This window comes from Armigeres subalbatus, chromosome 1, assembly GCF_024139115.2.
Source record: "Armigeres subalbatus isolate Guangzhou_Male chromosome 1, GZ_Asu_2, whole genome shotgun sequence".
NCBI lineage: Eukaryota > Metazoa > Arthropoda > Insecta > Diptera > Culicidae > Armigeres > Armigeres subalbatus.
In genome coordinates this window covers 62,336,152-62,408,240 of record NC_085139.1, presented here as the reverse complement: position 1 = coordinate 62,408,240, position 72,089 = coordinate 62,336,152, and the positions used below count along the sequence as shown (strand labels likewise).

The 72,089-nt window shown below is 39.7% G+C and overlaps 1 protein-coding gene and 2 long non-coding RNA genes across 3 annotated transcripts; 2 read left to right on the top strand and 1 right to left on the bottom strand.

The window, feature by feature from the left end:
* The first annotated feature begins 20,612 nt into the window (after window positions 1-20,612).
* Window positions 20,613-22,585, top strand: LOC134205862 (uncharacterized). Its single transcript, XR_009978223.1, has 3 exons — window positions 20,613-20,920; window positions 21,645-21,752; window positions 21,818-22,585. It is a non-coding gene; the product is annotated as an uncharacterized LOC134205862 (long non-coding RNA).
* Window positions 22,586-25,961: 3,376 nt separating this feature from the next.
* On the bottom strand, window positions 25,962-26,369 carry LOC134205822 (uncharacterized). The gene is made up of 3 exons (XR_009978209.1): window positions 26,250-26,369; window positions 26,042-26,188; window positions 25,962-25,986 (listed from the first exon to the last, which is right to left on the bottom strand). It is a non-coding gene; the product is annotated as an uncharacterized LOC134205822 (long non-coding RNA).
* Window positions 26,370-50,672: 24,303 nt separating this feature from the next.
* Window positions 50,673-52,719, top strand: LOC134205750 (uncharacterized). Its single transcript, XM_062681354.1, has 2 exons — window positions 50,673-51,134; window positions 51,188-52,719. Exons 1-2 carry the CDS (start codon window positions 50,788-50,790, stop codon window positions 52,656-52,658), a joined length of 1,818 nt encoding a protein of 605 aa, XP_062537338.1. The 5' UTR covers window positions 50,673-50,787; the 3' UTR covers window positions 52,659-52,719.
* The last annotated feature ends 19,370 nt before the right edge of the window (window positions 52,720-72,089 follow it).

Sequence of the window (72,089 nt, the reverse complement as noted above, 5' to 3'; positions counted from 1 at the left end):
TCGAAATTTAGTTTGGTTTTGTGTGGAAGGCAAAACGATCGGCCAGTGGCCGTAATTTTGTTCTGCTATGTGCGGGTGAGTAAATGAATCAGAAAGTGATAGTTTGTTCCTTGTCCAGTCGTATTTCTCCAGTAAGCGAGTTTGCAGTAGCCATCGAGCAAGTAATTGCAGTGCGTGTTTCAGTCAGCGGGATAATAATAAAATATCTATTTCTTGTTCGGTGGATCATGCGCATGAATTGCGCTTTGTTACGGACGAAACAAGTGCGATCTTCTATAGTTTGTAGCTGGGTGGTGCGGATAGAAACAATTTGGTTGTCAAACTGAAGCCAAAAGTTTCTATTGTGCCGGAGCCAAACATTGAAGATTGTGGTTATGTTCGTTTTAGATCTTATATTGAGATGTATTGTTATTATTTGCGGAAAAAATAAAAATAAACTTAGTTTGAGTTTTGCATTCTCTGTAACAAATAGGTTCACATTATATTTCGAGTGGAAAACTAGTGGAATACAACTAACAAGCACTCGTTACAAGATTTCACAGCTTCAGATTTAGATTCAGTAGCTGATTGGAGCAGGAATGTATGTACCAATCGTAAAGTCATGTAGAGTCTCGCGCATTTGTTCGCCTTCATGCAGCATGGAAAGAGAAATTCGAAGAGCGGGAAATGTTTGACAACCGAATAACTGCAAAATAATTTTGCTTATGGGATTGATTTCAAAATATCCCGCTACTCACTTGAGAGCAGAAAAGCGGCTCTATCCGCAGCACCCAGGTTTGTAGTAGCCATTGAGCAAGTAAGTGCAGTGCGTGTTTCAGTCGTCAGGAAAATAACAAAAGACCGCATCGTGCTTTCGTGCTGTGCGGTTCTTTCTCTCTTTGCGGAAGGAAGTTTTTAATACTACCCGAAGCTATTTTAATTTCAACGGTGCTTCTTAGCGCTATTTGTACCCACTGATCCCGTTACGATCTTTGCAAGGACCCGTGCCTTCGTTTTACGTTGGACCCGTTTGCGGAAGTAAAATTCCGACAAGCGGTGGTAATCCTGCAGGGACACCGTTCTGGGAAAAAACCTCTTAGAAGGTCACGTCTCCACGCTCAGCAATGAGTATTAACAAAAACAAGAGGAAGGGGGAGTCTCTGAATTCTCCACTTCCTTCAAAGAAACAAGGTTTCATGACCGTCCTGCCCAAGCGCGGAAAAAATAGAAGGAAGCTGGAGAATTCAGATATTCCTTCTAACTCTAATATCGGAAATAATTCTTCTCCAATCGAACTGAGCAATCAGTTCGATTTGATTAATGATGAAATTGAGCAAATCGAATCTACCTCTAGCCCAGGTGAATCGATTCATGCGAAAAAGCAAAGGATTCCGCCAATTGTGGTATCTGTTGCCGAGTTTTCTGGCTTCCGGAATGAGATTTGGAGTAACCTTCAGGGGATCAAGGTTTCATTTCAGATTGCTAGGAAGGGTGACTGCCGCGTTTTGCCGGGATCCTTTGACGATCGCAAACGTCTTCTTCACTATTTAACTGAGAAGCGCCATAAATTCTTCACATACGACGACAAAACTGAGCGATTGTTCAAAGTCGTCTTGAAAGGTCTCCCCAGTGATGACAAATCACTGGATGAGATTAAAATTGAAATTTCTCAATTACTTGGATTTTCACCAGTCCAAGTAATTAAGATGAAAAAGAAATCCCATTCTGGAACTTCAAGAATTTTATTTAGTTCATTTTAACAAAAGTGAACTAAATAATATGAAAAGTTTGGAAAAGGCCTGTATTATGTCTCATGTCCGTGTTACATGGGAACATTTCCGCAGGCCTGGGGGAAACTTCCAAAACCCTACCCAGTGCCGTAAGTGCCAAAAGTGGGGTCATGGAACCAAACATTGTCACATGGATGCTAAATGCATGATTTGTGGTGGAACCTCTCACGCCAAGGACGCATGTCCTGTGAGAGAAGATTCCAATAAATTTAAGTGCGCAAACTGTGGGGGCAATCATAAATCCAATTTCTGGGAATGCCCTTCACGCAAAAAGTTTTGAATTCCCGTGCAAAATTGATGACGGGAAATTCCAATCGGATCCCAGATTCGACGGGTAGAAATTTTTCAAACGCTCAAATTTCGAAACCGGTTACCGGTCGAGCAATTCATACCCACCACAATTCACAAACAAATTTTGCCGCTCGTCAACGGGTAGCAAGCACTTCAGTAAATTCCAATTTTTCCAATGTACCTACGTATGCAAACATCGCTGCTGGTAGACCAAATTTCTCTACTCAAAATGAGGTTTATACCCATGTCCCAACGGAAAATAATGGTCATGTTGCCGATTCAGGTAGCATGACTGCTTCCGATTTTGATTTTTTAACTGAACAATTGCATCACATGATTGATGCAATGTTCAAAGCAAATACCATTCCTGAAGCTGTTCAGGTTGGTATAAAGTACACACAAAAAATTGTTATCGGACTCCGTTTCAATGGATCCAAATAATTGTGTGAAAGTTCTAAATTGGAATGCCCGCTCTCTAAAGGGTAAGGAAGATGAATTTTTCAACTTCCTTTCAGTTCATAATGTGCATATTGCCATTATAACTGAAACGTATTTAAAACCAGGACTCTCCATTAAAAGAGATCCAAACTATTTTATCTACAGAAATGATCGTCTTGACAGCGCCTGTGGTGGGGTCGCCATTGTCATTAATAGACGTATCAAACATAAATTATTTTCTTCGTTTGAAACCAAAGTTTTTGAAACCTTGGGAGTTTCTGTTGAAACAAATTTTGGACAATTTTCCTTCATTGCAGCCTATTTGCCTTTTCAATGCAATGGGCAGCAAAAGAATTTGTTGAAAGCTGATCTTCAAATTCTGACTCGCAACAAATCAAAATTCTTCGTAATTAATGACTTCAATGCCAAACACTGTTCATGGAATAATGCTCAAAGCAATTCCAACGGCAAAATTTTATTTGAAGATTGTTCTGCGGGATATTATACTATTCAATATCCCAATGGCCCTACTTGTTTTTCTTCCAGTCGAAATCCTTCTACAATTGATTTAGTTTTAACGGATTCAAGTCAGCTGTGTGGTCAATTGGTAACTCATGCTGACTTTGACTCTGATCATCTTCCTGTGACATTTGAAATCTCACAAGAAGCCATTTATAATCCAATCAGCTCGACTTTCAATTATCATAGAGCTGATTGGGATTTATTTAAAACATATATCGATAGGAATTTTGATGTTGATATTCCTCTCGATACCAAAAGTGATATTGATAATGCTCTCGTATCTTTGACAAATTTAATTGTCGAAGCCAGAGGCATTGCAATTCCTAAATGTGAAATTAAATTCAACTCCATTATTATTGACGACTATCTTCAGCTACTGATCCGTCTTAAAAATGTGAGAAGAAGGCAATACCAAAGAACTCGCGATCCCGCGTTGAAAGTTATTTGGCGAGATTTGCAAAATGAAATTAAAAAACGTTTCGCTATTCTGAGAAATACCAATTTTGAGAATAATGTCTCGAAGTTGGATCCCAGTTCGAAACCCTTTTGGAAATTAACAAAAATTCTTAAAAAACCTCAAAAGCGAATTCCAGCGCTTAAAGAGGGAAATAAAATTTTATTAACAAATGGCGAAAAGGCTCAAAAACTTGCTCAGCAGTTCAAGAGTGCCCATAATTTTAGTCTAGGTCTCACTAGTCCAATTGAGGATCAGGTTACACGGAGCTTCGAAGACATTCTCAATCAAGATAATGTTTTTGACCCTTCGTTGGAAACCAATTTGGATGAAGTGAGATCTATTACTAGAAAATTAAAAAATATGAAAGCCCCGGGTGATGATGGTATTTTCTACATACTTATCAAAAAACTTCCTGAGAGCTCTTTATCCTTTTTGGTTAATTTATTTAACAAATGTTTTCAATTGGCATACTTTCCAGATAAATGGAAAAACGCCAAAGTTGTTCCAATTTTGAAGCCGGACAAAAATCCAGCTGAGGCTTCTAGTTATCCTTAATCAGTTTGCTTTCTTCAATAAGCAAACTGTTTGAAAAGATTATTTTAAATAGAATGATGGTTCATATTAATGACAATTCTATTTTTGCTGATGAGCAATTTGGTTTTCGCCATGGGCATTCAACCACTCATCAGTTATTAAGAGTTACGAACTTAATTCGGCTCAACAAATCTGAAGGATATTCGACTGGAGTTGCTCTTCTTGATATAGAGAAAGCATTTGACAGTGTTTGGCATGAAGGTTTGATTGTAAAATTGATGAATTTTAATTTTCCTCTGTACATCATTAAACTGATCCAAAATTATTTATCAGATCGCTCGCTGCAGGTAAACTATCAGAATACTAAATCTGATAGATTACCTGTAAGAACTAATGTCCCCAAGGCAGCATACTGGGGCCCATATTGTATAACATTTTACTTCTGACTTACCTGATTTACCACCAGGGTGTCAAAATCTTTGTTTGCAGATGACACGGGCCTTTCAGCCAAAGGGCGAAGCCTTCGTGTCATTTGTAGTAGATTGCAAAAAGTTTGGATATTTTCTCCACTTACTTGCAAAATGGAAAATTTCCCCGAATGCTTCCAAAACTCAGCTTATAATTTTCCCACATAAGCCGAGAGCTTCTTATTTGAAACCTTCTAGCAGACATATTGTCACTATGAATGGGGTTCCAATTAATTGGTCTAGCGAAGCTAAATATTTAGGACTTCTGCTAGATCAAAAATTAACTTTTAAAAATCACATTGAAGGCCTTCAAGCCAAATGTAACAAATATATTAAGTGTCTATATCCACTTATAAACAGAAAATCAAAACTTTGTCTAAAGAACAAACTTTTGATTTACAAACAAATTTTTAGACCAGCCATGTTGTATGCTGTGCCAATATGGACTAGTTGCTGCAATACCAGAAAGAAGGCACTTCAGAGGATTCAAAATAAAATTTTGAAAATGATTCTGAAGTTGCCTCCGTGGTATAGTACCAATGAACTTCATAGAATTTCTAATATTGAGACATTGCAACAAATGTCCAACAAAATAATTTCCAATTTTAGACAAAAATCGTTGCAATCTTCTATTGCAACGATTAACTCCTTGTACCCTTAGTATAAAATAGGTTAAGTTTAGTTTAAGATGAAAACATTGTAATTCCTACATGGTTCAATTCAACCAGAGGAAAAAAACTGCCAGAGGCAATTGAAATGTATTAATAATAACTAAAAGCGTAACATAGCAAATAAGGATGATAGTGTTGAGAAAACACGGAACACCTAGTCTAAAAGAAGAATGCATGTATTAGATAATTAGCAAATAAAATTAGATAAAAAAAAAAGGAAAATAACAAAACATCTATTTAGTGATCGGTTGCTCATGCGCATGTATTGCGCTTTACTCCTGTCGAAACAAGTGCGATCTTCAATCGTTTGCAGTAATATCGGGCATGTAATTACAGAGTACTGCGCGTTATTCGGTCGTCCAAAACATTTCTCCTTCGTTTTCATATGCCACCGGGCGTGCATGGTTTAACATTTTTCTCGAGGAGAGACAGCGAATTAGTGTTATTTCCCATCCCATAGATCGCATCACTTACTGAAGTGAATCCAGATAAATTATCCTTTGTAACTAAAACGATATCCTATCCCAAGACAATCGTGGAGATGATCGGTATAGTAGGTATACTCGGTCTCTAGTAGCAACGAGAGTCGGACTAACAATCCTTCCGTTCCTATATGACCGTAAGGACGGCGCCGTTATTGACTTTAGATATTTGAGAATCCGAAACGTGTACATTGAGAATGGGTAGCTAGTCCCAACCCCATTTATTGTGTTCTCTGTACAATTTCGCAAGTTCTAGTCAATCGCGGAGTAGCAACTACGAATTGTGCAGTCATGCTCATGGGCTTCAAATAGAGTGAAGTAGTCAACGTTTTTTTAAAAATCATCTCATCTTCCATTCAAATTCACCTTCAAAAAATAAATAGAAATCTATTTTTATTTTGAACCTGAGATGAGATAAGACAACTCGGAGCTGAATGCCTTCTCATAATTAATGATCGATTTACGCGACGGGCAGTTCCAGTGTGGCCATCTTTTTTTCACCAGCTAAAAATTAACAAGACGAATTAGTTTATATCAATTACCTAATGCTTTGCAGTTGAACTGTACTCCTCAATTGCTGCATAGTCGGAATGATAAAAACTATTTTTTAATTCCATTTCGGGTTCAAATTGACAATGAAAAAATTTGTTCGTGTCGGTTTATTACTTTCAAATCTGAAGTTGAAAAATCCCCGACTACTAGCAACACCACGAAATCAATACGCGAGGAGAAGTGGATGAACGCTGTCATCAGAGGAAAAGTAGAATCACTGAAATTTAACACAGCAAGGTATAGGCAATGGAATTGAAAATAATTTTTCAAAATTACAAACAGAGATTTTTTTGAAAATGATTTATTAGGCGGGATTAGAAATTTAATAAAGATTAAAAGTAGTACCATCTCCGGAATCATTTCAAGAAAAAATTTCGTTGTCATTAACAATCAAATTAATGTATGTATAAAGTAGATAATCAAAATTCTAACCACAAACTATAAATTATTTGTAAATAAATTTAATTTTGAAATTTTGAAAATTATTTCGAAAGCTGCATCCTATACCTCGCTGTGAAATTATTTTCACGATTCTACTTTTTCTTTGGATGACAGAATTCATTCATCTGCTAGCGTATAACAAAGTACCCACCCGCAAAATAATGCAACGCTTCGCTTGCCGGCGTCTGTCAAATCGCCCAATAAAAATTGGTCTTTTCTAACAGGCAAATGGTCTCAAAAAGGGACAGTGAGATGTCTTATCTCATCTCAGTTTTGAACTAGTCGGGCAGACGTTGTCCTGCATAGTAGGCGAAAATGTGCGTTGTGAACTGCTCATACGAAATTCTAATACAAATCTTGATTATAGTTTTTCACGATTTACTCAACTCAACTAATAATTTTCGCATGAGGAAATATCATATAAGCCAGTCGGAAACTATAACGAAAGTATCTGCTGAAAGAATGAAGATTATCCATCCAGGCGTTTTCGAGTTATGCGGATACGAACACAGACCATTTCATTTTTATTATATAGAAGATTTATTATGAAGTTGTGGATTTAGAAAAAGTGTGTTGGGATGAAGATCTCAAGTCATTGTATGACGAAAAAACTACCCGTTCTGAACAAGTTGGTGAAGGATGGAATGATCTTCACATAATGTTGCTCGAAATCAGCGTTCGGGATAAGGATCAATACTTATCCAGATGATATCGAAATATAATGTACAACAGTTATAAAGTTACCTAAATATAAGTTTCCTAAGTTTCCGAGAAAATGATTCTGATGTCCCGAGGGCAAGGAAAAAGAAAGCATTCCAACAGAACCACTTCCTGTCAATATCCAAAGGAAGTATTTCCAAAACTCCAAAATGCATTCAGTCTTTACAGGGGAACAGTCGACGATGAGCAGACCTTCAAGATGATAGTTCGTTGCTCATATATGCACGCATCTTTCGGAACACCTTCAACCCTTTGAGATAGGCGTGTGTTCCATCCATGCCAATCGTACGTGGTTTCCCTTGACATCAGTGGCCGACGAGGAACAAGCCGCGGATAAGAATTTGGAATCAAGAATTCTATTTTTCAATCTTGATGATTTCTGAGCCCCCTTTTCAAGATATTGACTCGAAACGAAACATTTTCTCTGATTATATCCAGGAAATTCCCCGAAGCTTAATTTGGTGAGCGAATTCCAATATATCTCTTAAATATTTCATTATTATTTTGTATGAAACAATTATATATTTTTATAAAAAAAAATACCATCAGGACACCCGAATGAAGCGATTTGGATGGGAAGAGTGGGATTGTCAACTTTCTATCGTTAATATTTCGAGGATGGGGGCGGACTCTTCTCCCCATCTATTGGGTCAATCTGGAAAATGAGGGCGTCTCTATTCATCCCGTGGATTTTGCATAAGTGTCTTTACTTTTTGGCCCTTAAAATAGTCGTATCATCATCATCATCATCATCATGAGATTTCTAGACTTTTTCAAGATCCTTTGTAACCGGTTCTGGAAGCATATAAGAAATAGAAAAAGCGGTCCAAACTAAGATCAAACTATTCGACAACTTTAACAGTTGAAAGGAATATTTTTTGTTTGCTCTACATTTCTCAAAATATCATCATAGATATTTGAACTATGTAGTTGATTACTATGTCTGAAACTTGATTATGCATATGTACAACATGTGATAGATTTAGTTCGGAAAAGGTATTGGAGGGTAACCGCCCCTTCGGTGGGATTTGATCCCCCTTCGGTGGGGGTGGCTTAATACCCGGCATATAGGCAATTAACTTTGAATGTGCTGAACTCGAGTGGCGATCTCTCTTCGCTTGTGTGGTCGGGTTGGGATCTAACGACCAAACTGGCACAACCTCACACAACCCTACTTCATTGAGCGCCGTTGCTGATGAAGCAAGTGTGTAGGAGCCGGACAATACTAAATACTCATCCTACTTGGTTGACATGTGTACAAAAATACATTTGAGAGAGTTAGTTCTGAAAATGTATTGCGAGAGATCGGCAGGTACCTGGTGATGGGAATTTGGTTTCATCAGTACCCGCTAAGCTGCGGTGGACAACGGAGGTCCTTCGTAGCTTAGTAGGGAAAGCACCTGTCATGCGAACTGGGGTCGTGGGATCAAACCCCACCGAAGGGGCGGTTACCCTCCAATACCTTTTCCGAACTAAATCTATCACATGTTGTACATATGCATAATCAAGTTTCAGACATAGTAATTAATTTCCACACCGGGTGGCTTAATACCCGGCATATAGGCAATTAACTTTGAATGTGCTATGTAGTTGGTTTGTAATTAATGTGCCCTGTAGTTAATAATTTAGTAACAAAACAAACAACACATTTGGTAACTAACAAAAATTGTTCTATTTATCATACCGTAATTCTTGATTTTGGCGCCCCGCTGAGGGCTGGCGCCCTTGGCGGGGGCCAACCCGGCCAACCACACGCTACGGCGCTGGGTACATGGCTAGTATTTGTTGATTTCTAGTTGGCGCAACCGGGTTTTATCGACTCACGCTTCTTTGTCGGACTCAACAATACGACTATCCCTTCTCTGCCAACTATTCCTCGTCACTCCAACTAACAGAAGGCGGAGATTCTGCCAAAGGTCCAAGGCTCGTATTCTTCCACCAGTGATGACTCGATACTCTGACTACCATTGGACAGAGGCACCTGTTTGTCCGTAGCCAAAGCAGAGATTCTTCGCAAGGTCTAGGGCCAATGCGTATCGTCTTGCATCTGTCGAAAAAAAAGGCTAAATCGTGGTACACACGGTGTGTTTGTCCGAAGAGGCTTATTTTCAAAAAATCGGTATCTCTAAAAAACTCACTACACGAAAGTATAGGTTTTCCTCTTTCACGTATGTGCATTTTTAACCTTCCTAATACATTAGAAATAAGTTACACATTGTGCATTGGGGTCCATTTGGACCCAAGATTTCATCTCGATCACAAAAACTCAAATTTCAACCGATTTTCGATCTTTAGGCACCAAACGAAAGCTGTAGGTTCCAATAACAAGCCCACGGGGTGATTCATCCAAATTGACCACTCTAGTTCCCGGGGAACCTGTGCTAAAGAGGTACTGTTTGAGCTTCTCAATTTGGCACCAATTTATCGAGTTTCGTGTTATGAAACATGAAATTGCTTGCAAATATGTGCTCTGATGATCCCAACTGTATTTGCTATATAATATATGTCATTTCTGAGCAAATTTATCCGTCGAGCGGTTATCGGAAATCCCTCTGGAAGATCCGGAACTTCCGTAAAATTGGCCAATTCTAAAAGTTCATCCCAGAGCTTCGCGATTTTTTGATAACCATTCATTCTGGGAAATTGTGGCGGCTATCAATAGTTAAAGCCTTCTGTGACCTACAAATGTCACAGAAACGGTCCTCTGGAAGATCCGGAACATCCGTAAAACGGCCATTTCCAAAAGTTTGTCCTAGAGTTTCGCGATTTTTTCGTAATGATTCATTCTGGCAAATTGTGGGTGCAATCAATAGTTAAAGCCCTCTGTGACCTACAAATGTCCCAGAAACGGTCCTCCGGAAGATCCGGAACATTCGTAAAACGGCCAATTCCAAAAGTTTATCCTAGATCTCCGCGATTTTTTCGTTATGATGCATTCTGGCAAATTGTGGGTGCAATCAATAGGTAAAGTTTTCTGTGACCTCCAAATGTCCCAGAAACGTTCCTCCGGAAGATCCGGAACATCCGTAAAAGTGGCCAATTCTAAAAGTTCATCCCAGAGCTTCGCGATTTTTTGATAACCATTCATTCTGGCAGATTGTGGAGGCAATTAATAGTTAAAGCCTTCTGTGACCTCCAAATGTCTCAGAAATCGGTCCTCCGGAAGATCCGGAACATCCGTAGAACGGCCAAATCCGAAAGTTTATCCTAGAGCTTAGCGATTTTTTGATAACCATTCATTCTGACAAATAGTGGGTGCAACAAACAGTTAAAGTCTTCTGTGACCCCTAAATGTCCCAGAAACGGTCCTCCGGAAGATCTGGAACATCAGTGAAAGTGGTCAATTCTAAAAGTTAATCCCAGAGCTCCACGATTTTTTCTTAACCATTCATTCTGGCAAATTGTGGGTGCAATCGATAGTGAATGTCTTCTGTGACCTCCAAATGCCCCAGAAATGGTTCTCCGGAAGATCCGGAATATCCGTGAAATGGCCAATTCCAAAAGTTCATCCCAGAGCTTCGCGATTTTTTGACAACCATTCATTCTGGGCTCTGGCAAATTGTGGGTGCAACAAACAGTTAAAGTCTTCTGTGACCCCAAAATGTCCCAGAAACGGTCCTTCGGAAGATCCGAAACATCCGTAAAATGGCCAATTCTAAAAGTTAATCTCAGAACTTTGTGATTTTTTTTGGAACATCCGTGAAAATGGTCAATTCCAAAAGATAATCCCAGAGATTCGCATTATTTCGTAATCATCCATCCTGACGAATAATGGATGCAATCAGTAGTGAAAGTTTTCAGTAATCCCAAGAAGCTCCCGAAACGGTCATCCGAAAGATCTGGACCATACGTAAAAGTGGCCAATTTCAAAAATACATCTCAGAGCTTCGCAATTCATTCATAACCGAATCGCCTGTGCAATCAATTGTTCAAGTCTTCTGCGACCCGGAAATGCTCCCGAAAGGAGCAGATATCACAAAATTATTATATTATTATTTGCTATTTTATTCGTAACCATATATACGGGCAAATTGTGTACGCAATAAATTGTTTAAGTTTTCTGAGATGACCACAAACGGCCCTCCGGGAAATCCGAAACATTCGTAAAAGTAGCCAATTCCAAAAGTTCATCTAAAAACAAATTCTCGAAACTGTTTATATCATCGAATGGATTATGCAATCAATAGTGAAAGTCTATTGTGGCCCGAAATGACCACAATACGGTCCTCAAGAAGCCCGAAACATCCGTAAATTAGGTTAATCCTAAAATTTGATCCCAGACTTGAGCACTTTTGTTAGCATTCACGTAGTAATGGTGGAGTAAATAGTGAAAGTCCGCTATGACCTACCAAAAGTTAATCACATTCGATTTTTTAGACATTAACATACACATTGTTAACGGCTCCGGTTCTCCGGGAAATTTGGGACATCCGCTAAAAGTATGATCCCCGGGGAGACTTGATCACCCCCTGTTTTATCGAGAACTAAAGTAGTTTTGTTCTAGCGTATTTTTAAGTATAGATCCTCTAGACAAATAACCTTTATGTGGTGAGTTGTTTTCTGGATTGACAAACCTTATTCATTCTGCAGGCCGGTTTGTGAGTTTTGACTTTCCCAAAGATTTGTTTATTGGCCAGGGAATGGGCGATACCGATACGATATATCGGGAATCGATATTTTCGCTCCGATTAATCGATATTTTGAATCGATTTTTTCATGTTCGATATTCGACCATATCGATTTTTTGTAGCTGATATCGGATTTCGATTTTTTTTGAATTCCGAGAAATTATCCCTAATATAACAAATGTAAAAATATATCCCATTAGGCACAATCTGGTAAAAACAGCGAAACTTCGATGTTATGGTAAATATAAAGTCTACATTTTTTTTGCTCGTGTTTTAATTTTTCGGGCGTATCGATATATCGGAATATCGATGTTTCAACGCCGATATTTTTCGGCATCGATATTTCGACAATAAAAACATCGATTCGGCAGTATCGATATTTTCCCGAAAAACGCCCATTCCACGCAAAATTTGAACAACAATGCATAACAATGACGAAATGCTTTCGTTTATTCACAGCACAAAGTCATAAATATGCTTAATGATCTGTACTGATGACAATGTCAACATTCCATCAAAGTTTTAGAATATTTTCGTTATTATTCGCGTTCCTCGTTGAATTCCTACGAAGCTTCTCCAGAAGCTCCTCTGGAAGTTATTCAAGAACTTCCTCCAGAAGTTTGTTTAGATGTTCCTCCGGTAATCCCTTCGGAAGTTCATCAAATAATCCCTCGGAAAGTTCCTAAAGGCATTCCTCTAGAAGTTCTTCTCAGAACTCTGAGAGTTCTTCCGCAAATCTCTCCAGAAGTTCATCAAGTAATTCCTCGGGGAGCTGCTCCGGGAGCTCCACCGAACTTCTTCCGAAAGTTCCTCCAGAAATTCTCAACGAAGTGTCACGGAAGTTCCTCTGTGAATTCTTTTTCGAATTGGCCACTTTCACGGATGTTCCGGATCTTCTGGAGTACCATTACCGTACAGTACCGAAAACTTTTATTATTGATTGTGAACACAATTCGTCAGGATAGGTGGTAACGAAAAAATTGCGATGCTCTGAGATATTATTTTGGAATTGAGCACTTTTATGAATGAACTGGATCTTCCGGAGGACCGTTTCTTAATAGATTGGAGGTCACAGAAGACTTTCCCTATTAATTTGCCAGAATGAAAGGTTACGAAAAAAAAATCACTGTGCTGAAGTTTTGGAATTGTCCACTTTTACGGATGTTTCAGATCTTCCGAAGGATTGTTTCTACGACATTTGTAGACCACAGAAGACTTTCACTATTGATTGCACCCACAATTCACCAGAATGGATGGTTACGAAAAAAATGTTGTTCTGGGTTGAACTTTTGGAATGGCCACTTTCACGGATGTTCCGAATCTTCTGGAGGACCGTTTTTGTGGCATTTTGGAGGTCACAGAAGATTTTCATTATTGATTGCATCCATAATTCGCCAGAATATATTATTATGAAAAAAATACAAAGCTCTGGGATGAACTTTTGGAATTGGCCATTTTACGGATGTTCCAGATCTTCCGAAGAACAATTTCTGGGGCATTTGGAGGTCATAGAAGACATTTACTATTGATTGCACCCACAATTTGCCAGAATGAATGGTTTTAAAAAAATCCCGAAATTCTAGGATGAACTTTTGGAATAGGCCATTTTACGGATGTTCCGGATCTTCCGGAGGACCGTTTCTGGGACATTTGTAGGTCCCAGAAGGCTTTAACTATTGATTGCGCCCACAATTTGCTAGAACGAATGGTTATCAAAAAATCGCGAAGCTCTGGGATGAACTTTAGAATTGGCCACTTTTATGGATGTTCCAGATCTTCCGGAGGACCGTTTCTAGGACATTCTGGAGTCACAGAAAACATTAAATGTTTATTACACCCACAATTTGCCAGAATGAATGGTTATCAAAAAATCGCGAAGCTCTGGGATGAACTTTTAGAATTGGCCACTTTTACGGAAGTTCCGGATATTCCGGAGGAACGTTTCTGGGAGATTTTTAGGTCACAGAAGACTTTACCTATTGATTGCACCCACAATTCGCCAGAATGAATGGTTTTAAAAAAATCGCGAAGCTCTAGGATAAACTTTTGGAATTGGCTGTTTTACGGATAATCCGTATCTTCCGGAGGACCGTTTCTAGGACATTTGTAGGTCACAGAGGGCTTTAACTATTGACTGCACCCACAATTTGCCAAATCATTACGAAAAAAATCGCGGAGCTCTAGGATAAACTTTTAGAATTGGCCGTTTTACGGATGTTCCGGATTTTCCGGAGGACCGTTTCTGGGACATTTGTAGGTCACAGAGGCTATAATTATTGATTGCATCCACAATTTGCCCGAATGAATCATTACGAAAAAATCGCGGAGCTCTAGGATAAACTTTTGGAACTGGCCAATTTTACGGAAGTTCCGGATCTTCCAGAGGGCTTTCCGATGACCGCTCGAGGGATAAATTTGCCCAGAAATGGCATATACAATATAGCAAATACAGTTGGGATCATCAGAGCACATATTTGCAAGCAATTTCATGTTTCATAACACGAAACTCGATAATTTGATGCCAAATTGAGAAGCTCAAACAGTACCTCTTTAGCACTGGTTCCCCGGGGACTAGAGTGGTCAATTTGGATGAATCACCCCGTGGGCTTGTTATTGGAACCTACAGCTTTCGTTTGGTGCCTAAAGATCGAAAATCGGTTGAAATTTGAGTTTTTGTGATCGAGATGAAATCTTGGGTCCAAATGGACCCCAATGCACAATGTGCCACTTTTTTTGTGGCGCCTCTCCTAGATGTCGCTGGAAGCTGATTTTCTCAGGGAATCCTTATTTCCAAAAGTTAGGAAAAGTCAGAATTTTTCAGATTTTTATCTCGTTGCGTTACAAAGTTACAGCGGTGTTTTGGGTGTGCTTGGGTCGAAATGGACCCCAATGCACTAGGAAGGTTAAAATGTTCTATCGAGGGTCATATTTCGGCTATCATTTAAGATTTCTATGGAGTTTGCACCAAAAATAGTGAAAAAAATAAAAATTGTTCTAAATCCCCCGATAGAACATTTTAGTTTACCCACTATATGAAAGAGGAGAGCATATACTTTCACGTGGTGGGTGTTTCAGAGATACTGATTTTTGAAAAATAATATTTCCCCATAGACACACCGTGTACACGCACTCACCAGTATATACCCCCAGCAACAAACATATTGCACATCGATCACAGTAACTTATCTTATATATGCCCGAATTCTCTCACAATATGGTTACTAGAACAAGGTTTGGCTCAACGTGTGCTGCTTGGGATATCATAACCATGTAACGCTAGTGAGTTATTTTTATTTCAGAATAGTATTATTTAATAATCATACTCCACTATTTCCAACTATATATTACTACAAATAAACTAGAATAGTGGTCGAAAATTTGGAATGAAACTGAATCCCTACTAATTTTACTCTAAGTCGAATGCAACAGTTGGAATTACGAAAAGCATTATTACCACTTGGGGTTTTAGAGTTAAAATTTTAAGTTATCGTACTGTCGTCGGGGAGACAACGGGTCAAATGTGAGTGAGAATGGGTCACTGTTTCAACTACATATAATGCTTGTAGAATAGATTTAATGTATCTGAGAACAATAAAACTGAATTATAAGTGACCTTTTTGAACGATTTTGTTATCCGACCTCCAGACTGTCGGTGAGGGCTCGGACGTCACCCCTGACTACGGTATCGAACAATTTTTTTTATATTTTAAGTTATGGTAATTTTGTTCTAAACCAGTGACATAAGTAATCGAATGAATTATCTTAACCCTTAAAGGCGCAAGGCGATTTTTTTTAGAAATCGTCGAAAGTATTTTTAGCGTAAACTACCATTGAAATTATTAACATTAAACGTATTTTCGGTTTGTTGTTTTAAAACAACATTGCGCATTTAAGGGTTAAAATATGACTACATTCCTCAATGCACCAAACTGTTCTACGTAGTTTACGTTGGGCGGTCGTGTCGTGTACATAACCCTTCAGATTTTTTATTGGATGATCAAGAACTTAGGCTTTGAACACAATCTATTCTGTGAGTCACACAGACCATGTACCATATTTGAAACAGGCTGATAGATCTTTGGTTACGCGTATAGATCCAAAGGCCATACTTCGGAAATTTTTTGGATGACCAATAACCTAGGCTTTGAACACAATCTATTCTATGAGTCTCGCAAAGCATGTACCATATTTAAAACAGGCTGATAGATCTTTGGTTACGCGTGTAGATTTAAAGGCCTTGCTTCGGGATTTTTTGGATGACCAATAACTTAGGCTTTGAACACAATCTATTCTATGAGTCACACAGAGCATGTACCATATTTGAAACAGGCGGATGGATTTTTATTTACGCGTGTAGATCTAAAGGCCTTGCTTCGGGATTTTTTTTGATGACCAAGACATATTTGACATATTTGAAACAGGCTGATAGATCTTTGGTTACGCGTATAGATCTAAAGGCCTTGCTTCCCAATTTTTTTTGGATTACCAAGAACTTAGGCTTTGAACACAATCTATTCTAGGAGTCACTCAGAGCATGTACCATATTTGAAACAGGCGGACAGATCTTTGGTTACGCGTGTAGATCTACAGGCCTTGCTTCGGGGTTTTTTCGGATGACCAAGAACTTAGGCTTTGAACACAATCTATTCTGTGTCACACAGAGCATGTACCATATTTGAAACAAGAGGACAGACATTTATAGATCTCAAGGCCTTATTTCATAGATCTCAAGGCCTTATTTCAGGAGATTCTTGGATGAGGTTGAGCATAGATGAGGTTGAGGTTGAGCATAGCAAAAACCATGTACCATATCACGGTCCATACACTACTAAAAATCCACACATATTTATTGGCAAAAATCCATAGATTTAACTTATGATGTATACCAGCGCACACATAAACATTCTCCACGCTAGTAGTTCGCGATCCAAATAAACTTTATGTGTGGTCTCAAATTAGCAATTATTTAATTTATGTGTGGTTCTATATCGATTATATTAGGGTGGAGCTATTGCAAAAATTTATAACGGCGACACATCTTATACAGATATTTTTGGCAGTGTACTAGCGTACTATGACCCACAAACAACACCTAGCGAACAAATAGGAAGACGGGGACGTGGCCATTATAAGTTCCAATTTAAAATTTTCTAAGTCCCCAGTAGGCACCGGAATAAAAAAATGTTCTAAGTCCCCAGTAGGACTGCAATCATCTGTATACCAACATATAAAATTTTCTAAGACTAACCTATTTGGTTTTTTTACGTTTTTTTTTTTTTTTTAAATAACGCGGTTTTTTTTACGTCGGTACCGCGTAACAATATCCGCGTAAAAAAAACCGCGTGAAAAAAAACTTGAGTGTACGCACATACATTCATCCACTAATTGGTTATTATCATTGCACCAAAAGGTTTTTCGTAGTTTACGTCGGGCGGTCGTGTCTTGCACACAACCCTTCTGATTTTTTTTAAGTCGAAACCGTGTAGAAACAACACATTTGTCAATCCAGCATCTTCGACATCAAAAGTCGAAACCGATGTGCAAATCATTTAACCCGACGCTCTTCCAGAGCGTCTTCAACACTACAAGTCCAAACCGACATCACAACCGATGTGCAAATCATTTAATCCGACGGTCTTCCAGAGCGTCTTCGACATTACAAGTCGAAACCGATGAAAACATATCCCAACCACGCCCACAGGATACTTACAAAAGATTTTTTTTTCAACCAAGGCCTGGCCTGGATCCAACCTGGCAGGCTCGCCAATTATGCGGCCTAGTTCTGCCGAACAAGCTATCCGTCACGGGGTATGCTGTCCTATCGCTCGTGCGACTCCGTTCGTTGTCCCACGAGGAAAGAGACAAAGTCATGGCCTGCTATTTACTAGTCAGTGTTGGCAACCAAACCATATTTGGTGAAACGGTGAACGGTGTAGTTTGTTTCTGCAGTGCAGTGATAAATAAAAATCAATTAACGTGTGGAATTGATCAAGTGCCGCGGGAAATACATTTCCTTTGCGTGCCCAAGTGTTTTCTGCATCGAAATAACTAGCCGACAGGTTGTCGCTGCTGGTTATTTTCGTTTAATTGTGGATTTTCTGCCCCAGCAGCAGCTGGCGGCCGGTAACATTTTTGCGCCTTTATTGTTTCTTTGTGTTTTGTGTCGTCTGCATTGGTACCGTTTGAGCTGTGTGAAGGTAGTAGCGAGATGGTTGAGTGCAGTGAGTGCGGTATGGGGGTCCTGCCCAGCGATTTGAGTTGTTCGGGTTGTGGTTGCGCTAAAGTGTACCACTACAAGTGCACTTCCATGACCAAACCATTGGCAAAGCTGGTCACGGAGAATGTAAATGTTGTGTTCAAGTGTGATCAATGTTTATCAAGCCAGTGTTGTGGCGAGCAGAATATTCTGTTCTCGAATACACAAAAGTTGGAAGAAGAGATGAAGAAGATTTCTTCACTCTCTGATTCGATCGGTGGTATTCGAGACAATATTGCTGCTCAGATAAACATCGCGTTGAAAGACGGGATGGAGCAATTGGGGAAAAAGGTACAAAATGCCTTAGACAATGCAGTCTCTGGTTTTCGGGATTTAATTGGAAATGAGTTGGAAAATATGAAAGGTTCATTTTTACAATTTGATGCGCGCAGTAAAGTAGATGCAATGAATGTAATGCAAGGTTCATCTCGTTCGACTTCGGAGTCGGCACTTAATCCCAGAGGTAAAAAGCGAAAGGTTCAGGAAGCAGACGACGCGTCTGATGATGTTTTTAATGAAAAGGTTAGTTTCGCGGATATTGTTAAGAAGAAGTGCACTGGGATGAAAAGTAATAGTAGTAATAAAGCTAAGACAAAAAGTACGACCGCTAATGATGTGAAGGTTGTTCGTAAGGCTCGTCCGGTTATAGTGATAAAACCGAAAGAGTCCAACCAGAGTAGCGATGATACTCGGAAATTTTTGACCACCAAATTAGATCCAAAAACACACAAAATCAGTAACTTTAGAAACGGGAAAACGGCTCTATTATTGCTGAGTGTGCAACAGGATATAGTATTAATGTTGTGAAAGAAGGCATTCAAAGCGAGTTGGGTGAAAATTACAATGCTGTTGTTCCCTCATCGGTGCCAAGGTTAAAAGTGATGGGCATGAGCGAGAAACTTTCCTCCGATGACTTCATTCAGATTTTAAAAGATCAGAATGAAGACATCCCTATCAATGATGTAAAAGTGATACGGGTGTTTGAAAATCCTCGTTTCAAATACAACAAGTACAACGTTGTGATTGAAGTCGATAAAGACAGTCATAGCTGTTGACCGCGAAGAAAGTAAATATATGGTTTGATCGGTGCCTTGTTGTTCCTGAGATTAGTATTCTTAGGTGTTCCCAATGTGGAGAATTTGGGCACATGAGCACAGATTGCAAAAACGCTATCTCGTGCTCTAAGTGCAGTGGACCTCACAAGACATCTGAATGCACGTCATCTGTATTGAAATGTGTTAATTGTAATAAAATGAATCAAGAACGTAAAATGAATTTGGATGTTAAACACGGAGCATTCAGTACTGAATGCAAAGTGTATAAAAGATTAGTTGATCGCAAGAAAAGTAGCTTGCATTTCAATGAATAGCAACCAAGTTCTAGTATGAATGTAAATAAATTCCATATTTTGTATTTGAACATTGCAGGTCTCTCTACAAACTACGTTGCATTACGTCAACTTGTAGAAGATAAACGTCCATTTTTAGTCTTTTTATCTGAAACGCATATCGTTGACAGTGATTCTTTCGAACAGTACAGTATCCCGGGTTACAGTGTAGCTGCTTGTTTAGCACATTCAAGACACACTGGCGGTGTTGCTATTTATGTCAAAGAATCGGTTCAATTCAAGCTTCAATTGAACGAAGTTTGTGATGGTAACTGGTTCTTAGGCATTACAGTTGAACGTGGCATGAAGATGGGTAACTATGGAGTTTTATATCACTCTCCCAGTTCAAATGACCAGCGATTTGTTGAAATTTTGGAGAACTGGTTGGAGATGTTCATAGATCCTAGTAAATTAAATATACTCGCTGGCGATTTTAATATCAATTGGTGTGACATCCATAATTCGAATCATTTGAAACGGTTAGCAGACTTTTGATTTGAAACAAAAGGTCTTCGATTACACACGTATTTCTCAGCACAGTAGAACTTTAATTGATCATGTATATTCTAATTTCGATTCCGTTAGTACGGTAACGATTTGTGATTTGAAAATAACCGATCATGAAACTCTAGTAATTAACGTAGATGATAATAGTGATAATAATAGTGATCTTATCAAATTAAAGTGCTGGAGAAAATATTCAAAACAAGCTATCTCGGGTCTTGTCGCAAGAAACGTGGATTTTCAATCAAACGTCAGTTCGTTAGATCAAAAATCAGCTGTTCTTACTGACGTTTTGAAAACCTGTACCAATAATCTAATAGAACATAAATATGTATCTCTGAAAAACTCGAGCAGCTGGTACAATCTGGATCTTTTACGATTCAAACGTAAAAGCACAGATAACAGACGTTTATGCAGGAACAAATTTTATTTGAAAACGTGTGTAAATTTTCAAAATAAAATACGTTGAAAGTCAATGACTCACTACCGCCATCTACTCAACTTATTGCGTCAATAAATCTGACATCAGAGACGATCGAAATGTGCGCATGTCGATCTGTCAACAAGTGGTAAAAACATTACAACGTTCCGAATTTAATGGTCTCTTTCGTCATAATATTTATAAGTATAACACCGTATACCAAGGCCGTATTTGTAGGGAAATCGCGAAATTAAAAAAGGTGAAAAAGGGGTGGACCAGCAGCATCGATTTCGAAATGTGAAAAAAAAAGTATGATAAAACGGTAGATGAGTCATATGGAGAGAAATCAATCACAGTAGCTGTTGGTTTTTATTCACTTGGTAAATAACGGTATACCGTGGGGCATCGAAATCCGTACACTTAAGCACCTTCGTATATGAAAAAGTCATTAGAAAATAGGAATCGAATGTAAATAAAACGTTTGTCATTGACACAGGTGCATGAAGGCTTTTACTTTTGAAGTGTTTCACATTTACTCATTAAAAACTACGAAAAACATGATAAAATAATGAATTAAATCAAACTACTCCTGACTCGAAATCCGTCCACCGTGGACGGATTTCGAATCAAAGGATCAAAATCCGTACAGCTATTTCTTAACTAAATATTTAAATTGAAACAACCTGATTGACTAAACTACCACTGTAAATAGTTCGATACGCACCTTGAGAAGCGATCCCTTCGATTTGTATTCCGCTTATCTTGTATAATGATTTGCAATTAGCAATTAAAACACAGTTACTTTTGGTGCAATTTTGCTGTACCCGAAAACAAGATGGCGGCACAAACTCCGCGTTTGGTGGGTAGAGATTTGTTTTTGATTTTTGTGGTTTTAATTTCAAAGCCTTCTTTCCAATTCTATGTCCTAAAAGCTTACTGTCAAGTATCTGAACAGAATAAGATTAATTATTCCTACATTAATTACCTTTAACCTCTCTTAATTTATTGATATCTCATGAGGTGGACGGATTTCGGTGCTGTACGGATTTCGGTCCCGCACGGTATTTGTAGTCGAAACTGTACTAATCTATAAACTTTTCACAGCTTTCTCGAGATACAGATAGATATATCTAGGCACAGCATAACAATCCTTGCTTCCTGGGGTTCACTGTGGAATAATAAAGTGTCACAAAACAATGGAACATCTGCAATGTAAGTACATAATTGACAATTATCAAAATCAATAAGTTTTTCATACCATTATTCCATTACAACAGGAAACATCAGTTGCCACTCTACATCATGTTGTGCTACAGTATCCAGATAACGGTCAATATTGCTAAAGGCTACAAGAATTTTTCTGGAGAAGGATTGAAATGAAAATTGGAGCTGCTGTTGAAAAAAAAAGGGCTGTTGGAGAAAAATCTAGTGAATGCTTAAAAGATCTTGCCAGACCACCTGAGTCAAATTCTGGAGCAGGACTGGTGAGAAATGAAAATTTGAGTAAGGATCATCAAACAGACGGTACGGCCGTTTCGAGGATTTACTACACGCTCGGCAAAGGAAATGTACTGAATAATGCGGCTTTGCATATCTGGGGGTTACATTGAAGGCAAGCTGTATCAAGAGAAGATGGAAACTACGCTGGCGCAAGAAGAAAGCAGTCGAGAAGAAGTTGTAGAGAATAGTTGACAATTTTTGTATATTCATCTGGTTTTGAAGAATCTTTAGAACGTAGACAATCGAAATGTGGATGATCTGAAACCAATATCGGAAAAGCTAGAAATTACGCACACAGTAGAGTTTATTATTTAATCATAAAATGGATAAAATTCATAAAAGTTGAAGTGATATTGTTGAAAATTCGAGTATATAATTTTAAAACTGCAGTACATAAATTCGCACAAACCCTTTTTATTTTTAGTAAACGTAAAAACACATTGAAAACAAATAAAGAATGATAGCTATAATAGTAAGTTAAACGCCAAGTGTATCCAAAATGTGTTTGTGGTCCTGATTCGCTTTACTGTTTATCCTCATGTAGATTCAGGTAGACTCATACGGATGGCTTTGCGGTTGCGTTTAGTACGACGCTTATTGTTCTCAGCGATCTTATTTTTGAACCGAAGATCTCTTAAAAATCCTTGAATTAACGTGTTAAAAATGTAATCCATCAATTTCGAAAAACAGTTTTTGCAAATGGATCGTCCAAAGCGCTCATAGGTGATATATTGCTTCATTCGTAGTTTAACATCTCTTCGATTCTCGAACAAAAATTTGTTAAACTTTCGATTAAATACGGCAAAAGCTACCATTCCAATATCGTACAGTGTACTGTTAGGGAAATGAATGGTACGAGAGGATATCTGGGCTTTCAACACACAAAATGAATAGTCCTCGTTTTGTAAACATTCGCTATTCTGCTCGACCTTCAATTGTGAACGGCATTTTGCATGGGGAAGCTTACGGATTGCTGCTCCAAGGATATACACTAGTGCATTTAAATCTTTGGTGTGGAATTCGAACGGGGTATCAACATCAAGTGACTCATGCTCAAATGAATGCTTCTTAATATCTCTGATAGAAGCGTCTTCAAGGTCATCCTCATTCAGAAGAAATGGAACTTTATCCTCCTGACAGTTCATCCCTTCGTTAAACACATCGTTGGATTTGTTGGAAGCCGACAGCATGGCGTATTTGAAGGCACTGCTGAACTGAAACACATTGGGAGCGTCATTAAATCCGCATCGACGACGAATTTCGGAAAAAAAGTTTTCCAGGCAATCCTGACATAATACGTTAGTGCACAAATATGTGCAGCGGTATTTCATTCTCAACAAATTCCATATCCACATCAAAGCAGTAATATTTCCTTTGAACCCTTTCAGATACACCGGGTGCCTCTGAGCAACTGTTAGTTTCTTGGACTGTTTTTTTGCCTAGAATAAACAAAAATATTCGACATTAGGGAAAAATATGTATATATACAAATCATAGGTTTTGTAAAACAAAATTATTGGCGGAATTCACAAAAGAATAAAAACATTGCACAATAGATACACCATTAAACAAAATAGGGATCACAAAGGGAAAGATCAAGTAAACGTACTTGATTTGACGTATAGTACATCGTCTTGAGAATTTGTAGCGTCTCTTCTAAGAATTTCAGATGAATTGATTGCTCCGTAATGGGAGATCTGTATGGCTGAAATAGAGAAAATATTGATACAATAACGTTGATAGAATGTGTACACAGTAAAATATCAATTTACCTTGCCAATCGAATTCGCATAACGTTCCTTAGAGTTGAATGTGTCAAATAACTTGTCATGAAGAGCGACGAACGATGATGTTTGCAGTGTTTCAATTGGAAGCGCTCCTGATTTCACATAATGCTGAATGGCAATTGCAACAGACTCACTCAAAGTTCTTGTTGCCATAGATACATTCATTTTCGTAAAAGGGGGAAGATGAATAGATTTATAATGAAGTTTAGGAACTAAACGCAACGATGATGACATGTCTGTCTCGAAAAGAAGCTTAATGTGATTGAAAGATGCGATGTCATCCTTAACCACGGCATTGTATTTGTAGAGAGCGTTTCGTGCATTTTTTAGCAGGTGAGGCGTATCGAACATCACGGCAATATCTTCGCCATCGACCTGGATTATTGGGTGTTCTGCAGTTGCGCCGGCTTCTCGAATCATTTTTTGGTTTGTTGTACTTTGGTCCATCACAAGCGTTAATGGGACGAGTCCAGCATCCCGTATAGCTTGAACACTTTTCGTAACCAGTTTCATTTGGATTTTACTGCCAAGGCTGTTGTGGGCCAAAAGATAACCAATAGGCTGGAAAAAATATGAACACATATAAATAGTAACAGAAATATCCAATAAAAATTGGTTTATTCACACATTAAAAGCTAGAATTAAAATTTAAAAGTATTGTTCACGAGAATGGAAAGGACTATTTTTTGAATTTCAAATGTAACTAAATCAGGTCAAAATCATCCAAATTAATCCACGTTAGAATCCTTCTCTATTGCGTTATGTAACTCGTAAACGCGCGTAAAAAATACAATACCTGTTTGAATCGGCGATACACTCCAGACACCATAACGACAACAGCTTCACTTGCCAGCTTCATAGGGTCATTCTTCTCTATCTTTCGTGCATCGCCGTGATCTAAAAATCCATAGAAAGTGTCGGATTTGGCGCAGTATGTCAACTCGGATTTTATTGACATTCCATCTAGACATATCATCACCAATTTATCCCTGTCGGTTCGCAAATATTTAACTTTTTTTTTAATTCGGTTGATGATGACTCTGTTCAATCCAGGTTGCAGTCGAATGCTCTTGTTATAGTTGTACACGGTACTTTTATGGGGCAGCGCTAAGTGCTTCGAATTTCGAATGTACCGGTAAGTACGGGGGCCACTTAAATAAACTCCTGCAGCGAACTTCATCGTCTGTGGATGGTAACGACGAGCCTTTGGCCGACGGTACAAATTCACTAACGAGTCTTTTATAATGGGGTTTGCTTCGACCTGCTCACCAAGCTTTTCTTTCGCAGATTTCTGTCGTTTCAAAGTTTTTACTTCTTGCCTCAGCTTTGCAACGATGCATTTACTCCGCTTAGCAGCTGCCAAACGCCGATCACTCGTTTGCTGGGAGACAAAAAGTTGGCGACGAACGGACTGAAGTTGTACCTTGAGATTGCGGTTGAATTCCCTTTCAACTTTTATAAACTCTCGTAATCCAGTTTCGTTTTGCACAAAGCTTATTGCCTTTTCTTCTTCAGTCTGATTAGGAAGGGTATGATCAATGTGGTCGGAGAAATTGCTGGTTTGATTATCTGGATTGCTATCAGGAGTGCCCAACGCGGAAGGAAGCATCACCAGGTACTCTGTGTTATCAACACTGGTTAGCTCATCGTCGTGCCTGATGGGCTCTTGCCGTCGTCTGGAGAAATTGACCGTAAGGAATTTTTCTTCGTTCAACTGCACATTTTCGTTCTCATGTGCCTGACAATAATTATCGGTAGGGTACAAATCAGCAAGTTCTTCTTCAGCGTAATTGGAAACCGCAGTATGGCAACTTTGGGAGGAAAACACTTCCAGCAGTTGTTCCTTACCCTGCTCCTGATGGCAATTTCTCGGAGAGCATATATCGACAAACTGGTCCTGGACATTATCGGCTGTCTCTCTACGGCAACTATGGTAAGAAAGCACTTCCAGTAGCTGTTCTTCATTCTGCTCGTCGCCGTTGCCGCCAATTTCTTGACGATTCCGGCTGTTGTTGTTTGTACGCCACGAAACAAAATCCGAATCACCTTCTAAAAACTCAATACTTGAAGACTGAGGAACTTCGGAACTGTTTATTGCTTCGTTTTTTTCTTGAACTGGAAATCCACAGCAGTAATACGGAACAGCATCAGTCACCAATCTAAATTTATTTCATGTTAGATTTGACATTTTCTTTACTCGAACAGTTTACTTACCCTTTATTTTTTCTGGTTGCATCCTTAAAAGAAGTTGAGGGGAAATGGTCAGAACAGACTATTTTCTTCCGAAACGCCTGTACTCCGCCCGTTTTATACATCTGTTTTGCTTCCGGTGAGTTACATGCCATCACCCACAAGGAACATCTAAGAGTGCAAAACATCGTCCTCAGTTTTTGATGCACGAATCATGGTCGTTAATACTTACAATGCATCGTTTTTAGGGAAGCTAAAATACGATTTGCTATCGCATCCCTGGTGGTTTCCACACGTGTAGAATTCGCACTTCCTTCCCATTTCAGAGGAATAACTTACAATTCAATTGACCGACAAAAACAACTTGATCGCTCGTTTCGAAAGTCAAACAAAAACAAAGCATTATTTTGACAGTAACATTTGAGTCGTGTGCAGCGATCGATGCGCCATCTACAAACGATTGCCAATCATGTTTCAAATGCTTGCCTCATTTGAAATGACGGTTATTTTGTTTACACACATATCGTAAGGGAGCTTCAACGTCTGTTATCTGTGGTAAAAGGGACAAATTGTACAGAAAATTTTGTAGAAGTAATAATGCTATTCATTGGAAAAGGTATCAGGTCGCGCGTAATAAATATTCGCATATGTTGAAAAAAACGAGATGCGAATATATTCAGAGGAAAATTGATCAGCATCAAAACAACAGCAAAGAGTTATGGAAAATTTTGAAATCCTTGTTAAAACCTAATAGTAGCAAACCGCGATCCATAACCTTCGATGGCACATTAGAACAGTCAGAACAAGTTATTGCAGATAAATTCAATCAATATTTCGTCAACAGTGTCTCACTGATTAACCAGTCAATTGAGTTAGTTGATGAGACTGACGAAATAAAACAGCCGATTAATTCTAATTGTAGATTTGATGGATTTCACCCAATAACATTAGAAGAACTTGAAAATATTTGTTTTTCAATTGGAAAAACGGCTGGAGTCGATAATGTTAATGCCAAGGTAATACAAGACTGTTTTGATGTCATCGGACACAACTTGCTGGACCTTATAAATGAATCTTTACGAACTGGGCACGTGCCACAAGTTTGGAAGGAATCTCTAGTGATTCCGATTCAAAAAGTTGCTGGGACGATTAAAGCCGAAGAGTTTCGTCCTATCAATATGTTGCACACATTAGAGAAAATTTTGGAACTTGTAGTAAAAGGCCAGCTGCTTGAGTATTTGAATAGAAATAACTTACTGATACCGGAACAATCGGGATATCGAGAAGGTCATTCTTGTGAAACCGCATTGAACTTGGTATTAGCTAAATGGAAGGAAAATGTAAAGCGTAAAGATACGATTGTTGCTGTGTTCTTGGATCTAAAACGCGCTTTTGAGACAATTTCTCGGCCCTTATTGTTGAGCACAATCAAGCGCTTTGGAATTTCGGGATCTGCATACAATTGGTTTGAAAGCTATTTGTCTGACAGATCTCAAAGGACTGCTTTTAATGATTCTGTTTCTAGTCCCGTGGAGAACACGCTAGAAGTGCCACAGGGAAGTGTATTAGGGCCTATTTTATTCATTATGTATATAAATGACATGCGACGAGTCTTACGATTTTGTGATATAAATCTTTTTGCTGATGACACCGTGATATTCATTGTAGCTAAAAATTTAGCAGATGCCGTTTCACGCTTGAACGAGGATTTACACTCTCTAAGTAGATGGTTGAAATACAAGCAATTGAAATTGAATATTAATAAAACAAAATACATGGTAATTTCGCGAACCCGAGTAAATGAGGATGTCTCTGTTAAAATTGATGATGAGACAATTGATCGCGTCCGCGATATTAAATATCTTGGCGTGATTATTGATGACAAGCTAAAATTTGACATACATATTGACAATGTTATCAAGAAAATAGCCAAGAAGTATGGAATGCTCTGTCGATTAAAACACGATTTGACTATTGGTAGCAAAATACTCTTGTATAAATCAATCATCTCTCCTCATCTGGATTTTTGCCCTTCCATCCTTTTCTTGGCTAACGAAACACAAATATCGAGATTGCAGCGCTTACAAAATAAAATAATGCGTTTGATTTTAAAATGTGATAGATTCACTTCCTCAACTTTCCTGTTGGACGCCTTACAATGGCTGTCAGTGAAGCAAAGAATAGTGTACTTGACTATGGTGTTCATTTTTAAAGTAATAAACGGTTTACTGCCTCGATATTTGTGTGATCGAATTGAAAGAGGAAGTGATATTCATAGTTATAATACTAGACACGCGGATAATGTGAGAACACCCCCTTTTTTCTGTATGGCGCTTCACAAAACTCTTTGTTTTTTAAAGGTATAAATGTTTTCAATTCGATGCCTTCACACATCAAACGTGCAGTCACGCTAACACAGTTTAAGAGACAATGTATTTCACACGTCAAAGCTGCCTTTTGAACAGCTACCCGGCAATTTTTTACCCGTTAACACATGTATCTTGACGAAGTTTTTAACAACGGATGATTTTTATGGACCATTTTTTATTTTTATTATTTATTGAGGCATTAATAAGCTATAACGTTCGCCTCGATGATGATGATGGATTTTAATTTTCTGACGTAGTTTATTTTTGAACCTTTCTTTGTGTAGTCTACAAAAGTTTGAGCATCGCGCGCGGATTACAGATATGAATGATTTTAAATTTATTTAAAAACTTGCATATTTTGAACTGTTGAATCATGCTCTTGAATTAGTAGTAAGCCTTCTGGTAGATTATTTTGTACTCGCGGTTGTTCCGAAACTTTTGTTATCGACGGAGCGGTAACACAAGTTTTGATGTTTGGTTGTCGAACCTAATGATCCATGTTCAGATACATGTGAGTTTTAGATTGCGATATTGGGTTGTGAAAAGAACGCGATGTTTGGCGGAGCTTTTGAAATCTGTGCGAGAGGTTTCACAAGTTTAGCTTTTGATGAGCTCCATGTATCACTACTGTTGATTACAAAAATTCTAGGTGTAGTTCTTTAGTTCATTTTACCAATTTATTTTTGCTGTACAGTATGGAATTGTATTTTGGATTTTATATCTTCTTCTTCTTCTTCTATATATATAAAAACCAATCTATGTATGTATGTTCGCTAACTACTTCTGAACCACTTGGCCGATTTCAACCAAATTTGGTACAGACATTCTCTATCCTCAGAGGAAGTTAACAAAGGGGTGGGATGGTCATGTAGAAAAGGGGAGGGGTGGTGGGAGGGTTTTGTTCAGAAAACGAACAATTCTGTGTAACTTTCAACTCCCAGGACCGATTTCAACCAAATTTGGTACAGACATTCTCTATCCTCAGAGGAAGTTAACAAAGGGGGGGGATGGTCATGTAGAAAAGAGGGAGGGGTGGTGGGAGGGGTTTTGTTCAGAAAACGAACAATTCTGTGTAACTTTCAACTCCCAGGACCGATTTCAACCAAATTTTGTACACATATTCACTACGAGGAGGTAATCATATGGGAGGGATTTGGGAAAGGGGAGGGGTCTGGAGGAGGGGTTTTGTTTAGAAAACGGGCAATTCAAAGTAAATCATGAACCCCTGTACCGATTTCAACCAAATTTGGTACACACATTCTACATCATAAGGAAAAAGATAACAAAGGGGATGGGATGGTCATTGGAAAAAAGGGAGGGTATAGGGGAGGTGTTGTCTTTGGAAAACGAGCAACTCAGTGTAACTCCCAACCCCCAGGACCGATTTCAATCAAATTTTGTACACATATTCACTATGAGGAGCCGATCGTACGGGAGGGAAATTTGGATAAGGGGTAGGGGTCTGAAGGAGGGGTATTGTTCAGAAAACGGGCAATTTAGTGTAACTTCTGAACCCCTGTACCGATTTCAACCAAATTTGGTACACACATTTTCTATCCCTAGGAGAAGATAACAAAGGGGTGAAATGGCCGTTGAGAAAAGAGGAAGGGTAAAGGGAAAGCGGTTGTCTTTAGAAAACGGGCAATTCAGTGTAACTCCTGACCCCAGGACCAATTCTAAGCAGATTAAATGATTAAATCATTCAACTCTATGATTAAAGATTATGATTAATGAATTATAATTTTTGAAAATGATGACTGATAATGATTAATGATTAAATTCATTTTTGACAATAATTAACGATTATGAATAATAGATGAAAAACCGTTGGATTATGATTAACGATTACCGATCGTGATTAAATGTTGACACACTATGTGTATGGTTAATGATTAACGATCGATATGATTAATGATTGATGATTATGAATGATCAAATTGCATAGTGATCCATAATCGAGTAACCTTTATTCCAAATTTTAAAAGGTATGATAATTATATGATAATGATTCAAGATTAATAAATAAAAGCAAGGTATGCAATGATCCAATGTTCCAGCATAACTTCTGTACCCTTGCCCGATTTCAACCAAATTTGGAACAAACATTCTTTTTCTTAAGAAGGCGAAGATGACAGGGATCGATCAACTCAACACTTCATCGAAATCATGGTTTGCCCAGAGAAAAGCAATGATGAAAGTGTTTCCTTCTGGACGGTAAATGTGATCATTTCTTTAAAAATAGACGTTTTTCCGGAATAAGGCATCGGTGTATGTTTTTCCTTCTTTAGAAATAGACGTTTGCCCGGAATAAAGCGATTTTGGGTTTGATCCCATTTTCAAAATCAGTCAATGTTTTCAAACGTAATCTACCTTCTTTTAATCAAATGATGAAATATCAATAAGAAAACACAATTATCCTTTTGACCTATTCCAATTCCGATGGTGAAAAAAACTGCGAATTAAACTGGCAACTCCGAGCAAGGCCGGGTACATAAAGCTAGTCTGTATATACAATCGGATCGTTTGTTTGCAAAACCGATTACATTGATCTTATTTAATTATCTTAAAGATAACTCGTCCAGCTCAAACCTTTGTAGGGGTATGTGGCGGGACCATCATCATCATCATCATCATCAACCAAACCATTATATATATTATTTGCATATCTGTCATCAATGCGCTTCAAAAGTGGATTGCCCAATTCCTAATATATCTCACTCTCAAAGACACTAAACCATGTAAACTAGCAACCCTATAACCAGAGACCGGCGGAGTGAAAAACTGTCGAAATGGCAACGTATGAAAATGCATGAAATCGTGAAAATGATACTGGCAGCACTTGAACTTTTTGCTTGCTTCTTATGGGTGCAAAAAGTAAACAAGTCGAAATGGAACCGCTTTTGACGGTTCGATTGGAAACAAAATGGCGTCTAAGACATCGGCGAAGACTTCTAGTATTCTAGTATTTCTAATGTAAACGTGTTGGTAATAGTGCTGTCCAATGAGCAGCTCGAAGTAGCTCGAAGTGGTTCCCGTCCTGCTCGTTCTTTTTTGTCAACAAATGGGCATGAGCAGGACAGGAAGAAACTTCGAGCTACTTCAAGCTCTCATTGGACAGCACTAATGTGTCTAGAGAACTAAGAATAAGAAGGATACTTTTTGTGACATTGTTAATCGAAGCACATGTCTTTTATTTCTTTGGCGCCCGATATTACAGAATCCACCGCTCAAAAATAACGTTCTCCAGCTTAGGGCTAGCGTAATTCCTTGATTGCTGCAACACGCTCACGAGTCAGAAGCCCAACACGTGCGGGTTCAATTAAATTTCTCATGTTGATCGATCCTACTTACGCCTATGATTGTTCCCTTATTCCTGTTTGTACTATTATCGGTTAATACTCAAATTAAATTGCCCGCACAGTACTCTGTACATCAGTACAACCGTTGTTAACTGATGTGCTCAAGCGACAATGTCAGTTCAGTGACATCAAGACTGGCATCATCTTTATTGGTTTGTGGTTCGATGATTACGGCATTAGAGCGTCGTAAAAGCGAACCAAAAGGCAAATATTTTACCCCATCAAACTTTATTAACTTCCGTCCTAACCGAGCGGTGCTGGTGCATGGCGATTGCAAGCTTCGTTTCTGTGTGCAAAAGGAAGAAATTAGAAGCGAGGAAAGAAATGAAGCACCATTATCTTCGGATTTTCCATCACACATGTGCTCATTTTCCCGCCCTTGTCCCGTCTTGCAACGATGCCTTCGCACAAGCCGGAAATGCAACGCTTCAATAAAATACAGGCAGAGGAAAAATTAAGCTTCAGACGAGTCTTCGGGGAGTTTGGAAGAGCAATGCGCTCGATACGGGAGGCCCCCATCCACGTATTGAATCGGAAAGAAAACCAAACATTTTATCATGATCCATAAAGCTAACTAGTTCCTCAAACAAGCAGAAACGGTGGGGGAGAATGGTCTAAAGTATGAGTTGGTCAAGGTTGGTTGGTTCAATCAAACACCTTTTTGAGTGGCATGTGCGTGCTGGAAATTCATTCAGATCTTTTATGCCTCTGTTCAGCAACATTGATGGATTTAGTTTTGGTGCTACAGCCTACTTGAAGAATGAATCGCTGTCTCCAAGATCGTTATAAAACCATAATTGTAACCTGGGACGAGATCCCTCAGAATTGATAATCGATATTGGTATTGCGAAAGACCTCAAAAGATCAACTTCGTGGGGTGCATATTGTACCGGTCTTTTGTTAAACAAGGGAAAGAAAAAAAGCAGCTCATCGCCCGTCGTTCTCGTTTTAGGTTATGCCAGAAGAGTGGAAGAACTCATGTGCCAGTGTGTAATAATAATATTAACTTTATATCACCATTGGTGTGTTATCGTTGGGTGTTGACAGTTGAGGTGGCATCAATTGTAATTTTAGTGAGTGCTAAATGGTAAGTTCTTGTGTTTTGTTTGCCTTGTGATCTATACATTTGTTTAAATAAATGGGCTAAGGTGTTAATTAGTCATGTTTTTGCTACGTATGGGTTTATATCCTTTCTCGATAGACAAGCGCTGCTTATTTCAAGTTATTGAGTCTAAAGAACAGCCCATTTCTTGCTACGTCTGTGTGATCAGCATCTCTCTCCCATACTTTCGCTGTCACAGATTCCAAAAGCCGGAAGTTACAATGTATTGCTTGTACCCTACTAACCTAAGCTTCTTTCCCCGACCGGACCAAGCTTACTATCGCGCGATACGTTCCACGGCGGTTCCCTAAGAGGAAATCAGATAAAAAGAATGCGCTTTTCCACTACCTATATCGGTAAGCTGATGGGGTGGCGTGTATCGGTTCGAGTTCGACAACGGCAACGACGATGCGATGGGACGACAACGGTGGTGTCGATTGCGTCCGAGGAGGTAATGCGAAAAGGAAACCCGAGTAGCACAGTCCGGAAAATGAAAACGGGCACATGGAGGACGATAAGGCGCAATTGCGACTATGGGACCAAAGCGAAGGACATTAGTCTCTTCACGGAACGAAATATGAGATGAAATTGGCCATGCAACGGAACTATGCTGTTACTTTGTGTGTGTATCTATCCGTACTTGGAGCTGGCACACGAGTGGTCAGGCAAAAGTTGTCGCCAGAGGGGCTGAGCGAAGGGAATCATGATCATAATCCATTAGTTATTGGAAAAGTTGAACTCCAATGTGTTTTCATGATTGCAGTTAGTGATTTTTTACTTTTTGCTTTGTGGAGTAGGTCACACGCAGAGTTTGCACATGTTCGGAGTGATATTTGCTCTACAGATTTTTATGAAAAAGCTGTAATGGGATTTTTTTACACAGCACACCGACAAAATAATCAGACCACCAAGCAACAAAAAAAAATCAAATGAGCACCTAACCCGTCAGTCCGATATTTATGTAGGTACCTATTCAACTGCAACTGTGCTATCTTGACAAATGATTGTCCTATTAAATATCATCAAAGCAATCATACATTCCGGACAGTATGCATAAGAAGCTGTGAGTGTGTTCAAAATCATGCGACAATGACCGCCCGATGATGTCTTCTTATCACCAATTCTGTCTCATTAAGGACATAGTTGGAAGAGTACCACGATGGCAGTCAATATGGCACCAGACCTTCTACGGGTCAACCCCACACCTCCCGCACTCCTCTCCCATCAACATTCGAAAGCATCGAACTGCATCGAACAAAAGTATATTATTCAAATTACTAACCTGTGCATAGCATATTTCGGCACCAACATTTCAAAAGGGCGAAACTGCTTTTGTAAACAAGAGCTTCTCGCGTCTCTTGTGGGCTTATTTGTGCTCAACCACGCAATCTAGCACCAATAAGGTTCTATAAACCGTAATCAATCCGATGATGACGATGATTTTATTCGAATCCGCACTAATACTAATAAAGTTTTGAACTAAATTCATTATTTTGGGGCTATTTGCCGACTTACCTCAATCATTGCATATTCGTTACATTTTCATATTAATTTTTCACTTTTCCAAACTAACAATTACTGAGGAATTCCTGGAAAAACGCTGAAAACTGCTTTTTTCCTAGACCGACATTCGCATTTTTATCGAACGCATACTAACTCCGAACGTTCGGAGCAAACACATACACACGCACTTGATTTTTCACTTGATCTTTTCCCACTGTTTCTTTGATTTAATCACTCCTAAAACATATTCACTAACTGAATTTCACCTTTTTATTCAAACTTGACTACCGATTAATTCACTTCACGTCCTAAAACTGTCGAAAACTGCTTTCTAAAAATCGAAGTGAGAGACAAATTTGACGACCGTATTGTAAATGCAATAAAATGCGGAAGACTCAAATTTACTAGCGCAATAAGTGAAATGGTGAGAACAAAATCTATGCGATGCAACTTCATTCAATCCGAACAATACAACGTATACGCCAGCCAAGTCCACGCCAACACGCAAACAAAGGTGTGCATACACAAGAAAATAATCATCTCTTCACCGTTGCCAGATTTATTTATTGGAAAAAAATCATTGCTGTTCGTCGGATTGAACAAATAAACCAAAAATAAATATTTAAACATGTTATGTAAGCTTCTGTTACATTCCAAGTGGTGTATACAAAAAAATTAACCGATAATAACCCATATATTTGATACACCGTGAACATGTGTTATGATATAAAATAAACATTTCGTCAAGTCTGGCAACATTATGCATCAGCTGGCATATTTTTAACACCCCATTTCCACCCACCCCAGTTGTAAACAAAATTTATTTATCGCTGCTGCACTTTTCCGTACCAATTGCCATACTATTACAAACAAGCGATACAGTCATTAATTTTCAAATTATTGTGATGTCTTGAGTCTTGAGCCTTAAATGAAAGAAGAGGATTCGATGCTTCCATCATTGATATTGGATTGCGTGGGTGGGCTCGAATTAACCCACCAGCGACGAGAGAAGCTTTTGTTTACAAAAGCAGTTACGCCCTTTTGAAATGTTGGTGCCGATTTATACACTTCCCGTGATAATGAACATATTTCTCCAAAGAGTCCTATCTATTTGGGCTCGAATTATATCATAAATCAGCAGTTTCTTGCCAATTTAATTGCCGTTCGCGATTTGGTGGGGTTATCACTGCACTTCACTTCTTCTTGAAGGGCATAGAAAAATCAAGTTTTTACTCACTTCTCCGCACATGAGCAGCCCAAAATGTTGATAGAATGCAAATTAAACATCACTTTTTGAAATCAGTCACTCGTTTGAACCGAAAACTTAATATAAACTGCTATTTTTGCTCGAAAAACAAACAGTGGATAATGTCTGTGACATAACCGCTAAGTGGACGTATGACTTGACTTGACCATGCCTTTAAGATACATAATATGCCCAAAATTTCTCACATCAATTATTTTGGATATATAATCGGCGTTGCATACCATTCCTTGGCAAATTCTTCTCATCAAACCGATACAGAAATCAAATCTACCTCGAACAAGAATCATCAAAAACAATTCAGGAAGCATCTGTCCGGTCACGGGATACTAGCCTCGACAGTGGCAACCTTCCCACTGAAAGACTGCCTGAAATAAGCCACAAGTTGGCCCAGCAGGGGATAGGGCCTCCTAATCCGTGCGATAGCGACTGAAGGAGAATATTATTTTTAACTCTAAGAGCCTTGAAAAAGGCTGTTTGCTTCGGCTAAGTGCAAAAAGTAAGAAAACGATCTATTCAAATAACCGCGAATTACTTGTAATGATATAAAAAAGACTGAATGCTCTGCGAGCGAATGCACTTTTCTTTTATACCTTATTTTGAATCTTCTCTGCTTCCCAATTGGTGGGCCAATCAGCTAGTGTCTTGTATCCCGCTTCTTTGTCAGCCAAAGCGTCATCATCATCAACGCGTTCGAGAAGGGCTTCTTCTTTTTTACGCTTGTTTCTCGCTGCTGGCGTCTATTTCCTAACGGGACTTTTCGTTTGATACAGGCCAATGAGCCGGGCAAGCGAGCTTAGAATTTTAGTTCAGGTGGGAAGTACGTGTTCTTTTCTGAGACAACAATGGAACGATCATTCAGTCACGTTCGCTTTGTGTGCGGTCAGTATCAAACAATGTTTTTTACATATTTTTTTATCAATGCAAAAAATCCAACATTTGATGAAAAATCGATTGATAGTTTATTAATGTTTGAGCTGTTATCGGTGGTTTTTTTTTATCCAAATAAGATTATGTGAGAGATTTGGACATCTTATGAATCTTTAAAGGCATGGTCAAGCGAAGTCCTTCGTCCACCGCGCGGTTAAATCAGAAAAATTATACACTGTTAGTTTTGACGCTATTTATGAAAATCACGCATAAAATTTTATCTCTAGAATATTGGATTTGGCACCCATGTACAATTTCTATCCCGAAGGGTATTGAAAGCATTGATATTGATCTCTATTATTGGCTCTCTGAAGAACCGTTTGTTTTTTGGACATACATGCTGCATCATGTGGCTTTTCTTCAGCCTGTCTCGGCTCAGCACCGATGCCGGCCGGTCTCGGCTCGACTCTGCTGCTGCTGTCGGTATCTGCTCAGCATTGCTGCTTTGTCGGGTCTGTAGGGTGGACTGCTGATGTACTGGCTAGATTTCGGCTGATGATGGTCACTTCGATGGTGTCGAGCCGAAAAAGCGGTCGGTGCAGACTTCATTCCCTGCTAAAAGGTATGAGTGCTGTTCAATCGATGATGCGGTTGCTTCGCTTGCCCCGGTCAGAATGAAAGGAAAAAATCGCGTTGCGCTATTTTATGGCTTCTCGGCAGACTCAGTGGCTGCTCATTCGCTGGTTCTGCACCAATCAGAACGTGGTAATGGAATGATGCAAGAATTATGCGATACCCATATTTATAGGTTCCCTTGATCTCAATGTTTTTCATTAAAAACAGTTTCATGCCTATTGAAACAAGTTTTTCGGGTCTTATCAAGCATGGACATGGAAGGCATACTTGAAATCTGTCGATTGAGGGGCTTACCGCAGAAATTCGTCCACTGAGACGAACGCTATTAACGTTTAAAATCTTTCAACACAGCGTAACGCGGTCGATTTGAATATTTTGAAATGACACCCGGTATAGTAAAGAGAGACGTAAGTCCTACGTCAAAAAACGGTATAGGACTAATATGTGAGTGGGGCAGAATAGATGTTGGTCACATGAACTGGAGCGACATTAGCAGTTTTATACTTTTTCATCATCTGTATTTCCGAACGAATTTCTAAATGAATTCCTTAAAACATTTCCGAGGAATCTAATATGAGCCAGCCGTGGGCTAGAAATATCATTAATAGACATTGAAATTTCCGAGGAATGTGCTAAAGGAACTCTTAAAAGAATTTACAAAGAAATCGTCAAATGATTTTCTGAAGGAATTTACGTACGAAGTTTTGAAGGAATTCCCGAAGAAAGTCCCAAACAACGTCTGGAACAATTCTTGAAGAAGTTTACTAAACTTCCTCTAAGGAAATTACTAATAACAATCGATCGAGTTTTCGAAGAAATTTTAAAAGAATATCTGCAAAAATCTCTAAAGTATTTTACGAAGAGTGCGAGATTTCTCTTGTTTCGGACAGCAGAACGATGGCGCGATCGGACGAAATATTGTGTTCTGCTTTGCGCGGCCGGTAATAAAAATCAGTTCAGTGCGAGATTTCTCTTGTTTCGGATAGCAGAACGATGGCGCGATCGGACGAAGACGAAATATTGTGTTCTGCATTGCGCGGCCGGTAATAAAAATCAGTTCAGTGCGAGATTTCTCTTGTTTCGGACAGCAGAACGATGGCACGATCGGACGAAGACGAAATATTGTGTTCTGCTTTGCGCGGCCGGTAATGAAAATCAGTTCAGTGCGAGATTTCTCTTGTTTCGGACAGCAGAACGATGGCGCGATCGGCCGAAATATTGTGTTCTGCTTTGCGCGGCCGGTAATAAAAATCAGTTCAGTGCGAGATTTCTCTTGTTTCGGACAGCAGAACGATGGCGCGATCGGACGAAATATTGTGTTCTGCATTGCGCGCCCGGTAGGCCGGTAGTTAGTTTATAACCGTTTCAAAAGGACCTCTTCGAATTTTTTAAGAAACACAGCGGCTTATGCGCCACCCCCAACGATTGAGGGACCACTGGTCGTGTGATGTTACGTTGCCCGACTAAGCTAATTTAGCATGAGTTTAATTCTCGGGGAGTTCTGAACGGTTGGAGAGTAATTGTAACGATGGCTATGATTTTGAATGAAATCCAACTGAAGCGGACGAAAACGAAAGAGTGAATCAATTCGCACGTGCTCGGAAAAACGAAGTGGAACGGAAAGAAAACGTAACCCGGGCGAACTAATATACCACAGGGCTCAGGTAGCATAAATGAATGTAGAAAGGTAAGTTTAGCTTAAATTCATTTTAATTATATTATGTTCTTTTTTCGTTAAACATAGTTGTGTGTCAGTGTGTGTGTTGTGTGTTGTGTGTTCATGGCCATGAGTGACATACCTGCGCAGGGTTTTAGCAAACGACGACTGCTGGTTCACCGGAGGTTCGCAGATTCATGCGATGATCTGCCGTCGCAGAGGCGGGACTAGGCCTATCTCCGGGGGGCACCAAGATGTTGGGCACCAGCGTCTTTAGGGCGTGCTCGAAAAAAAAACCAACGGCCGATCTATAGTTGCGGGGGAGGACGTCGGCAACTCCAGTACGCTGCCCGATCGTACGTAAACCGCACGCAGGTAGGCCGGAGGATGTCTTCTCTACCCCGTTTGTCTGCCAGAAACTGGCGGGCCGGAACGAGCTGTCGCCACAGAAAACGCGCCACGCGGGCGGGAGCCGAATCAAGATGGCGGATGTCTAGATCCACGGATTCTAGGTCCAAACAAAAAAACGCCTGTTGGACGCTATTGTCCAACGTTAAAAGAATTAAATAATATACTCAAATGAATTTTAAAAGCATTATTACCTTTTATAAAGAAGGAAAACTCACAAGAGCAGAGTTTTCGCCACTTGTGGTATATATATATAAACCGGAACTAAATAAATATGAAAAGCAAAAAAAAAATAGTTTTAAATCACTTCACTTCGCTGGTTATATTAATTAGGAATTATTTTAGGCACTTTTAATTTTAATTTACTAGTATTACTTTAAATTTAATCACCTTGAATAAAAAAACGAAAAGGCTAGGAACCACGGTGACTAACTTCTGTACTCTAGCCGACGGATTTTGGAAATGAGCGAGAAGAATGGACATTGCAGTAAATGTCCAACAAAAATCAAAAAAATGTCAGTATTAATACTAACACACTTAAATTTATACGAGTCCACAGTTTATTATTTTCAAATTCATATGCCATCTTTACATAATCCGAGAACTTATAAAAATGTTATTTAAGCTTAATTGGGAATGGTTCATGAAATAATATTTTATTGTGCTACAACTTAGTTATTTATTTTAGAGTTTTAAGTTTATTTGTGTTAATCAAAGAATATTACCTACAGACCCTAACAATATACAGACAACGTTACATCACAGCACGCTCTTTTATGAAAATTTGATCAATTTGAGATTGATCAAATTTTCATAACCCTATATTTAATAATTTCATGGAATATTGTCTAACCCAACATATAAATGCAATACCAATTGCTCCAATTTTTTTTTGACACCAATACTGTAACATATAAATTTATAGTGAAGCGCAGCTGTCGGTAAATGACCGTACGATAAACAACATCTACTCTATTGGATAATAATCCAACGAAGTTGTAGATAGAAAAGACTTTAATAACACTGAAATGTAACGTAAACAAAGCCTGGTGTATATTACTCAACATCGATGTGTCTCGACCAATAGTACCTAAAACACCAGCTTCAAAATCAGCATTCAATCAACCTTATCAACATATGTGCCATTGACCAACTTGTTGACTTTCCGCTCTTTAACGTAAACAAACTTTAAATCATAACATTCTACCACATCAACATTGTGTTGACTAATACTATAAAATGTTACATACATATTGAATATATTGCGAAATATTTCAAAAACATCGCATGCCTACCGACAGCCATGCGTTCAGCCCTGCTGATGAAGTTGACAAATCAATGAACATATGTTCATTATTATGACAGAAGTAAAGTGAATTCAACATGGAAATGGACGAAGCGTGCTTTTCAACGGAGCTGTAGATTTCTTCGAAAAACTGTGGATTAACATGTCAAAACCCGGGGAGTATACGATTAACTTGTTTGTTTTTATTCTACTAAATAATTTATTTTCTTTTTCAGATGGATAACCACCGAAAACAGACGAAAAACCTGCTTAACTTTGCTGTCATTATGCTCGAGCTTGCGCTGAAAGATGGCAGTTTATGCAATGCTTACACCTTACGCACACCTACATCTACTAGTGAACACGTTATATTGAATTGTTTTCCTGTTTACCTACGCGCATCATACCTATGAATCAACGGAGTAATTACCTGAGTGGAGTTCATTCCGACCATTGAAATGATTATTTACACCTGATGTGATTATGTGAATTATGCTGTACTATTATGAATGAAAGTGAATTGTTTACTAATATAAGGTCTAAGAGTGAATTTATACAAGAGAAGATTATTTACAAATACATGTAAACTAACATTTTAGTTTATATTCTGCCGTTTTGATTTCGTACGTGTTTTTATAGGTGTTTTTTTTCCTTTAGTAATTTTCATAGAGATAAATTCATAGCTTTTTCGCGTGTTTTATTTACATTTTTTTGAGAAAGGTTGCGTGATAGATGCCTAATCGTTTCCCTGAGCTATCTATCAATTCATAGCTATCTCCCAGTACTTTTGCAACTTCTGCTTCTGTGTATCTAGGAGCCAACTTGGCACAGAAATTCTTGCCTTTATCTGACAAGAACATGGTCTTTTTGAGAACTTTTTCCCCAACCTGATACCTCGGTGCGTTTGAATTGGATCTCAGGTTGTAATATTTTGCTTGTTTCATATACGCATCTTGTAAGTTTTTACGCACCTGTTCGTATAGACGGTTTCTATCCTCATCTGATAGTGTGTGAGATTGATTAGATTGGTTTAATGTTTCGTATTCTCGGCCATCAGAAATAATGTTCCGACCGAACGTGAGAAAATACGGAGTATGTTTTGTGGAATCATGGCTCGCATTTCTGATAGCATTGGCAATGCTATGAATGTTATCTGCCCAGGTCTTGTGATTTTCTTTAATTGTGGCTCGTATTGCCGCTGTTATCACCCGATTAACCCTTTCTGAGTTGTTGACCTGGGGGTGATATGCAGGCGTTAGCCAATGAGTTATCCCATAATGCGCCAACAAGTCTTTGAATAATTTTGAAGTGAATTGGCTGCCATTGTCCGTTAGCACTACTTGAGGTGTCCTGAACAGTAGGAAAATAGACTGTTCCAAAAATTTTACCAAAGACGAAGCTGTTGCTTGTGTGAATGGCTGTATTAAAACAAACTTTGTGAACACGTCTGTAACAACTAGAAGGCATGTGTTCCGCGCCTTACCAGACGGTGGGAATGGTCCTAAGTAGTCTAGTGTCAAGAATTGGAACGGGTGACTACAGTGCTGTTTTTGGGAACCCATAGGCGGCACATTATTGATATTGGTACTTTTAGAAGTTTTGCAAGGCATACATGTTTTACAAAACTTTTTAGTATCGAGAGACATTCCTGGCCAATAAAAGCGTTCTTTTAATTTAATTATAGTTTTTTCATAGCCCAGATGAGCTGGTTCGTGAGCTGCTTGGATAATGCCAATCCGGTTGTGTTTGGGCGGATAGTGCTTCCAAATGAATCGTTTATCTTCAATTTTCGAAGTGTTTTGAACTAATTTGTAGATATTATTTCCTACTATTTTGAAATCAGTGAAATTTCCTGGATTCTTTGTAATTTTATCGTGTAATATTGCATAATCGTCAACAATCTGAACAACTTCGATCCTCGAAAGACAATCAGCAAGGACGTTTTCCTTGCCCTTCCTATACACAATAGTGAAATCATATGATTGAAGTTTTAGAGACCAGCGCAGGAGCCTAGAGTTTCCATTCGCAGCCGTGATTGTGAACAACCAGGTAATACTTTTTGCGTCGGTAACTACTTTGAAAGTTGTACCTTCTATGTAGTGTCGAAAGTTTTCGATAGCTAATAACACTGCCAAGCATTCTTTTTCTGTCGCAGCATACTTGCGTTGCGTGCTTGACAACTTTTTGCTAAAATAAGCAATAATTCGTTTACCTTCAGGGTGGTCTTGCAGCAATGCCGCCCCTGACTGCAAGCTGGGATGCATCAGTCTCAATGACGAAAGGCAGATCGTATCGCGGGTTAGCGAGCACTGGCGAGGAAGTCAATACTGATTTCAGCTGTTCTAGTGCCTGGTCTGCTTCCTCTGTCCATTTAAATCTCTTTGATTTTTAAGAAGGTCTGTTATTGGGGTTGTCAGATGACTGTAATTGTTAATAAACTTTTGATAAAAGCCCATTAGGCCCATGAGTCTACGAACATCTCTGATTGATTTGGGACGAGGATAGTTGAGGATTGGCTCTAATTTTGAACTATCGATGGCCAATCCGTTTTCAGTTAATAGGTATCCTAAATATTTTACTTGTCGTCTACAAAAACGACTTTTTTCAACGGATATTGTTAAGCCTGCTTTAGCTAATCGCTTGGCCACCTCTTTTAACAGACGGAAGTGGTCATCTAAGGTTTCTGTTGCTATAACGATGTCATCTAAATATATGAATACGTAAGGTTCCAGATCGAATCCCATAGCCTTATTCATTAATCGGCTCATAGTGAAGGGAGCGTTTTTAAGGCCGAAAGGGACAACTTTAAATCTGAAGAGCCCTTTTGGCGTTCGAAAAGCAGTATAGTTTTTAGAAGTTTCTTTCAATGGGACTTGGAAATATGCGTCCTTTAAATCGATAATACTAAAGTATTTGGCCTTTTGCAACCTGTGAAAATTTCGTTCATGTTGCGCATGGGGTAGGCATCTTTTTTGTAATAGAGTTAATCTTTCTCGAATCGAGGCAGACACGAATTTTCCCATTTGGCTTTTTACAGGTACTAACGGACTAGCAAATTCGCTAGTACATTCTTCGATTACGTCCAGTTTCTCATATCGTTCTAGTTCCTTTTCTATGTTCTCCCATACTTTAGGCGAGTATCTATACATCGGGAGGTCTCGCATTTTCGCGCCTTCTACAATTTCAATTTCATGTTCTATTAATTTTGTGCGACCTAGCTTATTCTCACTGGTCCACTGAAAGTCCTTTAGCGTTTCTATTAGTTGTTTTCTTTGTTCAGTACTTAATTCATGTTCTGTTTCTATATTGTCTATTCCTTGTTCTGGGTCAGCTGGCAAGTCTAGCGATGGAAGTTCTAATGACTCATCTTCTTCGGGTTTTGCCTTGTGAGTTATACCCGTTTCATTTTCAGTTAGTTCAAGTGCGCATATTTTTAGACAAATCTCGGGTTCTAAATTGTTGTCGGTTAATTCTGAATGGGAATCATGGCTAATAAAATTAATCATTGGCTGGCCGTTGACGTTCAACAAATCAATATCGGTCAATCCATTGTCGCACCTTATCATTGGCCTAATACCGAAAGCGTTCCAAAAATCCATACCCAATATTAAAGTTTTCGAAAGCTGGGGCACAATAATCGTTGGAATAACCTTTGTAATACCTGCAAAAGTATACGGTATGTTGGCATAACCAACGCATTCGTGTGTCGTATTGTCGGCGGTGCTTATTAAAACGGTTGCATTCAAGAGTTTAAGTCCATGTTTACGGATCAATTTAGTTGAATTCAATACACTTATGCTAGCTCCCGAGTCAAGTAAAGCCATGATAGGTGTATCTAATATTGCGACTCGAATTTTTGGGCATAAATTAGGGTTGACTTTAACAAGCATAGTTTCTTGATATTTTTGAAAATTATCAGAGTGTTTTGGGACCACTTGAATCGTTTGCGAGATGGACGGGCTCCCACTAGTGCATCCCGCATCTAGTTTAACGATTGTTGTTGTGTGTTTGGTAAGGTTTGAGTATTTGGCCGTGTTTGTGGGTGATTTCGTTCGCATGTTTTTGTAGTGCGACCGAGATTACCACACGCATAGCAGAAAATCAATTTAGCCTCGTTGCAGGTTCTCCAATGGTGTCCTGCTTTCTGGCAGTTCCAACATTTTACTGTGGACGTGTCAATTACTTGTGAATTTTGAGTGTTAGAAGAAGCGTTTGGTTTTTGAACATTGTTTGAAATTTTCAATTTCCTTTGAAGCGCATTTATGAAATAATCGTCTGTTGATGAATACTCATTCTCTGAACCGCCTTGAGCATCGATATTTTTGGATTTCGTTTCGAGTGGTTTGGCCAGATCGATATAAATTTGGATCAGTTGCATCGATGCGATGATTAAGATCCAATAAGTGTTCCAGGTTTTTAACACGTGTGGTGGCCAACTTAGATTTATAATGGGGCCGCATATTCTCCCACACGATTTCGAAAACGGTTCGTGAAGAATGTGGGTGTTTAAGACATTGGTTCAACTTTTCTACTTCCGTAACGAATGCCACAAACGTTTCCCCCCTTTTTTGGCGTAGCTCTCTCAATTGAGCGCGTATACCACGGTCACGGTTGGGATTTCCAAACCTAAACCGAATTTCGTTTTCAAAGGTTTCCCATGTCCTACAATGGTCTTCTCTAGTGAACCACCAGTCACTTGCCTCACCTTTCAATTTATAATGTATTTTATCAAGCAATTCTCTTTTTCCTACTCTTTCGTGTTTTGCTAGTTTTTTAGCCCTATTCAAGAAATCCTCTACCTGCATAGATCTAGTGTCTCCGGTAAAAACGATATCCCAGTTTTCCACTCTCGATCTTGATGATCGATAATGGTTATCATAATCGTCCCTATAACGCCTTGGAGCGTTATCGATCTACGAAAACGTCTGTATCTGTTTAATCTTCTGTGGTTGTCATGTTCTGTGCTGCTATCACTTGTAGAAGCTGTGGAGCATCTACCCCTTGACCTATATGCTACTTCTCTGTGTTTATCTTTTCGTTCATGTTCCCACATTTCACTCTCATGCGAGTCAGAATTTTCAGCTGACGAATAAAATGTCCTAGTTTTATACAGCCGCTTTTCTCTTTCACTTGTTTGTTTCCTTTTTTTGTCATTCTTATCAGCCCGTGTTTCTCCTTTTCTTTCCTCCTGTTTCTCCTTCCCGGACCTTTTTGATTTTTTCATTGTTTGTATCAGCTTCACTATCTTCATTCTCACATTTATTATCTATTGTTGGATCTGACCTCATGTTTCTATTATCTTCTTCTCTTCCTTTTCTCTCTTTCGGCCAAGTTCCTGTCCTACTTTTTTCTTCTGTTTTTGATTTAAACATAAGTGTATTCGAATTAGCATTTCCTTGTACTAGTGCTTTAGGGTTCGGATTTCTCCATGAATCCTTCAGTCCTTTTGCTCCTTCTCCTAATCCTAGATCGAGATCTGTATCATCATTAAGATGCTCAGGGTCATAAGTTACCCTTTGCCTGTATGCTCTTAAAATTTCTTCGATCTGTTTACAACAGTCACTTTTTATTTCCTTTTCCTCCTCATCTGTAGCATTTGAATATGATAACCTAATTAAGTAGTGTCTAAGCCTAGAAACGATTCCATAATCGAATGATTCACGTAAACTTCTCTTTAGCGTTTTAAAACATTTTCAAGATTAGTTGCTTCATCTTTAATTTTGAGACCGGTATCATACAGCTTCGGTTCTGTTCTTTCTGTTTTGTACGCGTACCTCAAAGCTCTTCTTTTATCCTCCAATTTAGCATCAACTTCAACATTCACATTTCGAAGCGTTATTTCGAAATTTAGCTCATCTTCTGTCAAATGATCAGCGTTAGGTAGAATGTAGAATCTTACCATTTTTGTTATCAGCCTATCAAATTATCAGCAAAAAAAACTCAGTTCAATCTATTTAATTCGAACTAACTGTTCTGGAATTCAAATAATAACAAAAAAAAAAAAAATCAAATCAAATAAACAAAATAAAGTAACGAAAATTCAATTCAACTTATTTTAACTTCAAATTCAAATTCAAATGATATAGATTATTATAAAAAGACTTAAATTTAGAATAAACTTTATAAAATAATAAGAAATATGACTGAAAAAATATTGAACGTATAGTAAAAAAAAGAGTGGAAAGTGAAAGTTGTTTTAATTATGTTGGAAACTAATTTTAAATAAATTCAAGCAATTGGATTTTATTTTACGTGGGCGCCACTATAACCGTTTCAAAAGGACCTCTTCGAATTTTTTAAGAAACACAGCGGCTTATGCGCCACCCCCAACGATTGAGGGACCACTGGTCGTGTGATGTTACGTTGCCCGACTAAGCTAATTTAGCATGAGTTTAATTCTCGGGGAGTTCTGAACGGTTGGAGAGTAATTGTAACGATGGCTATGATTTTGAATGAAATCCAACTGAAGCGGACGAAAACGAAAGAGTGAATCAATTCGCACGTGCTCGGAAAAACGAAGTGGAACGGAAAGAAAACGTAACCCGGGCGAACTAATATACCACAGGGCTCAGGTAGCATAAATGAATGTAGAAAGGTAAGTTTAGCTTAAATTCATTTTAATTATATTATGTTCTTTTTTCGTTAAACATAGTTGTGTGTCAGTGTGTGTGTTGTGTGTTGTGTGTTCATGGCCATGAGTGACATACCTGCGCAGGGTTTTAGCAAACGACGACTGCTGGTTCACCGGAGGTTCGCAGATTCATGCGATGATCTGCCGTCGCAGAGGCGGGACTAGGCCTATCTCCGGGGGCACCAAGATGTTGGGCACCAGCGTCGTTAGGGCGTGCTCGAAAAAACCCAACGGCCGATCTATAGTTGCGGGGGAGGACGTCGGCAACTCCAGTACGCTGCCCGATCGTACGTAAACCGCACGCAGGTAGGCCGGAGGATGTCTTCTCTACCCCGTTTGTCTGCCAGAAACTGGCGGGCCGGAACGAGCTGTCGCCACAGAAAACGCGCCACGCGGGCGGGAGCCGAATCAAGATGGCGGATGTCTAGATCCACGGATTCTAGGTCCAAACAAAAAAACGCCTGTTGGACGCTATTGTCCAACGTTAAAAGAATTAAATAATATACTCAAATGAATTTTAAAAGCATTATTACCTTTTATAAAGAAGGAAAACTCACAAGAGCAGAGTTTTCGCCACTTGTGGTATATATATATAAACCGGAACTAAATAAATATGAAAAGCAAAAAAAAATAGTTTTAAATCACTTCACTTCGCTGGTTATATTAATTAGGAATTATTTTAGGCACTTTTAATTTTAATTTACTAGTATTACTTTAAATTTAATCACCTTGAATAAAAAAACGAAAAGGCTAGGAACCACGGTGACTAACTTCTGTACTCTAGCCGACGGATTTTGGAAATGAGCGAGAAGAATGGACATTGCAGTAAAAAAATGTCAGTATTAATACTAACACACTTAAATTTATACGAGTCCACAGTTTATTATTTTCAAATTCATATGCCATCTTTACATAATCCGAGAACTTATAAAAATGTTATTTAAGCTTAATTGGGAATGGTTCATGAAATAATATTTTATTGTGCTACAACTTAGTTATTTATTTTAGAGTTTTAAGTTTATTTGTGTTAATCAAAGAATATTACCTACAGACCCTAACAATATACAGACAACGTTACAAGTTTGTACTACTTTTCGCGCCCGATTCATGGCTAGGTAAAATCACTGTGTATAAAGAATGACACGGTTGTATCGCTTATCAGAGTGAATCCAGATCCAACGATGCCTACCAATTAACTGATAATCCTTCCTGTGGTTTTTGTGGAGACGCAGAGGTAAACACGGTCTTCAAATAGCAAAAACCACCTACTAATATTCCTTCCTTCTTCCTAACTGACTACAAGGACGTGGCCGGCGCCGTTATTGATCATTTGAATTTTAGAGTCACTGAAACTTGCACACTGAGAATGCTTGAACAATCCCAGTCAATCATTCAGTTGATTCTTTGTGCAATTTCACTGATTCTGGTCAATCACGGAGTAGCAACCATAGATATGTGTAGTCAGTCAAAGCTAAGCTAAGCTAAGCTAAATCTCTAAAGTATTTTACGAAGATTTTTATTATGGATTTCTGGAGGAAGTTCCGAAGGAAATCCTAAGGGAAATTTTATGAAGCAATTCTTAGAATGTTTCTAAAAGAATGTGAATGAAAGGAATTTCCAATTTCATTTCCTGGAGAATTTTCGAAGGAATACCTGAAGGAATTTTTGATTGAATGATTGAAGCAATTTCTGAATGAACTAATTTACGAGTCAGGCCCATAAAGCAAAACCATGCAGAAGGTGGCTGGGCTCGATTCCCGATCAGGTCTAGGAAATTTTCGGGTTGGTTTTTTTAACTCCCTGGGCATATAAATGTATCATCGTGTTGTCCTCACGATATATGAATGAAAAATGGTAACCCGGATTAGATAAACCGCGCATTTAACAACAGTGGAAGTGCTTAATTAACACTAAACTGCGAGGCGGCAATGTGCTAGTGGGATATGCAACCTCTGCCAATAAGAAGAAAAAGATGTCGTGAAAAAATGTTTTGAGGCCACCATCAATTTCTTTTGAAAATCGTGTTTCGTTTGACTTGTTTGAATTGATTATCTTGCTGCAAAAATCTGTATGTGGCACGTTTGTTTCTACCTTAAAATTAATGTAGAGCACCTGAAAAAAAAACTGAAAAAAGGAATTTTGTTTTTACAATTGAGTAGACCCTTGTTCCACTAAAATTCAGAATTAATAAGGGAAATTTTCGTATTTTCACGGAAAATGTTCAGTATTTCAACGAATTATTTTTTCCGGAAGGATTTTGGGTTTCTACGGGAGGTTATTTGTATTGTCCATAAGAAATTTTTCGAAAGTTCCATTGGAAAACATTTAAAACAGGAAAGGGTCGTCGACCAAATAACATTTTCGACCAAATAACTTTGGGCTAGACTTCGGTCAAATGATGTGCTTGGTCAAACTACATATTCGGCCTAACAACTTTCGGCCTTGTTGCTTTCGGCCAAATTACTTTCTGTCAAACGACAAAAAATCTATTTCAGCGAGAAATTCTTCGGAATTTCCACTCACAGTTTTTCTAAATTTTTACGGAGAGGTTTTCGGAATTTCAACGGTAATTCTCAAGGAAATCAATGGTATTTTCACGAAAAATTCTTTGGGGATCCTACGTGATGATGTGGGGATCATTCGGGAAATTCTACGAAAATTCGACTGAATCTTCGAAATTTCCACGGAAAATTCTGCGGACTTCTTCAAATTTGAATCGACGTAGAAAATATAGATCAGCGGCGTGACAAAATTTTAAACGGCGACGCGCCGATGCAAAAATGCTGGCGGCGGCGGTGAGCCAAAAACTGTCGGCGGCGGCGGCGTGGCGTGGCGTGACCTCTATGTACAGGATCCATAAGTAAGTAAGTGACACCAGGACTTGTGCTTGTGCGCTTTGAGCGGCACACGGTCGCTTTGGTAGGGCCTACTTGCGGTACATACAGCTTTTTATAGGAGTTTAACAGGGCCCACTGTCAAACCCCACCACATATGTACTAGGCCAGCCCCACAACTCGCAGATGGCCTAGGGAGGGTCGTCAAGCCCTTGGACATAGTCCCTGCTGCCCGCAAGAATATATAGTCCCAAAATATACGAATGCTAAATGGTAGCTTTGCTTAGAAACCTCGTACCTAGTTAAATAAGGTGGAAATTATTTGACGACACTAAACTTCGATGCTACATTTGTGGGATGTTAAAGACAAATAACGAAAACTATTAGTTATTCAATTCTGATCATTTGTAACAAACTGCTTCATCTTGTAGTGTAAACGATCCATACAGATGAGTTAGAATTAGATATTGCCAAACAATGCTTAATTATTATTATTACTCTATGTACTACGATTCTCCGAATCATTTTACTATTGACTCACCATGCTGCATCCGCTTCATACAGTATTCTGGTTTCTTCGGTTCCACTTTGCCACCATTCGCTTTCAACAACAACCAACGCGAAGGCTTATCTTAACCAAAACAGCCCACGATAAACGCTCTTATCAATCGAAAGCAATGGCATCGACGACACCTGTATGAATCACTTAAATTCCCGAGCCCCAATCCGATAGATAGTAGTGGTTAGTTTGCTCATAGATCTAGCAGCATAGGGCGTTGCTCGTACTTGTAAAAGTAGATATCATGTTCATTCCCACCGTAATCGATCTCAGCCTACGCCTCTCATAGCGAAATGGACGTTCTCGACGGAGTTCCACGGTGCGTTCTCGGCTACCAGGTCACGACCCGGACGCAGATTGTGTTCAGTTTCTTGATTCCAGTGATTTTCGAACTGCTCGTCTATACGGTCGTCATCACGGCCGACGTGCTTGTGGTGGTGGAGCACTTCCGCAATGGTAATCCGACGTGGGCTTGGTTAAGTTTGAGTTTTATGTGGCTGCCTGCTGTTGCGTGCTTTGCGGCTGTACTGTCGTCACCTAGCCAATGGCCGGAAACGGTGGGATGCGACGGGCGAACACTCAGATTCGCGGGAAAAGATGTTTTAATATTGGTGTTCTTTCCGGTGGCTGCCGTTTATAGGTTGGTGTTTGATGAATTGATTGTGTATTACCACCTAAATATGACTCTTTTAGATTCAGCCGGAGAATTTTCTGGAGCATTGAAGCTTTGTTCCACGATAGATCGTCATACGGAAGGGTGCAAGCGGTTGAAAAGGTCAGGGAGTCGTCCCCATTCGAATTGTATCACTTTCTGCAAGCATTCTTGCACGCCGCTCCCCAGATGCTTCTCCAGTTGTACATTCTGTTGCGTGATAACACTTTCAGAAATTATGATACAGTGACGGCGCAGATTGTAAGCGTCATATTTTCGTTTTTGACAATGGCGTCCATTATCACGTCGTACCAACGGTTTGAAAGCCAGAAAATTGTCGGACGCTGTTACCCGTGGAGCTCTGAGGAACAGGTGAAATCCCGTAAGAAAGAACTCCTACGGACAACTAGTACAGTGGAGCGGAATATCACGAGCGTGCTTCCTGAACCAGATCCAATGACACCGAACATAATGCGCAACTTTTATTCGAGATATGGCGATGATTCGCCCACGCCCAGTGGATCAGGAACTCAGCGTAAGACCATGAACGTAGATCAATCAAACTTTGATTCGACTTCGATGAAAAACATTAAAGATCCTTATCTGAACTATACCGATGACGATAAACTAACTGTTTCCGATACGGTGGATTCGCTTTCCCCGACTGTGAGTTTCAAAAAGGACCTGGTGGAGAACATCGAAGACATCCGAGATTTCATTCGCAGGACGGACGATTCAAAACTAGCCTTCAACGCGAACAGCAGTGACGATGAATACGAAGATCCAATCTACGCTGAGGTTTTCGACAAAAGCCCTCAAACACCAGCTCCCCCCACGCCCGTAGCTTACCTAGCGAAAAGGGCTTCCATGTTTAGGAATTTTTTCGTATTCGACACTGAAAATTTCATCAAGGATCATGTTCCTCGCCTTCCGGAAAAATTATTCGATCACAGTGACAGGAAATCTACGCCGAACGGGGATGAAACTGATGGTGATCTGCTGTCTCTGCCGTCGGGTCGGCAGATGATCCATGGACTGGAAGAGGATGATCTCAGTGGAAAATCGGTGGCATTTGCAGGGTGGGTCATGTTCCTGTTGATGCGGATGATCGCCCTGTCGGTGTTCTACGTATTTTTCCCAACGTACTTCTGGATGGTTTGCCTTAATCATTACCTGCTGATGATAGCGTGCATCGTTTATGAAGTGCGGTTCCACGAGAAGCTGGAGCGGTACTACTTTTACCTGTTCCTTGCCTACATCTACACGTTCTCTCTAATGGAGTTCAAAATAAAATTTATCCACGTTCGGACATGGTACGTGGGATACTTTGTGATAGTATTCGCAGAGAACATTGCCATGAGCGCCATCTGGTACTATTTAGGTTCGTTCGAATCCTGGTGGTTCGACTTTTTGCACTACATCACAATTGCCAGCGGAATACTGAGTTTGTTGTGTCTGCTATTTTATTACGCGTTCTTGCGACCAAAAGATAAGTTATTGTTTGTGAACTGAGATTTATTTATATGTTCTTGTATTATCACATATTATAATCGAATAAAAATTATTAAATTTATCAATCGATTATCTAATATTCATCTTTAATGGATTTCTTAGGTTTCCAAATGAAGTATAATCTCGAGATTTTTTCTCTGTGACGGCTTTTCGGAATTTTTAGCTCAATGAAAAATACTTAACATTAATATTAATGATATGGAAATGCTAATATCATCTTCCAAACTTGGACGTACATGTTCTTGATAGAATTAGAGGCGAAAGTATAGAATTGATAGTTCCGTTAGGATACGGCAGGCATGAAGAATGTTTTTTATAGAAGTCGATTTGAAAGCGAGCGGAGGGCAATATTTGTGATGGCACATATCACACGACCTTCCTTCTGCCAAGCTCCCGTATGAAGGGGGAGGGAAGAATATCAGTGTGGAAGCTGATATATCTCCACTGGAAAAAGGAAGGTGGTTTGACTTGCTCATATGCCATCGCGTGCGGAAGGATTTGCTATCGACGAGTACTGTCTCCAAATTTCTAATATGACATCAGCATTTAGTCGAATAGGATTTTTATTGCACAGTTCTGTTTTCTCATTAATATTAATAATAATTTGCGAGCGTCTTAGGGGAAAATGTTTTTTTTTTAAACCGTATACTTTACATGTTTTACATTGGGGCTGCAGCCTTCTAAATAATATCGTTCACTTCTTTAAAGACAAGACACACGTTCTTGACAGGGACTAAGGGATGAAAGAACTTCGCGATACATTCCTCGATGACATCCAACCCATCCCATCGCTCATTTTATTCTGGATTCATTTAATTTATTCCGCTGACATCTAAATAGATAACACTGAATAAGCAATCTGGATGAGGTGAGCGAAATTGATGTTCTGGTCGACGCAGCGATTAGTGTGGAATCAATATCCAGGACACTGAAATTGAGTTAAGGCCCCCACACAATATAGCGGAACTGGACGGAAACGGCAGGATTGAAAGTTGGCCCACATATTTTCTGTAAAATTATCCGTTTCTGTCGCTTTTCCGTTGAATTCCGTTTTGGGCTTTACGCAAGAATCACAGACAAACAGACATAACTCTTTGAACATTAATTGTCAAAACAAATTTTTCGAAAAAAAAATTACTCCATCTTTTGTTTGGACGCAAGGCGGAGCGCATCCAAGCACTCGTAAAGCAGAACATCAGCAAAAGCAATTATTTAGTCTTAAATGCGTTCTCGCACGCACACGCGTCTGTATGTCATCGGACATATCGTTTTCTGGGAAAAGAAAAACGGTGTGATGAGAGATAATCACTACCAGTAGTACCGCGAAAAGTTGATTTGCTCGTTTTCTCACTCCTTTCTTCCTTTTCGTGCCATCACCAATTGCAAAAAGAGTGGCCTTTATGGAAGAAACAATTTCATCCCTACATGCAGTTGATGTGGTGATGTGGTTATAATGTTCGTATCCCATCGTAATTTTTGTTGATGTTCTAGGTTCGAATCCCGTTGCGGTTATAACTTTTTGTAATTGCTTACCGAAAATGTTCGCGAATAGTGATTGGAAACGAAAAAAGAAAGGCACGATTTTCGTTTATCATCTAGGTTCTACTTACTTGATACTTGATACTTGATGGGCTACAGCTCTTCGATGAACCTTCGCCGAATGGAGTATCCTTCTCCACTGGACTCGATCCTGGGCCAATCGCTTCCAGTCGCCCTGAACATTGAGTGCCCTCAGGTCCTCTTCAACTGCAAAAAGCCATCGTGTACGCGGCCTTCCACGAAGCCTGCGGCCTCTTCCGGGTTCTCTACTAAATATTATCTTCGCTTGACGTTCTTCCGGCATACGAACAACGTGACCAGCCCACCGTAGTCTGCCGTGTTGTATAAGCTTAATAATATCCAGCCCTTTATACACCTGGTACAATTCGTGATTCATGCGACGCCGCCAGATACCGTTCTCCTGTTTACCGCCGAGTATTGTCCGCAGCACCTTACGCTCAAACACTCCGAGAGCTCTCCGATCAGCCTCCTTTAACGTCCATGTCTCATGGCCGTATAAAGCCACCGGAAGAATCAGAGTAGTATACAGCGCGAGTTTTGTTTTCGTTTGCAGACTACGGGACTTAAGCTGGTTACGAAGTCCGTAATAAGCCCTATTTGCAGCTGCAATACGCCTTTTCACCTCGCGGGTAACATCATTATCGCACGTCACTAATGTTCCAAGATACACAAATTCTTCTACCACTTCAAATTTTTCACCATCCAGCACTATTTCGCTACCACCACCACTAATGAACCCACGTTGATTGCCAGCGACCATGTACTTCGTTTTGCTGGTATTGATCGTGAGTCCAATTCTCGCTGTCTCCCTCTTAAAAGGCGCAAAAGCCTCTTCCACGGCACGGCGATCAATTCCGATAATATCGATATCGTCCGCAAATCCCAGGAGCATATGCGATTTTGTGATAATGGTACCGCTTCTTTGCACACCAGCTCTCCTAATCGCTCCCTCGAGCGCTATATTGAACAGTAGGTTCGAGAGTGCATCACCCTGCTTTAATCCATCTAAGGTAACAAATGACGTCGATATTTCATCCGCAACCCTTACACTTGATTTCGATCCGTCCAACGTTATACGAATCAGCCGTATCAGTTTCGCCGGAAAACCATCTTCAAGCATAATTTGCCATAATTTATTCCGTTTCACTGAATCGTACGCCGCCTTGAAATCAATAAACAGATGATGTGTCTGCAAGTTGTACTCCCGGAATTTATCAAGGATTTGTCTCAGGGTAAACATTTGATCCGTCGTTGATCGGCCCTCACGAAAACCTGCTTGGTATTCGCCGACGAAGGACTCTTCAAGCGGTCTCAATATGTTGAACAGAACACGGGACATAATTTTGTACGCCGAATTAAGGAGGGTTATTCCTCGGTAATTGGCGCACTCCAGTCTGTGCCCTTTCTTAAAGAGAGGGCAAATGAGGCCGTCCAACCAGCGAGCAGGCATTTCCTCGTCTTCCCATATTTTCGATATAACATGGTGCAGAACTTCATAAAGCTGCTCACTGCCATGTTTGAGAAGTTCAGCCGGGAGCTGGTCCTTCCCCGCAGCCTTATTGTTTTTCAGCTCTTTGACAGCTTTTTTAACCTCATCTAGTGTAGGTGACTCCACAGCTTGTCCATCGTCGCTAATATTTATTCTGTTCACCGATGCACCGTCACTTCCTCCATTCAATAAAGTCTCGAAGTGTTGCTTCCACCTGGCAGCCACATCAGTTTTATCTGTCAGCAAATTCCCTTGTTGGTCGTTGCACATGACGGGAGATGGCGCTGTCTTTCTCCGCACGCCATTGACAGACTCATAAAACCTCCGCATATCGTTCTGCTCCATTTCCATTTTCGTTCTGCTGCGTGGATGTTGCAATAATCCCAATGCAATTTCTTTAAACTATGATCAGCTTATAACATTGAAAAAGGAAAAAGTTCACAAGTTCTATCAAGCTTTGTTATGTGCTATGACGCAAAGTTATGCGCCAGAAAAAAAAACTTGGGCTCCGCTCCACTTGTGTGCTGTTCAACATGTTACAGTTACCCGAGCATATGGTTGGATGATTTCTCTAATTTAACAAAACAACGCATGAATGAGAAAATTTACGATGAAGTTACAAAATGGTTAAGTTTCAACTTATTTTCCGAGTGCTGAAATGTATTTTATTAATCAATGTGGTTTGAATGCTCTGGTAGGGGATCTAGTAGAGGATTTGAATACGTTAAAATTACACTCCGATCTTTTTCCTTGTTGATTAAAAGAAAGGAACTTTATGGATCATCATGTTCTCACTATATTCTAGCACAACCAAGGAATGTAATTGTTGCTGAAAAATGCAAAAAAGCGACAAAAGAGAATACCTAGCGATAACTCTTTGTCCTCATCTGCAGAGGATAAAGACATTATTGCGTTCCGTTTTATTTGCAACAAACATGGAGAGGTAATTGCTGTGAACTTTTCAAACTGCGAAAACTTGTATATTTCAGAAGTAAAACACAAATCATGTCAACAGATGGTTAAGTTAATGTCTAAACTATGATAACTGATACTTATTTAACCAAAACCATCATCGGAAACCGACTGCTTCTCAAAATGCACGGCAGGCGATCATTGTCCTATTCTGTTGCAGTTTGGGACAAACGCTTATTGCGAGTTGAGTTTGTCTCAACATCTACAAGAGAAGACAATATTGTTGTCATTGGCAATGTTGTTATTTTACATTCCTTGGACACAACACGAATGCAACATGTTAACAGATTACGTGTGGTTATTGGAAGTTGATCGATCGAAAAAAAAACAACCAGAAATCGAGCAGAGTAACATTTTAGGAGGAGGAGAAATGTTGAGCATAAAATGATAAACACGTGGATATTTTATTAAAAGTCTAATGAAGCATATATTTACAAACTGACTAGTATCTCTATACTTCATTTAACATTTTCTTATCCCAGTTCCTCTGGCCTCATGTTGTGGAATTTTTGGTGGCTTCTAACTGGTGGTGATGGCGTTTGCATGCAAGTTTTTGAAACAAACTTGCATGGAATATTTTTAAATTAAATTTACTGAACTTAAATTCAAGTAAAACCGAAAAGAAAACAATTGTAACGTGCAAATCTGATGGAAATTCATTAGATCAGATGTGCTTTTATCGTTTCGGGTATTGATTGACCTAAAATTATGTTAATATACTTCAAGGACCTTCTTCAAAAACTGCCAATTTCTTCAAATTAGCGGTATTAATTTAGCTATATCTCAAAATTTGGACGTGCTAGAGCATATCTGAGGACAGATTCGGATTCAGCGAGCCAAAATCTACTGAAGACACATCAATTGGTGCTGAGGACCCGCAAAAGGTTAAATTTTGTTCCCCTGTGTAATGCAACTTATCTGTTTTGTTTCTGTTATGAAACACATTGAATACCACATCACCCAAGAAGTCAGTTACGTGGAATATTGCAACGCCACTTAAACGGAAATGAAACATTATGTGTTTCTGAAACTGGAAAGTGGCTTTAATGTGACTCGATGTATTGCCAGTGTCTTCAATGCAATTTATTAGGAACAAACCGCTATTTGAAAGATGTTGCGCGTGCTGCTTGGGTAGTCTAATTCCGTCTTCCTTCTTCCTCTTCCTTTTTCCTTCTTCCATCTTCCTTCTACCTTTACCCTTCTTACATCTTCCTACTTCTTCATTCTTTCATCTTTCTTGTTTCTTCTTCCTTCTTCCTTTTTTCTTCTTCCTTCTTCTTTCTTTCTTCTTCCTTCATCCTTCTTCTTCCATCCTTCTTCCTTTTATCTTTTTCCTTATTCATTCTTTATTCTTCCTTCTTCTTTCTTTCTTCGTGCTTCTTCATTCTTTCTTCTTTTTTCGTCTTTCTTCATCCATTTTCCTTTTTTTTTCCTTGTTCCATCTTCCTTCTACTTTTGTTCTTCTTTCTTCTTCCTTGTTCCTTCTTTCTTCTGCCCTCTTTCTTCTTTCTTTCACTTCTATCTTCTTCCTTCTTGAATAGCCATTGGGAAAGTAAGAACAGTGCGTTTGTTATTTGTCGTAGGCGGAGGAAAAATATCTATTTGATATTCGGTGGATCATGCGCTTGTATTGCCCTTTGCTTCGGTCACGTAAGGGCAAGTAAGTACAGAATACTGCACGTCGGTTCGGTCGTCCAAAACGCGATCCTCCACAGTTTGCATATGCCATTGGGCATGCTCGATTCATAGACACGTCGAACGATTTTGTATCGTTATACTTTGTGCGGTCGTGAAGTGTATCAATTCATAGGGGGGCAATATGTCCAAGCTAAGCAAACAGTGCTTTATTGTCTTATTTGTAACGCTACTCATGGGAATTTTCACATTATGCAACAGTTAAACTAAATAGCTAATTGATGCCATTTAAAAATTGTCAAAAATTTCAATCATATTGATAATATTCACATTTCAAAAAAGTGGTGATATTCTGTTGCGGAAAACTCATGAGGCAAAACGCCTTTTAGCTGGCAGCTCCTAGGGAACAAAGCACCACGCGTCGGCGAATCAGCATTTTGGTATGGATAGTGCGTGGAGACGCAAGTACATTGTAGGTTAGTGCCACTAGGGCGTTTTACCTCGCCAAAATGCTAGATGTTTCTTCAAAATGTGGAAATTTTCTGTTTTTCCGACCTTCCCATACACTATTTTGAAGCTTTTTTCGCCTAACCTACATAATTTTAGATGATGCTGGGTCATTAGGCCAAAGGCCGTTAGGCCGAAGGTCATTAGACCGAAGGCCATTAGGCTGAATGGTCATTAGGCCGAACGGTCATTAGGCCGAATGGCCATTAGGCCGAATGAGTACTGGGTAGTGTGAAGTGAGTAGCGCGATGTGAATAAGAAGTAGAAAAAAGAAAAAGGAGGAATAAGCAACACGGAAGAAGGAAGAAGGAAGAGGGAAGAAGAAAGACGGAAGAAAGAAGAAGGGAGAAGGAAAAAGGAAGAAAAAAGAAAGAAAAAGGAAGAAGGAAGGAGAAAGAAGGGAGAAGGAAGAAGAAAGAATAAAGAAGGAAGAAGGAAGTAGGAAAAAGGAAGAAGAAAGAAAGAAGAAGGTGGAAGAAACAGGAAAGAAGCAAAAAAAGGAAGAAAGAAGATGGAAGAAGGAAGAAGGAAAAAGGAAGAAGGAAGAAAGAAAAATGAAGAAGGAAGAATAAAAAAGAAAGAAGGAAGAGCGAAGAAGAAAGACGGAAGAAAGAAAAAGGAAGAACAAAGAATGAAAAGGGAAGAAGAAAGAAGGAAAAAGGAAGAAGGAACAATGAAGAAGGAAGAAGAAAGAAAGAAAAAGGAAAAAGGAAGAAGGAAGAAGAAAGAAGGAAGAAAGAAGAAGGAAGAAGAAAGAAGAAAGAAGGAAGAATAAAGAAGGAAGAAAGAAGGAAGTAGGAAGAAGGAAGAAAGAAGAACATAGAAGGAACAGGGAAGAAGGAAGAATGAAGAAAGAAGAAAGAAGAAGAAAAAAGGAAGAAGGAAGAAGAAAGAAAGAAAGAAGAAGGAAAAGTGAAGAAGGAAGAAGGAAAAAGAAAGATGGAAGAGGGAAGATGAAAGACGGAAAAAAGAAGAAGGAAGAAAAAAGAATGAGAAAGGAAAAAGAAATAAGGAAGAAGGAAGAAGAAAGAAGGAAAAAGGATCAAGGAAGAAAGAAGAAGGAAGATAGAAGAAGGAAAAAAGAAAAGAAAGAAGGAAGAAAAAAGTAATAAGAAGAAAGAAGGAAGAAGGGAGAAAAAAGAACGAAGAAGGAATAAGAAGGAAGTAGAAGAAAGAAGAAGAAGGAAAAGTGAAAAAGGAAGAAGGAAAAAAAAGAAGGAAGAGGGAAGAGGGAAGAAGAAAGACGGAAGAAAGAAGAAGGAAGAAAGAGTAAAAAAGGAAGAAGAAATAAGGAAGAAGGAAGAAGAAAGAAGGAAAAATGATCAAGGAAGAAGGAAGAAGGAAGATGGAAGAAGGAAAGGACGAAAGAAGGAAGGAAGAAAGAAGAAGAGAGAAGGAAGAAGAAAGAAGAAGGAAGAAGAGAGAAGGAAGACGAGGACAGAAGAAAGGAAGGAAGAAGAAAAAAGGAAAAAGGAAGAAGGAATAAGGAAAAAGGAAGAAGAAAGAAGGAAAAAAGAAGAAGGAAGGAGAAAGAAAGAAGAAAGAAGAAAGAAGGAAAAAGGAAGGAGGAAGAAAAAAGACGAAAGAAGAAAGAAGAAAGAAGGAAGAAGGAAGAAAGAAGAAAGAAGAATGAAAAAGGAAGAAAGAAGAAGGAAGAAGGAAGAATGGAGAATGCAGAAGGAAGAAGGAAGAAAGAAGAAGAAAGAAGGATGAGAGAAGGAGGAAGAAAGAAGAAGGAAGAAAGAAGAAGACAGATATAACAAGGTAGATGCAAGAAAGGAGAAGAACTTTTCATTTTTCACTTTTTGCTTCTTTTTGCTAATTCGTAGACCGTTCGGCCTAATGACCATTCGGCCTAATGACCATTCGGCCTAATGGCATTCGGCCTAATGACCTGACACCATTTTAGATTTAGTTTTGTTACGGACATCTTAATGGCGGTGAGAGAAACCAGAAAAGCTGTTTTGCCTCGGGGGCGTTTTGGGGCCTCTTTTCCTATGCGTTTGATCGTGTTTCTGCTCGGTGTGCAGGTAGTTAGTTTGATCTGCTTTGTGCGGCCGAATCATGGTTAGTAGTAGTAGTAGTAGTAGTAGTAGTAGTAGTAGTAGTAGTAGTAGTAGTAGTAGTAGTAGTAGTAGTAGTAGTAGTAGTAGTAGTAGTAGTAGTAGTAGTAGTAGTAGTAGTAGTAGTAGTAGTAGTAGAGCTATTTAAACATGGTGGTGAGGCACTGCACTGGGTCTTTACCAAGATTTGGGAGGAGGAAGTTTTGCCGCAAGAGTGGATGGAAGGTGTCGTGTGTCCCATCTACAAAAAGGGCGATAAGCTGGATTGTAGTAACTACCTCGCAATCACATTGCTGAACGCCGCCTACAAGGTACTCTCCCAAATGTTATGACTAGCACCAATTACAAGGGAGTTCGTGGGGCAGTACCAGGCGAATTTTAAGGGCGAACGCTCCACCACGGACCAGGTGTTCGCCATTCGCCAAGTACTGCAGAAATGCCGCGAATACAACGTGCCCACACAGCATCTATTCATCGCCTTCAAAGCCGCATATGATACAATCGATCGGGACCAGCTATGGCAGCTAATGCACGAACACGGATTTGCGGATAAATTGACACGGTTGATCAAAGCGACGATGGATCGGGTGATGTGCGTAGTTCGAGTTTCAGGGGTATTCTCGAGTCCCTTCAAAACCCGCAGAGGGTTACGGCAAGGTGATGGTCTTTCGTGTCTGCTATTCAACATCGCTTTGGAAGGGGTAATACCACCGACGAACCGACGTGTCACTTAATGGAAAATAATTCAAATTTGCTGCCCACGACGCCATGATGAAAAATTATCGAACACTACCGCCACCCCCAGAATGGCTCGCGAAGTTTTCATAGCTCAGCCTCCATCCAACGTGTATTAACATTGCAGCGGAGTTGTGTCTTAGCTCATTTGACAGAAGCGATCGCCCGCCAAAGCAAATGACCGTTAAAAAGCGTGAGACAGTCAGAGAGCGCCAGTGACACGTCGGTTCGTCGGTGGTAATACGAAGAGCAGGGATTAACACGAGTGGTACAATTTTCAATAAGTCCGTCCAGCTATTTGGCTTCGCCGACGACATAGATATTATGGCACGTAACTTTGAGAAGATGGAGGAAGCCTACGTCAGACTGAAGAGGGAAGCCAAGCGGATCGGACTAGTCATCAACACGTCGAAGACGAAGTACATGATAGGAAGAGGTTCAAGAGAAGACAATGTGAGCCACCCACCGCGAGTTTGCATCGGTGGTGACGAAATCGAGGTGGTAAAAGAATGTGTGTATTTGGGCTCACTGGTGACTACCGAAAATGATACCAGCAGAGAAATTCGGAGACGCATAGTGGCTGGAAATTGTAGGTACTTTGGAATCCGCAAGACGATCTGATCGAATAGAGTTCGCCGCCGTACCAAACTGACTATCTACAAAACGCTCATTAGACCGGTAGTCCTCTACGGACATGAGACCTGGACGATGCTCGTGGCGGACCAACGCGCACTTGGAGTTTCCGAAAGGAAAGTGCTGCGTACCATCTATGGTGGGTTGCAGATGGCGAAAGGTACGTGGAGGAGGCGAATGAACCACGAGTTGCATGAGCTGCTGGGAGAACCATCCATCGTTCACACCGAGAAAATCGGACGACTGCGGTGGGCTGGGCACGTAGCAAGATGGATCGATCAGGTGGAAGATGACTTGCGGACCCTCCGTAGACTGCCTTGTTGGCGACGTGTAGCCATGGACCGAGCCGAATGGAGAAGACTCTTATATACCGCACAGGCCACTTCGGCCTTAGTCTGAATAAATAAATAAATATCAATCCGTCAGTTGCCGTTCTATTTCTCAGAGTCTGGCTATCAATCCATGCAGACAAGTACGCAGTGTTCCAGTACCTGCCGGGTCCTTTGAAGCAACGCGACCTCTCGCTCTGCGTCCCTGTTATCCACAATCTATATGCACGCTTTATCGAACTTATAGTTCCGACGACTTCGTTCTACATACCCGACGTTGTTCTCCACTACGTCGTTTATGTCAGCTCTGACTGTACACCAGCAGTCATCCTCTTCCTCTTTCTGCAACATTACCTCGAGATGCTGAGTGTATGCAGTGGCGACATCAGGTTGTTTCTGTCGCTCTAGGTCGTACCGAGAAGGCCTCGCCACCGAACATTGTTGATGACGGATAGTTTTGTGCGCAGTTCAGCTCTAGATAAGTGTCAATAATACCAAAGAAGCTCATATATTATTCAGAACGTTATTATTACTATTGTCTTTATTAAGGAGATTTCAATTAGAACGTGGACTATTTATGACTTTGTCTGCAGTGCTGATCTTCAGGTGAACCGATACGGAAAGCTGTGCCGCACGTTAGTCATATACAGGGTTCGTACTTTTTGTTACGATAAGACGAAATCAAGCGATTTTCGGGTCGGAGGAGAATCTTTTTTCGTAAAAAACCTCTTTCTCCTACCCCTTTTTTTCTGTAGAGTGAACCTAGATGGATTATTATGGGACGGAAAAAGTCCTCTCGCCCAGGTCGGTAGAGAGGACTTTTTCCGTCCCATAACACAGGGGAACAAAATTTAACCTTTTGCGGGTCCTCAGCACCAATTGATGTGTCTTCAGTAGATTTTGGCTCGCTGAATCCGAATCTGTCCTCAGATATGCTCTAGCACGTCCAAATTTTGAGATATAGCTAAATTAATACCGCTAATTTGAAGAAATTGGCAGTTTTTGAAGAAGGTCCTTGAAGTATATTAACATAATTTTAGGTCAATCACTACCCGAAACGATAAAAGCACATCTGATCTAATGAATTTCCATCAGATTTGCACGTTACAATTGTTTTCTTTTCGGTTTTACTTGAATTTAAGTTCAGTAAATTTAATTTAAAAATATTCCATGCAAGTTTGTTTCAAAAACTTGCATGCAAACGCCATCACCACCAGTTAGAAGCCACCAAAAATTCCACAACATGAGGCCAGAGGAACTGGGATAAGAAAATGTTAAATGAAGTATAGAGATACTAGTCAGTTTGTAAATATATGCTTCATTAGACTTTTAATAAAATATCCACGTGTTTATCATTTTATGCTCAACATTTCTCCTCCTCCTAAAATGTTACTCTGCTCGATTTCTGGTTGTTTTTTTTTCGATCGATCAACTTCCAATAACCACACGTAATCTGTTAACATGTTGCATTCGTGTTGTGTCCAAGGAATGTAAAATAACAACATTGCCAATGACAACAATATTGTCTTCTCTTGTAGATGTTGAGACAAACTCAACTCGCAATAAGCGTTTGTCCCAAACTGCAACAGAATAGGACAATGATCGCCTGCCGTGCATTTTGAGAAGCAGTCGGTTTCCGATGATGGTTTTGGTTAAATAAGTATCAGTTATCATAGTTTAGACATTAACTTAACCATCTGTTGACATGATTTGTGTTTTACTTCTGAAATATACAAGTTTTCGCAGTTTGAAAAGTTCACAGCAATTACCTCTCCATGTTTGTTGCAAATAAAACGGAACGCAATAATGTCTTTATCCTCTGCAGATGAGGACAAAGAGTTATCGCTAGGTATTCTCTTTGTCGCTTTTTGCATTTTTCAGCAACAATTACATTCCTTGGTTGTGCTAGAATATAGTGAGAACATGATGATCCATAAAGTTCCTTTCTTTTAATCAACAAGGAAAAGATCGGAGTGTAATTTTAACGTATTCAAATCCTCTACTAGATCCCCTACCAGAGCATTCAAACCACATTGATTAATAAAATACATTTCAGCACTCGGAAAATAAGTTGAAACTTAACCATTTTGTAACTTCATCGTAAATTTTCTCATTCATGCGTTGTTTTGTTAAATTAGAGAAATCATCCAACCATATGCTCGGGTAACTGTAACATGTTGAACAGCACACAAGTGGAGCGGAGCCCAAGTTTTTTTTCTGGCGCATAACTTTGCGTCATAGCACATAACAAAGCTTGATAGAACTTGTGAACTTTTTCCTTTTTCAATGTTATAAGCTGATCATAGTTTAAAGAAATTGCATTGGGATTATTGCAACATCCACGCAGCATTTTCAACGCGAATCAAATACAAAGTCCCCCACGCACGAGTAGGGTAAGCCACCCAGAAATCGCCCTCCCCCCAGTTTTCGCCCACCTATTTTAAAATCTTCATTTCTCGTAAAATAGTTGTTGAAAACAGTCACAGTAAAAGTTTTTCCATACAATCATCAATCAATTATGAAAAAACCTGGACTTTAACTGTTTCCAACAACTAGTTTTCGAGAAATGAAGGTTTTAAAATATGTGGGCGAAAACTGGGGGGAGGGCGATTTCTGGGTGTCTTACCCTAGGTTGTTGACGTTTTCCGGTTTCTGTTGCATAGCCGTCAACATCGCTTCAGCTTGTATGCAATCATCATACACAAGAACGATCGAAAACCAACTTATCGAATCGTTGATTGATATTGCTAATTCCGCCTAAATTTCTATCATAGGAATGATCATAAATAGCAGGAATAATCAAAATATATAGAACTGCGTACAGTTCTCGTACTTGCTTTATTCGAATGAACATAATAAAGGAGCATAAATTGACATAAATTGAATAATTAAATACACCATATCACTTGTGCAATGATTGAAAGTTTATCGCGCCAGAGGAAATACAATATCATATTTATATTCAATAGAAGTTACTTCAATGAAAACATATTATTTTTTTCCTTGGACAAACTATTATATTGAATTCTTGTTACTTTCCTCTCAAAACCGTTCACAGAAAATAACCAGGCTTGTATACAAGGTGGCTTGCATAAAACATATTTTTAAATAACTTTCACTAACTAAAATTGCAGATAAATCACACTTATTATGTTTAACTTGTTCAAAATGCACCACATTTCGAAAGATTATATGTTTGTGATCCATTTTGGACCTTGATTGACTAGTAATTCTTTCTATAGGGTTAACGATGGCTGTTCCAAAATGACCAAAATCATTGATTTTACGACATTTGTTGAGGTATATCTTAAAATCTCGACGTGTTAGAGCAAATCTGAAGTCAGATTCGGCTTCAGCGAGCAAAAATCTACTAGGGACACATTATTTGGTGTTAGGGACAAAATCTTGTTGAGCTGTGTTATTAATAACTTTTCGATTCATTGCTGTTACGACAATGTTGATATGTTGCAAAACACTTTGAGCTCAGCTGAGCAGTATTTTATATTATAACAGACCCCTGCATGTCCCGTATAAGGTACAATGAAGTTACAAATGACTTTGTTGTTTATGTAGTCCCAATGTAGCAGAATCTCCAAATAGAATTGATGGTGTGATGGTTATAGTAAAAGGTTACAAATCTCAAGGTCCATGGTTCGATTCCAGGTTGCTTTTTGTATTTTTATTTTCATTATAGCCGCAAGATGTTGCAAATAGGCTCCACCTCTTGCGCTTTTTGTGTCACAAAGGAGTTCCAAATACGACGCGTTGTGCATAACTCAGACCGTTAGTAAGTCACACCACAGTTGTTGTTACTCAGTGAGAAACAAGGGGTGTTGCTTGGCTAAGGAATAAGGAAGAAGGACGAAGGACGAAGGAAGAAGAGAGAAGGAAAAAGGAAGAAGGAAGAAGGAAGATGGAAGAATGAAGAAGGAAGGAAGAAGGGAGAAGAAAAAAAAAAGGAATGAGAGAGGATGAAGAAGGAAGAAGGAATGAGAAAAAAGGGGCAAGTAAGAAATTAAGAAGGAAGAAGAAAGAAGATGGAAGAAAGAAGGACGAAGGAAGAAGGAAGAAATAATAGGGGGAAAGAAAGAAGGAAGATGGAAGAAGCAAAAAGGAACAAGAAAGAAGGAAGAAGGAAAATGGAATTAGAAATAAGGAAGAAGAAAGAAGGAAGATGGAATTGGAAATAAGGGAAAAGACAGAAGGAATAAGGAATAATGAAGATTGAAGAATAAAGAAGGAAGAAGTAAGAAGAAAGAAGGAAGAAGTAAGAAGAAAGAAAAATAGGAAGAAAAAATCAGGATTACGAAAGAAAGGAGAAGGAAGAAGGAAAAAAGAAGAAGGAAGAAGGAAGAAGAAAGAAGGAAAAAGGAAGAAGGAAGAAGGAAAAAGGATGAAGGAAGAAGGAATAAGGAAGAAGGAATAAGGAAGAGGGAAGAGGGAAGAGGGAAGAAGGAAGAAGGAAGAAAGAAGAAGGAAGAAAGAAGATGGAAGAAGAAAAAAGGAAAAAGAAGGAAGAAAGAAGGAAGATTGAAGAAGAAAGAAGAAATAAAAAAGAAGAAAGAAGAAAGAAGAGAGAAGAAAGAAGAAAGAAGAAAGAAAAAAGAAGAAAGAAGGTAGAAGGAAGAAGAAAAAAGGCTAAATGGCGTTCGCCCAAACGACATTTGGCCAAACGGTACCGTTTCTATGAAGACTTATATTCCTTCTGTCAAACTCAATTAAAGGAATGGAGAGCAAAGTTAATTTTCTGATTTTTCAATAATGAGCACCCATATTTGCATAAAAATGTATGATGAAATACACATAAAATAGCTCACCCACAAAATAAGCTTAAAATGTAGTATTAAGCTCTGGATCAAATGCATCCCCTAGTTCGGTTTAACTCGAACCTTCTTCTTACACTCGAGAACAGATTGGCATCATCATTAAAGTATATCCGTTTCGGAAGCTTCCTCCCTGCGGTCCATGGATGAGCGTGGTGGTAAAACCCATTATTCTGGAGCGAAAAAGAAAAAAAAAACAACTGATTTTTATATGCATCGAGAACACAACATTAACTTTTGCCTCTGGGCCCTGCCCCATGGTTGATGCGATTCTAGTTGTTCGTCAGTGGTGATGATGAGCGCAGAAAAGCGGAACATCCCCGGAAAACGATAATAAAAAATAAACGATTCATAACGTTCTGTGTCTCGTTGTTTTTTTTTATGGGGCGAGGCCAGGATCATCGGCAAACAGATGCGAAATGGGTGAGATAAGGGGAATCAAAATAGCGCCACGGGCTCGCATGTTTATCCGGGCTTATTTTTTTCCACCGCACCATCACCAGATACTAAACTGACGGATTTCTTCGGAACATAGTAAATACGAATAATGGGTCCCCTCTTCAGATGCACTGGAAAAAAGTGGTAGCATAGCTCCACTCTTGTTATTAGGCGTCGTCGTCGGAGGTCTACCATTGAGGATTTCAATATTCCGCTGTTATGGCTTTTCGGCGATGAAGGTCGAGTCCTTTTGGGGGGAAAGCACTCGTAAACGGTTTATGGTTAATCAATTTGAAAGATTAAACAATTGTAAAATGGTTGAGTTATGCGAGAAATCAATGGTTCGGGGTGAATGGAATTTTTACTGAAAGAAAAAAGATCCTATGGTAGTCCTACGAGTATCGTACAGATATTGTTTTTTAAGGTAAGTGGCCATTGAAATAATAAGTGGCCATTGAAACGGATTTAACTCGAACAAATAAGTTATTCCAGTAGACTGATTATCTGTTAGGTGTATAGAATGTTTCTTTAATGTATTTTAATCTTTTAACTAATTGTAACACCGACATCTCGACATATTCATTCACTCATCGATGTTGAGAAATGTTTTTTTTTTCGGTTTCATGAGATCAATTTGCCAATAACTTTTATTGAAAAGTTATTTTATTTTGGGCAAAAGCGAAATGCTTCATTGATTTCTGAATCTGAAATCGGGAACGTGAGATCCAAATTTATTTCAAATATTATCTCAGCGTCCTATGTCATGTAAACGCACAGCGAGCTTTCCCTATACTCCATTGCACTGTGACGTCACGCACGACTTTTGACAGGTACTGGTCCTGTTGTTTACAGACGACTTTATTTTAATTTTGAGATTCTTCTATGATTCTTTGGATTTTCTGATCGATAATTACCTAAACTTATCGATAATTACCAATATTTGAATGCGGAATGTACAGAATGTCTTCAACATCGTGCAATATGCAGATTTAATTTGGATAAAAAAAATTCTAAGTCCGAAACGTAAACAACAGGACCAGTACCTGTCAAAATAGTGAGGTTAGGTTTGCCGCGCGCAATGACCTATATTCCGGGCGTGAATGGGTTATTATAATGACATTTCGTGACATTTTTGGAATTTTGCTCTCTTGCTCCACACATTGTATGTATTTAAAGCAGTGATATGTTAGACAAAGTTATATAGCATGTTTTGAATAAATATATATTTTATGAACATGCTCCAAACACCACAGAATCTAGCGCTTAGTAGCGTTCACTCGAATTTGAGCTTTGTAATGAGTTATGCAACCTATTAAATTTCACTAGCTGCATATTTGATTTCCTCGTTTCTGTTCAAGATAATTCAAGTGTTGTTCCCAAATAAACTCTAATTGTACCGAACACTGCCACTTCTTTTTCGGACCCACTCGACTAGAATCGCTAAAAAGCTTGTCCTGCCTTTCCGCGGGTTCCATTCTAACCTAGTCAACTAGGTGGAAAAATTTATGAGTTTATTACCTCCTCCTCCCCTGGCAGCCATATCAAACTGGCGCACAATGCATATTTTTCCCTCTCACTGCAGAAAGCACAAAATTATGGAAATTAATTAGCTGGAACAACATTTACTCGTTCTTCCCAAGGGATGGCAGTGGTTACGTAGGGTATGGCCGGGGAAGCGCATTTTCTCCAGGCACCTCTCTGGAGTGTTGCACATTGGGACAAACGAAATTAAGTCCTGCGGGATATAAATTACAATAAAAAAGTCTTGAAACGAATCATAAAACAAAAGTTCTATCAGAAGATCAGAACGCATCCCGAATGAATTTCGTGTCGCTTGCCGAGATGTGCTGGGTTTGTCCCAGGTTTGTGGGAGATCTTGAAAGACGAACGTCAGATGATCTTAAGGTGAAAGCAACAATTCGATATACGCTGAACGACAAGCCTCCGGAATCCAAAATTAAATCTACTCGAGTTTTCAAGGGCATACTGCCTGATACGGAAGCAAATCACAACTGTCATCTTCTATTTTCCGGTTTGCTCCATGCATGTTTGCATGCATGAAATAATAAAAATGACAGTTGTGCGTTGCCTCCATATGGAGTGGTGTACTCTTAAAAAGGCATATGAATTAAGTTTTGAATGCATCCTTGGCTTTAAATAGCGCTAAGAGCAACAATAATTATATTTATGATAAGAATGGAAGCAGTAAGAGTCAAGGCAGCGAATGAAACGACTACGTCAATTCAGCGGATAATGAAAAAAAAAAAACAGGAAATAAAGGATAGCTAAGGCAGCTAAGGCAGCTGTTAAGGATGGTATCGAAGCTCGTGAAGATAGGACCGGAAAAGCTGGGCATTTTTCTGTGCAGACTGATAGTCTGGAAAGCTGAAACTACCCGTGGAGTGGAAGTGGTCATATACCCCATCTATAAGAAAGGCGACAAGCTGAAGGGGACACACTTTCGAGCGATCACCATTCTAAATGCCGCTTTCAAAGTACATGCCCCAGATTATCTTCCGTCGTCTATCACCAATAGTAAGATTTTTTTTTTCATTTTTTCAGGATATTTTCAAGACTCTTTTCAAGAGGCCGGGAAGCCTCCTTTCAAGAGGCCCGGAAGCCTCCTTTCAAGAGGCCCGGAAGCCTCCTTTCAAGAGGCCGGGAAGCCTCCTTTCAAGAGGCCGGGAAGCCTCCTTTCAAGAGGCCGGGAAGCCTCCTTTCAAGAGGCCCGGAAGCCTCCTTTCAAGAGGCCGGGCTTTCAAGAGGCCCGGAAGCCTCCTTTCAAGAGGCCCGGAAGCCTCCTTTCAAGAGGCCCGGAAGCCTCCTTTCAAGAGGCCCGGAAGCCTCCTTTCAAGAGGCCCGGAAGCCTCCTTTCAAGAGGCCCGGAAGCCTCCTTTCAAGAGGCCCAGGCCTCCTTTCAAGAGGCCCAGAAGCCTCCTTTCAAGAGGCCCGGAAGCCTCCTTTCAAGAGGCCCGGAAGCCTCCTTTCAAGAGGCCCGAAGCCTCCTTTCAAGAGGCCCAGAAGCCTCCTTTCAAGAGGCCAGAAGCCTCCTTTCAAGAGGCCCGGAAGCCTCCTTTCAAGAGGCCCGGAAGCCTCCTTTCAAGAGGCCCAGGCCTCCTTTCAAGAGGCCCGGAAGCCTCCTTTCAAGAGGCCCAGAAGCCTCCTTTCAAGAGGCCCGGAAGCCTCCTTTCAAGAGGCCCGAAGCCTCCTTTCAAGAGGCCCGGAAGCCTCCTTTCAAGAGGCCCAGGCCTCCTTTCAAGAGGCCCGGAAGCCTCCTTTCAAGAGGCCCGGAAGCCTCCTTTCAAGAGGCCCGGAAGCCTCCTTTCAAGAGGCCCCAGCCTCCTTTCAAGAGGCCCAAGCCTCCTTTCAAGAGGCCCGGAAGCCTCCTTTCAAGAGGCCCAGAAGCCTCCTTTCAAGAGGCCCAGAAGCCTCCTTTCAAGAGGCCCAGAAGCCTCCTTTCAAGAGGCCGGAAGCATCCTTTCAAGAGGCCCAGAAGCCTCCTTTCAAGAGGCCCGAAGCCTCCTTTCAAGAGGCCCAGGCCTCCTTTCAAGAGGCTCGGAAGCCTCCTTTCAAGAGGCGCAGGCGTCTCCTTTCAAGAGGCCCGGAAGCCTCCTTTCAAGAGGCCCGGAAGCCTCCTTTCAAGAGGCCCGGAGGCCTCCTTTCAAGAGGCCCGGAAGCCTCCTTTCAAGAGGCCCGGAAGCCTCCTTTCAAGAGGCCCAGAAGCCTCCTTTCAAGAGGCCCGGAAGCCTCCTTTCAAGAGGCCCGGAAGCCTCCTTTCAAGAGGCCCGGAAGCCTCCTTTCAAGAGGCCCGGAAGCCTCCTTTCAAGAGGCCCGGAAGCCTCCTTTCAAGAGGCCCGGAAGCCTCCTTTCAAGAGGCCCGAAGCCTCCTTTCAAGAGGCCCAAGCCTCCTTTCATGACGCCCGGATGCCTCCTTTCAAGAGGCCCGGAAGCCTCCTTTCAAGAGGCCTGGAAGCCTCCTTTCAAGAGGCCCGGAAGCCTCCTTTCAAGAGGCCCGGAAGCCTCTTTTCAAAAGGCTCAGAGCCTCCTTTCAAGAGGCTCAGGCCTCCTTTCAAGAGGCTCAGAAGCCTTCTTTCAAGAGGCTCAAAAGGCCTCCTTTCAAGAGGCTCAGAGCCTCCTTTCAAGAGGCTCAGAAGCCTCCTTTCAAGAGGCTCAGAAGCCTCCTTTCAAGAGGCTCAGAAGCCTCCTTTCAAGAGGCTCAGGCCTCCTTTCAAGAGGCTCAGAAGCCT

Coding starts and splice junctions, on each gene's coding strand:
- LOC134205750 (XM_062681354.1), top strand. CDS start 50,788: ATGGACGTTCTCGACGGAGTTCCACGGTGCGTTCTCGGCTACCAGGTC. Junction 51,135..51,187: donor CCGGTGGCTGCCGTTTATAG/GTTGGTGTTTGA, acceptor TGACTCTTTTAG/ATTCAGCCGGAGAATTTTCT.